Source organism: Dicentrarchus labrax, unplaced genomic scaffold (assembly GCF_905237075.1).
Source record: "Dicentrarchus labrax unplaced genomic scaffold, dlabrax2021, whole genome shotgun sequence".
Lineage (NCBI taxonomy): Eukaryota > Metazoa > Chordata > Actinopteri > Moronidae > Dicentrarchus > Dicentrarchus labrax.
Genome location: NW_026136706.1, coordinates 11,648,507 through 11,720,595, shown reverse-complemented (window position 1 = coordinate 11,720,595; position 72,089 = coordinate 11,648,507). Strand labels below are relative to the sequence as shown.

The window sequence follows — 72,089 nt, the reverse complement described above, 5'->3', positions numbered from 1 at the left end:
GGTTCCTGAAGTAATGCCTTCAGACGGTGGCAACTTAAAGTCAGAACAACACAGAACAGGACTTTATTCATTTAGCTCGGCGGGCATTCAATGTTTTCACAACAGGCGAGCAGAGCAACACATTTGTAGCTTATTCAAGTTTCATGTGAAGGTTTTTCCTTTTAGCTGACAGTTAATTTAACCCTGCAGGGTAAACAGACATCCGGCGTTCATGTCTCCTTATCGGTTACAGTAGCCCAACTTATGTGTTGCTTCAACCGGTTACCATGAAGTTATCAGACTCACATTACTTTAAGTTGTTGTTAAATTCAAACCTGTTTCCTCCTTTCCAAATATTTCCGCTTAAGTTTCTCGACTGTATCAGCCACATCGGTGTCTTTGAACTGAAGGCTCATAGCAACTGTAACCTAGCTTTGTTGTATTATCGACAAACTCTCTTCTTCTTTGGCTGCAATTAGCGTCAAGAAGCACAAAAACAAACTTCCGGTTAAAACTTTTCGAAAACAAGTATAGATTTTTTTTTTTGCGATTTGATGTACATTATTTTGAAATTCCACTCGCCATACTTCCGCTGTGTTTACAATCAAAACTTGGCGGATCAATGATCACGTGATGCTTTCGTCCTCAAGAGCAGCGCCCTCTAGCGGGGCACTTTATTTCACTTTTGGTGTCTAAAAATAAAACAAAACGACCTTTTCTGAACAACTGAAGGGCAAGATTAAGTTTTAATCACTTTTTTAAAATGCACACTGTAAGTTCATTTGAATATAATAAAAGATAAGATAACATAATATAGACTTTATTGATCCCACACTGGGGGAATTCACTTGCTACAGCAGCTCCAGAACAACATAACAGGTAAGAAATGTACACATTAAATAAAGAAATATAGAAGAAACCCAAATTATAGTAAAAAAAAATAGAATAAGAGTTGTATGTACACAATATACAGCTGTATACAGCTTTTATACAGATGTGATTGATATGGAATATTGTGCAGAAGAAGAAGAAGATATACTTTATTAATACCTAATTGGGAAATTATTTTTTGTTATTTTTATGTTTTACACACACACATAGGCCCATTTAACTACAAATACAAAAACATGGAAATGAACTGATATTGAAACAAAAAAAGAATACATAAAATAATAGTAAATATGATCAATTAATACAAACACAAACCAACATAACATCAACAAGATATGGGCTCTTCCACAATCCAAACCTACTACATACATCGTAAGTGTCGCCTGCACAAAATTAACGAGAAGTAACATTATGTCAACTATAGCCACAATAAAGAAAGTGTATTGAGTGTACTTATATTTGTTGAAAAATGTATACCTTAAGAAGATACAGTATGAAAAAGGCAAACAAGTTTTCATTTGGCCTAAAACATGCAAAGGGCTGAGTTTTATAAATTAATATATTTCCTCCAATTTCAGTTTCTGATGTCCCGAGTCAAACTACAGTTGTTTCTGAGTCTGATTAATGGAGTGCCTTTTTATGTCCAGCCACACTGCAGTTACACCAATCAGCCAGAGAGTGTCAGTGCCTCACCAGAGACCACAGGATCAGGCTCTCCCTGCAGTCTGCTTTGCTGGCTTGTTTTCATGTCTATTCTTCTTAGTGTTGAAACTTGTCAACAACTTGAGTCACTACACAAAATATCTTATTTCCATCTACTGATCCACACATGTTTGATTTAAGCCTGTCCTGATTTGTTAAATAGTTTGCAGCAAAACTGTAAGATTAGTGGTATTGTAGGGCATAATTATGTTGTAAATATACCATAGAGTAAAACAAGGAAACACACATTTGGAGACAGCATGTTTAAACTAAAAACTATACATCACTATAAGAATATTAGAGGACCATTTGACTGCTGATAACCATTCAAAGGAATAAATAACAACAAAGCTAATTTTTGCGAAATTCCACAGTAATGAAATTGGAATATTCTGATAACACTACTATTAATTTTAAAACACAGTACCACAAATTCACAGTCATTAACACAAACACATTGTGAGGAGCTGGAGGGATACCATATATATATATTAAATTGAGTCTTTGTTAAGGATATCCACAGATTAACCTTGCTGCACCCTGAGTTCTTCTTAGCCCCAAGTGTAGCACTTAGCCATTATGTATAGCAAGTGGTGCCAAGTTTGCTCTAGACCTGTATAGTCTACAACTATAGGCTTTAAGATTAATGCCCTCTTTCTCTGTTTGGCTAATTAGCAGCTAATGCCATTAATACACATTCTCATGATTCAATCATTTTGTCCCTGCAGGCTTTTGCTGACGTTGAGAGAAATTAGCCGGCATGCATACTAACACTGATCTTCATTAGAGAGCTATTTGCTTTGTCCACTTTATATGGAAATTACTGTTATGTTATGTTATGTTAATTGGTCATTTAGGTTCCTCATTCTGAGCTTTTCTGTCCATTTGTGCCGAAAGGAGACAGTGTTGGACCATCAGCACTGGGTGTGGTGTGTGGTGTGTGTGTGTGTGTGTGTGTGTATGTGGATGTGTGTGTGGGTTTTGGTAATTATGATCAGGTCAGAGGTTATGGTAAGGGTTACATTTAAGGTCAAGGTTAGGGTTAAAGGCCATGTACTCAATATTAAGTAAGGGTAAGCAATTATACTTAGTGTTTGTCTGTATTAATATTGAAATATAATTAAAATATAGTATGTAGAATATGATGCAAAAAGCAGCGTAACATATTAAATTAACATAATACAGTATAATCTAGTATGATATAGTGTGAGATATGGGGTATAGTGTAGTATAACAATAGTATAGTACAGCAATATAACATAGAATAGAATAGAATATCAAATATAATACACTATAGTATAGATAGTATAGTATAATATAGTAAAGTGTAGTATAATACATACTGTAATAGATCTGTAATATAGTATGTAACAGAATATATCAACATATATAGCAAGGTATGTTATAAGTCTAGGAGAGAGATAATGGAGAGGGAGACTAATGTGAGTGTCTGGAGTGTAGCAGACACTGTGGAGAATGGGTCTGCATGTGTTGTACAAAGGAGAGCCTGAAGTGCTCCGGTCTGCACCTGGATGGGAAGATTCAGTGGCTGAATGAGCTGTCCATCTGCCAAAGCTCACCGTGGAGAGGGTACAAGGGTTTATCTAGGATGTTTTTGGTCTTGCCCTTCATCCTCCTCCCTGCCACTGCCTCCAGAGTTTCTAGTTCCAGCCTGATCACAGAGCTGGCCTTCCTTACCAGCTTGTTAAGTCTGCTGGCCTCACCAGTCTTGATGCCACCACCCCATAACACCACAGCAAAGAACAGTGCACTGGATTTCATAGACTGGTAGAAGGTCTTCAGGAGCCTGTTGCACAGCCTGAAGGATCTGTGTTTTCTCAGAAAGATCAATCTGCTCTGTCCCAGGCCTCAGTGTTATTGATTTGAGTCCACATGTTCCACTTCCTCACCCTTGATGATAACAGGGGCTCTTTCGTCTTGCTGACACTGAGCTTCAGGTGATTGTTGCTGCACTATGTGACAAAGCTGTCTATTAGTCCTCTCTACTCCTCTTCATTGTCATTGAGACAGAGTTAAAGCAGTCTGACGTGTTGACAGTAAAGAAGAATGTCACGAGTACAGTTCCTTGAGGTACACCAATCACAACCTTGGAGGCACAGCCATTCACTGGCTGGCCACAGGTAATCGATGATCCAGGATGGAGTGTCAGAGTGCAGTTACATCGCTAAAAGCTTATCCCTCAGAAAGTAGGTCCCAGAACACACAGTGCTTCCCTTCTTCTCTAGGTGTGAGAGGATCTTGTGGGTCAGGAAGACGATGGGATCCTCTGCTCTACTCTACTCTAGTCTACTCTACTCTACTCTACTCTACTCTACTCTACTCTACTCTACTCTCTACTAATGTTTGATATGCAAACTGCAGTGGGTCGAGAAAAGCAGTTGGCAGGGTCTTCGGGTGGAGCAGGACCAGCCATTCAAAGGTCTTCATGACATGTGAATATATATCTAGCTCTGCATGCATGTGATCTCTATCCTATTGTTCTGCTCTGTAACAAACAGTACTCTGGGACTATAGAGATGTAAAGAGCAAACAGGGCATTCTTAGAATCTAACATCCAGCCATGTCTGTGTTTTCCCACTTGTAATCTGACGACAAAAGCAATCCACCGATAATGATAAGATAATTGGTCTTGGTTGTCACCTCACAGTGGGGCATTCATATCAAGTGCTAATCTCCTCTTTATTGTAGTTTATAGACCCTGTTTTTAGTTTGCAGTGAAAATTATTTTTGGTGTGTGTGTATGTGTGTGTGTGTGTGTGTGTGTGTGTGTGTGTGTGTGTGTGTGTGTGTGTGTGTGTGTGTGTGTGTGTGTGTGTGTGTGTGTGTGTGTGTGTGTCCATGTACTGTATGTGCCTGTGTAGAGACCGATATAGATACAGCGCAGACAGTCTAAAGGGATGTGGCCAGCAGTTATCGTCTGCACCTTCTGTTGTCTGACAAACATCACAAACACATGAACCAGCCCAGGGGATACAACTAGACAAAAGCAATTAAGTCCTATCATTGAATTAACAACATATTGCTATGTTGTATTGCAAAAGCAATTATCCCCTGTCTCATGATACAAAGCCATGCACATACACATGCAAGTACTCTCACACTCAATTAAAATGGTGATAGTGGTGCTCTGCTGTGAAAATGATTGCATTTCAATTGGCATGGCTCTTTGAGTCCACAGAGCAGTATTATGTATGCTAATGCAAGCTGTAAAGACGGATCTGGGGTTCAGAGGGGGCCCCTGGAGCAATTACACTGCCTCAGAGCCCGGACAAGACACTGTGTCCCATGGCAGGCGAGGCACTTTTTACGGGCTTTTCCATATTAAAAATTTATTTTTGAAACATTGTAGGGACAAGCCCGTAAAAATGTGAATCCACCTTAGGGTTAGATCGATACATAAAGTATAAAGGGGCCTTTGATGAAAAATGTTATGAATTAGCAATAAGGCTCTTCTTTCACCTCTAAGACAGTTATCTATGTTCATATTTTTGCAAATGTCAAGGGTCAGTCAAGAGCAGTAACCTTAGAGGCTGGAAGCAGGACTGTAGTATTCTGGTTAAGAGGCACTTTGGCAGAATTAAAGCAAGGCACACTATCTTAGATTGATAGTTGGACTGATATATGAGTAGGGCAGGTACTGTTGCATAATGCTACAGTATACAATGCAGTAATTTAATAAGAAAAGCTTTTAAAGACACAATCAATGATTCAAAATGTAAAATATGTATACCACCACCATATAAAGGGCCAATTCACCCAAATCAACAAAACACATTTTCTCACCTATGTGGTATTGCAGATTGTTTCAGTTTTATATGCCCATGTTTTGATCTATTTGATGAAGCTTGTGCTGCCACCCTAATACAGTGGTGCTGAAAAGAATTTTAAATGGGATTCTGAAAGTATTGACAAATGCTGAAATGTGGTTATTCAAGATAATCCAAGAAACTTGTTGTCGACAGCATAGAAAGTTCCAATGAAAATAACAATTTGGGCAAACTGGCCTTTAAAAAGACAGGACTGAAACTTTTAGTCGCTCTCAAAATGGTACTTAATAAGAGGAATACTACCAGACAATATATATATATATATAAATGCTATATTTCATCATTGAATTGATTGATTCTATAAACATAAATGTAATTTAAGTGGTCAAAATTACTACACCATACCACTACTATACTATACTACAAGGTCTAAAACATCTGGTTTGACATTTGATTTAATTTTATGGAGGCATCATTACCATTTCAGAGGCTTTTCCAGTGATGCTCCTGATGAATTAATGTATCATACGGTTAATTAAAAGAGCACTTAGAGATAATTATTGTAATCAAAACATGACGCACTAAACACAATGAGCGTGGCTCAGTGCTTAATGGTTCACCTGTATACTGTAGGAAATACCACACTCAAACTAAAGCAATATTTGTTCAATAGTTTAATTGTTTATGTTGTTTTCTCATTTAGTTTATAATCGTCTTGTACTGAAATGAATCACAAAGCACTTCAGTTAAAGAGTTAGTGGTACTAGTTCAGTCCAACACTACAGATATTAGTCAGAACTCATGCAATCAGCATTGCCACCAAAGCCCTGCAGGATTTATCCTCATAATAATTTCTCCTGTTTAAGACTCTTTAATAGCTTTGTCAGGTTATATTTATTAGATTAATTTCTACAGATTTAATTGATACATGAATATTTTAATGTTTACCCCTTACATACTGAACAAGGCCTTTGGGGCCTCTGGGAACTGGGAGGAGGAGGAGTAAAGTAAATCCTGTTCCTGGTAAGCCCCTTGAAACCCACTTTTTTGTAATGGAAACTGTGAAAATGTTTTAATTATTCAATGGATTCATAGTTATTCAGACTTTTAGATTAGTCTAATTGTTCTGGCCCTGAAATATAAATGGGATTTACTGGTTATAGAAAAGTAGGCGAGAATAACATGAGACAAAGTGTGGCAGAGCTTTGAGAAAAGGTTGTATTGCAAAGTGATTGCCTTGTGTTATTCTTGTACGCTACTAAAAGTTACATGCTGTTGTACAGCGGAGCATCAGATCTCTCCTTTGTTGGCTTTATGGAAAAGATAGGTGCTTTAATTTCTCTCTCTCTCTCTCTGTCTAATTCTCTTGGTTTGTTTTTTGGTTTGGTTTCCATTGTTGTTTTACTCTCTGCCTCTATAACTGGTCTCTATTTGGACACAAGTGCAGAGCAAAGAAAAGACCACTTCAACTTTGACAGTACAAACAAGTTAATCAGACCACTTCATGTGCTGATTAACCTGTTTGGACTGTCTAAGTTGTCAATATGAAAGACAAGAAAGAACTGTAATCAAGGTTAGGAGTAAATTGAAATCAATACAAATGGGACTGCTTGTGGGAACAGGTTATGTATTGAACAAGTGATGTTCAATTCAAGGCAACTTGATGGTACTTCACGTTAGAAGAACACTATTGTGTCTATTTGAAAAGCTTGTCTTGATGTGATCAGATTGTGTTGCTGATAATACAGGTGGTTAATGAAGGAGAGTTTTTACAAAACTTCTATATTTCTGTCTCTTCTTCTCTCTCTTTGCTGCAGAGATAATTTGTGAAGACTCATATTTTTATTTTCCCTCTCTGTTTTTTGTTCATTTTGCTCAGTTGCTTAGAAGTTAAATGCAAAAGTTTCAGTGTATAATCAGTTAAAAATATCTCTAGCACAACAAGAAACTGATCAGTAGACTGGTCTGTGTCAGTTTCATTTGCCTAGATTTCCAATATTTTTGTTCTCCTGGCTTTTCTTCCGCATGGTACAATATGCAGTTGGCCTGAAATACATTTCACATCTAATTTAAAATATATATTTTGAATCTTGATATAAATTAAAATTGGCTAAAGAAATTATTATGTATATTACATGACATATATGCAAGATGTATGGTTCATGTAAAAAATATTATGGGCCGTTTCTCTCTTTCTCATTTAGTCCACTGATGGGGTCAATCCAGATAAAGGTCATTAAGCCTTATTAATTTTGTGATTTTGTTAAATCCAGATCCCATGGAGAGAGATGTATTTCTGATAGAGGTAGTGGGGCTCCTGCAACTGCAACTGAATAGAAGAATACATACAAAACAATAGAATGTATTTTCTAAATTGAAATGTTTTGATTTTCTGAATCCTATTTTCTATTTATTTTTTTACCCTTTTTCAATCTAATACAGATGATGTCATCAGGTTTATCTTGGCTCAGGTATAAGGGATGTCTATTCTTTTCTCTTATTTTACAGAAACCCTGCATTTCAAATGCAGTTTGACAGACTTGAGCATTTTCCACGCAAGGAGGGTCTAACAAACAAGACAGTCCAGTTGCATTATGGGAACTGTAGGATCCAGCTTTTGTAATCATTGGGACTAGAAGCCAGGATATCTCAGCCTGTGTTGCATATATTTTGACCATTATTATTTTATTTTATCTATTACAAAGTGTTTCTTTTATGAAAGTGCTATGCTGATTTTCTGGAGTACCCCTTTAATACCCAGGAATGCTTCACACAATATGATCATTTTGAATAGTTTCTGATGTTTTGTACCAACAAATAACAAACATTTCTGACAAAATGTGAAAGTTTTTCTTTAAGTTAACATGGTAGCTTATATTTTGTTTTTATTTCCTTTGGTTAATGCTCATTTATTAGTCACTTTGTATGTGTAAAGAATATTTGACTCCTGTGATATAACCACAATTGCCTATAGATAAAACGACCAGATTTTTTCTTAACAAACCCTACCTCAAAGTGATGTATGTGCAACCCCTCGAGAAAACACCGGACATGACTGGAAGTTGATCAACCCCTTTGACACGGTCACTTCAGTTGCGTCAAAGCCCCCATTTTTGATGCTAGTGACCCCCTTTGCTAGCAGGATGAATTGACCCACTGTTAAGCATACAGCCGCCCGAGTCAGCCTCTATAGGAGTTGAATACATGAACACAGACCCTGATAGTGATGTTTGACCTCAACTCCCACTCACAATACACACAACATTCCTCCTACTGTATGTGTTAGTGTGTGTGTGGATGAGTGTGCGCGCTAGAATTCTTGAAGGCCGATATAAACACCAATATCTTTCATATGCTGGTATTAAATCTTTAAATTGGCCTATTTTCATGTCAGGAAAATGGTGTCTCAGCCTGTTCAGAATTAGGTCCTCCAATACTGCGTGATAGATAGTAAAAAAACATATTGCATCAGATCGACTTATCAGCAGCAAATATCAGTGTGTAATGCATTCCATATACGCAGTTTATCTTAATTAAAACATATGGTAATATGTTAATCTTTACATGTGTATACTGTATATACAGTTTACTTGCATGAGGCAGCTGTAGCCTAAGGTTCCCTAGATTATTGAATTAGAATAAATATAGGTTGGGAGGTGAAAGAGCAACATCTGCCCCCCATTCATTGCCGCTGTTGAGGTGCCCTTGAGCAAGGCCCTTAAACTCTGAGAGTAAAACAAAACCAGAGACATGAAGGATGATCTAATATGTGTGAGAGAGAATGATGACAGATAGGCAGAAGGACAGAAATAGAAAGAGGAGAGAAGGGTAGAGAGACTATATCTATGAGAGGACCTTCATCGGCGACCCTGGCGGTGCTGTCATTCCTGCAGCGTTGAGTCATGTGGGATGTTTCTTGGTAGTCTCTGGGCCCAGCAGCCCTTTTTTGGGAATGTCATGTTTTAACAACTCCAGTGCCTTTTAATTCCCGCTTCTGAAAGTCTGTCTGGAAGTATTGGAATGTGTGTGAGGCAGCAGGCCAGACGCTAGTGTTTGGAAATAAACTGTCTGTCCAATCTGATTGGCCTCATTCTCAGGGACGTGGGAGCAACAACACACTCACACATGCATGCACAAACATAGACGGACACGTTTCCAAACACACCTTGCAAAACTTGCTGTCTGTTTTAACTGCATTCCAATTGCTTTTACACCCTAAAACATGCACTTGCAGGCTTTTAGCACACAAATGAATATAGATGAAACATTTGGAATTATGCTAAAAAAAAACAAGGAAACACACACACACACACACACACATCCACAGGCACACATACAAGACACACTTGTAGTACAGATGCAAGCAAATACTCGACATGTCTCACATTGATCAGAGATCTTGTGTGTGTGCGTTGTGTGTGTGTGTGTGTGTGTGTGTGTGTGTGTGTGTGTGTGTGTGTGTGTGTGTGTGTGTGTGTGCATTTTGAGATAGAAAAGGGGCCAATGGAAAGGCTAATTCTTTTTTGTTAATATTATTCCCACAGCAGTGCTGATGAGTCTGATGGAATGGCTGCGATTCAACTGCAGTAAGCTCCTGGGAGACTAGCGTTAATGGACCATGTGTGTTCATATTATCATCTGTATGTGTGTGTGTGTGTGTGTGTGTGTGTGTGTGTGTGTGTGTGTGTGTGTGTGTGTGTACTTCAATCTAAAAAGGAGGATCAGGGGAGGAGTGTGATGAAATAAACTACAACCACATAAAAGGAACCTAATTGTTCCCTAAAGGCACAGTGTTAGGAAAGTGACAATAATAATTTGAACCTCCCACATCTCAGCAAAAGACTGGCAACAATTTAGGATGACTTAAATGTTTTTGTGTGTTTGATAAAACATCAGGAATTGTAGAAAATGGCTTGATGAAAAAGATGTTTTGGAGAGAGATATTTGTTCTTTAAACCAGAATTGTGTACCAAAGTCCTGGTGTGTGAATTGTGATATTTGAGTTAACATTGTAGGACTAAAAACCTTGACTTGCTCCTGGTGATTTCAGAATCCGATAGAAAATGGAAGACATTCCTGACATATTTTATGTCAAGACTATAATAACAACAGTAAATATCTTTGATTACATTCTGCAGAGTTCTTACAAATGCACCAATTTCCTTTAAGGACAGTATTTTAACTTATCTTTACAATGTGAGATCTCAAAGTTTTCTAGGTGGACTCCTTTAACAGCTCAAATTGGCAGATTGTGGGTGGTTGTAACATTTTTTGTCTCAGCCCCTATAACTCGCTGAATGCCTGTTAGAGCTCTCAAATTTGGACACAAAGTACACTTATTTGTCCACAAAAATATGGATCTGATCAGAAGGAGTTCATTACACCTGAGAAACAATCAAGGCCTGCAATGTTGTTGTTTTTATGTTACTCCACTGTAAATTCATATACAAACTTCCTGATCTAAATGAAAGTGCCTGAATACATACACATAGAATCTCACAAAATCTGATACATACACTTGTATCCAATTTTTACTTCGTATTTAGGTCTTATTAGCTAACATGTGTCCATCAGATGCTTAGAACTGATTGCTTAGAGAGTTCAAAATACAGGTCTGCTGCCTCAGCCAAGTAACAAGTCAAGACATCCTCTTACTTACTGAAGACTTTTTGACTGCTGCGATAGCCCAAAGGGGCAGCTGTCACATGTCTTCCTTGGCCTTACTGTTTTTCCCTGCCTCACCTCATCTGATGTAGATTTTAGTACATGTGCATGAACACGCCTATGAGGTTTTCTCACCCACTGTTTTGGCATGGTGATAAAAGGAGTAGGATAGAGAAAATGTGTAACACTTTTTTAAAATGAGCTTCTGCCATCCCCATCCCTGACAGCCATTGTTTAACTAGCTGTGGCAGAATAATGGTTTGAAATTAGCATAGTTGAAATGCCTCACATTTTACCTAGAGACTACTCTCTAATCTAATATAAGTACATTATTCTAACTTCTGTCCACCATCTGTCCTAATGTATGACCTGCTGACAACTTGGAACAGATATATCCTCATTTAGCCATTAGATGCATACAATTCTTGCTATTAAAGCCGTTATTCGTGAAAATGAAGGTAGGGATGATTAATGCCTCCTCCAGTGATTTATAGAACCAATGTTCATACCAACAATAATGCTGCATGAGAAATACAGCCTCCACATTATTTTAGAAGAGACCTCTTGTGTTGACACAGTGGGGTTTCCAAACCCAAAGGTTTCTGCCGAAAAAGTTGAGCATGGCTCCACATTTGCCACAACGGAACATCATCTGGTAACACACTGTGCTGGCCAATCAAATACTTACAAGTATTCATTCCTGGTAGATTACTGTGTAAAGTCAGCAGTGACAGTGTAATTTGCTTTTGCATTATTGAGAGAGAATAAAATGAGTATAGCTATGGTTGTCATGTTAACAGCTGTACCATAAGTTTTATATATTTTCCATGCCTCATGTCTCTTACATTTCCTGTCATCTCAAACATTGTCATTCCTTCCCGTCCAACAGTAGGTCCTTAGTCAATTCCTGACATTCCCCTACTGCCCTGGTTTTTCTCTTTGAGTACAAACATCATCTATCAAAACTTTTCCAGCAATGACTTTTCAGAGTTGTAAAATCATGTGTAATAAAACATCCTTATGCTGGATTGTATTGCATCTGCAAGCAATAAGTCCAGACCAACAGAGCCCCTCGCATTTTTTAATGCTGTACGATTTGTGGTCTGAACGCCTGCTAACATAGAGATGGACTCTGAGAATCTTCCATCCTCCTGTTACGTCCATTGAGGATATTATCTGACTTCATGAGCTCTCCTTCTACTGTTTCCCTTCCAGATCAGCTTGACCTACCAACTGGTTTTCACAAAAACATAACCTTTCCAAAGTCCTGCTTTCATTTCTGTAATTCTGAGATCACAAACTGTAACCTCTCTGTACTGCTGTTGCCTCTCTGCTAAGGTCTGTGGTTGCCTGATTTACCATTAAGCCTACTAAGTTGTTCAAAGTTAAGGGATGAAGTCCTTCCAGAGTACCCTATAGTACCTATACTGTCAATGACCCCAACATATGTTTTGGGTACACCAGGCCTGTCAGACAGCCTCCCCTTCAATCGGATCAATCTCACCACCAGATGGAGATAAACTGACATCCAAGCTCCTACTCTTCAGTTGTGTGTCTATAAGAAATTACCTCAGGTCTGATGAAACAACAAAGAGGCCAAGCATGCTCATGTACAGTTTACCTTCAGGTGTTTGAACATGGTGTTTTTATGGACAGTCTGGCACAAAGTGGAATAACAGACCACTGAGGTTCAGTTCATGGCAAGATATCTCCAAATGGGAGACCATCATTCAACCAAATGTGTCTATATTTTCCATCTAAAGGCTAAAATGTCATATATATATATACACAATGTGTCTGACTGATTATGCCTTTAAAGAGTAATATTGAACAAACTGATATATATCGGTCTAATCCTACTGCGGTGTTGCTGCCAAGCTCATGTAAGGGCCCATCAAAGCTCATATAAACACATCAAACACATAACAACACCCTGGCATTGAACACACAGAGAAACAGCTGTGTGTAAGTGTGTGTGTCCATGAGTTTATGTGTATTATATTCCTAATTTGCTCACATGTGGGCACCATGCCTTCTTTAGTTTGAGTATCAGGCCTCTTGGCAAATACTATGTTAGCATAAAAGCTCGAAAGACCTGTGTGATTACAGAGACCAAGGCGAAGAACGAAATGAGCTTTTCACCAACATACTAGTTCACAATGTAACTATGAGATAAACAGAATGATGAGAGAGGAGCATCAGAGAATGGAAAAATGAATGAATGAACTCTGGAACAACCTGCTTGATGAGTTTGCACAATCAGTACCCTTTGTCCAATCACTGATCAGAATGATGTTTCATAAATTTCCTTTCATGTGTTTTACTCAATTATTGGTTTGGCAAAAAACAGCAGCACACAGCTGCCACAGCTGCCCAAGAGGTCGGTGTGTCCCCGATATTACATAACTCTGTTACTGTAATGGCAGGCATGATTACTGAGAGGTTACTTGTGTAACCATAGTTCTCTGATTCTCCTCCGATTCACATTCCAGTCAAGTTTAACCACATCTGAACATCCCAGTATGCAAGGAATTATGTTCATTCACAATTTCGCACCTCACAATTTAGTCTGTCCTTGTATAGCAATGTTGAAAGTAGAGGTGCAGATGTCAAAGTTCACCTTTTTATTAACCTTAACCACAATCTATTTAACCTCAACCAAGTGTTTAGTTGCCTGACTGGTTACCAGCTTGATATTTATTTGCAATAACCTTAATCTTTTTACAGAGAATTTTACAGATGTTGACATTGACCATATGCATGTGTGATAAGTTACAAGTTAAAAAGTCAGAGTAGGTAAGATTTAAATTCATAAAGTGGTAAACCAGATTATTTGTTTGACTGTAATTGAATAAAGGAGGAAAATATTTGCATAAAGCAATGGCATATGCTAAAAGACACATTTCAATTACCATGTGTACTCTAACAGTAAGTAATATTCATCTACTATGTAAAATAGAACATTTATTTACTCTGGAAATGGAGGTTGTAACATAATAAATATATAGATGCTGATTTAATAAATCAATAAACAACATAGAAATAACAAGATAAAATATATTCAAGGCTTGTTTGTACTCTCTCTGTCTTGCCAGTTATTAATATACTGACTGAATCTTTACTTACTTTACCTAATATCACTCTTGTCCTAGCTGTGTTGCAGTTTAGTACACCTTCAGCCATGAAAACAACCCTTTCCATGGCTTTGTGTACATTGTGACTTGCACCCTTTATGAACTTATGGGCCTGATTCAAGAAATCATTAGGTTTGTTTTATCCTTTTTCATATTGTTACATGATACGTTATTTAATTTAAGGGTCAAAATCAAATCAGATCATACCCAGGCTAGCCAGCTACTTGAGTTTTTTTTTTTTTTTTAAATGTGGCAGCCAAAGTGGTCCACTTGTGGAGAAATATGTAACCAAACAGAGGGTCTATTCTCCTCCAGAGCTCATTTGCATTTTCCTTGGTGTTAGCAACTGTGCTTCACAAACTCTTTTCCTCACTTACACATACAGAGACACACACATAGTGAGTGGTGTGCGTGGGCAGATAGAAAGGAGAGGAATCCCTGATAAGCCAGTAGCCTGGCGGAGGGCATAGAGAGAGGAATGGGAGCTATGTCGGGCATTCACAACACTGTGTGGTGTCACCAAACAAAGCCTTCCCTTCTCCCGCCTGTCAAAGACACCATTGTGGCGTGAGGAGAGAGCCTTTATATCACACACACATTCCACGCATGCCACACACACACACAGACACACACACACAAACAAAAAACCTACCATATACAACATTTACAATACATATACAGTACATGCATGCACAAATACACTTACAAATACTATGGGTATAAAGATACACACCACACCACACGAAAAGGCACAAATACACCATGCCCATGTGTAGTATTTCATCATATGTAACATACATACAGTATATAAACATACATACAGACAAATTCTCTCTCTTTCACATTCATTTCTCTGGCCTCTGGCTCGCTGTGTTGACAGGATGGAGACTTCCAGCAGAGAGGCTGGCATTCCCAGCATGAAGCCCCCAGTGAGAGTCACCTGTGAGGGGGTGGGAGCCAGGGGAACCTCCCCTACTCACTGGAAGTCTGGGAAGTTAATGACAGCTGACACACTCACTGGGGGGTTGACAGTGAGAGTGTATGAGGGTTGTTCCTGTAAGAGAGAGGGAAGCTGTCTGTGTGTGCGTGTGTGTGAGAGAGAGTGTGTGTGTTAGCCTCTTCCTGTTGCTCTGACAAGCTCCTGACTGCTCCTGCCACCTCCACCTCAGCCACAAAGGACTCATGGGAAGGCGGACATGACAGGAGGGTGGGACTCACATATGTCTCATGTCTGACTTTGCAGAGTGACTCTGCAAACACTTGTCAATCACTGTCAGGGCAGGACGAGAGCTACAGTACAGCTGGAATGTGTGTGTTTGTATGTTTGAGATTTTAGAGTAGCAAAAAGAGTAAGGTTGAGCTTTGAATGTTGAAGATTTGGCGTTGGAGAGTCTTAAAGTGTGTAATGTGGCTGTGAGGAAGAAAGGCCTGTATGTGTTTTAACATCAAAAAGAGAAGCGCATTTGGTTTATGGTGCTTCACAGATGCTGCTTGTTTTATTTTCAGATGTTTTCTGAAGTTTGTGCCAACATTTAGTCCCTCATTGTACCACTGAAAAGTTCACTTAATCTCTCCACTGAAACCCATACTGACATTATTTGAGTCAGGTAGATTGCTCTTTAATTCAGGGTGACGCATGAAGGAAGGATCATAAGTGGAAAACGCTAACACGGTCATTACTTTATGCAGTTTGAGAGATGTGTGTATGAGAAGGGGTGGGTGGGCAGCAGATACTGACAGGTTGAGATCATTTGGGGCCGGCTCTCCTGTCAGCTTCGTAGAGAGTTTCCCAGCATGGGGGTTACCATCACAGAGGAAGCTCCCAACTTCACTTCCCCAGGTTACAGTGACAGCGCCTACCAGGACTCTGAGCATGGACAAGAAGTCCTGCTGAGGGGCTTACTGGCTGCAGGGTGCCTGGTTAGATTGGTGGATAAAGACCTAGACAGTAGGGGCTGAGTACAAGGACAATAGAGAAACAGTAGAGGGACAGTAGGGAAGAGGGGAATTACCTGCCAATTAGGGAAAGTTAATGTGAAGAATGATGGGTGTCAACCTGTCAGAACCCGGGGAGGTGGGGGGATCAGCTAGATAAGCACCATGTTATCCCTCAGATTACACTTTCCACTGACATGATCACACACACACACACACACACACACACACACACACACACACACACACGGACAGGCATATTGTTTATCTGCTAATTTACATTAGCAATTCCATCCATTTTACATGATACATTTAATCTTGTATTCTGTGTGTTTAATTTTAGATTTTGACCAAAAGCATAGTTTCTTGCTCGGATTAAATTCACAGTTGGAGAACAAATATAAAAATTCTTATTTTAATTGGTGTTATTGGTAAGCAGTCATCCAATATGGACATATTAACAAGGGATAAATGGCTGGATAATAACTGTTTTGTTTCTTTTTTTGTTCGCTCAGAGTGATCTTTGATACTATTAAAAATACAAAACCACAACACACAGAGGTCTCCTCCTCTCCAAAACAAATGGACCTGGTCATTTAAACTGGTAAAAACAGTATAAAGCAGTTTCATGTAAAAAATCTGAGTTTCTCCAATGCTGTTTGGCAGATAAAGGACGTCCTGGCGGGGCTTCGATCAAAGCTGCTGCTAACGTTAGCTCAGCTTATTTCTCTGATAACTTAAGATCCAGACATCCGATGACATCCTGAAATCCTTCATCTGGATAAAATATATAGTTAAAAACAACCAATATCAAAAAAATTATCGTAAATACGTAACTTCAAACTGGATAAAAAGTCAATTTATGACAGAGAACGACAATGCTGACATGCGCAAAGGGGGATATGACAACATTGACAAGCAACTTGTGAAACACACCGTTATCTGAATAAATTTTAAGATTTCTCTGGGTTTGAACATTGTTGGAAACATTAGAGAGAATTAGACAAGTACACAACTCAACAAAATATAACATTTTAATGTGGAAATGTTACATATTACAGCTTTAATGTCACACTTTTTTTGATAAATCAAACAATGTTTACACACACAAACAATAATAAAAATGTTAACCTTCGCCTTTGTACTTTATATGTGTAATTCCAACGCTTACTTTCCCAGTGTTCTCAGCTAATAGAGTCCAATTTCATGATTCATCTCTCTGTCACACTAATAAATGCAGGGCCGGGATAGTTTCCAGTCCACGATGGGCTTTTATTAAAAAATAAAAAAGCACAGAACATGGGAGGCTGGAGGGATGTTTTTCGCTGGCTTCTGTGCAAATAGGCATAGATTTGATGATGATGATGACATGGTTATCACTATTTTTATTAACTGTTGATCTCAGTTAGAGGTTTGGGTTAATGATATTAGTATATAATATATGAGAAAAAATGGAATCTTCCTTGTGAATTTATTTTACATGATAATACTCCAATTAGAAATATGTGAATAGTGGCAAACATACAGACACCAGAATCAAAATATTTGCTTTCAAACACCATATCAATCCAATCCTTCTTCTCAATTATCTGTAAAGATGTAACTGCATCTTGAAATGCTGCACAGCTTGTGGATCCACTTCTCCCTCAGGAAACTATCCTTTAGTTGTTTAAATGGAAACCTGGTCTCAGTGACAGCTCTAAAGTAAAAAAAAAAAAAAAAAAAAACGATCTGGCTCAATGGTCCAGGAATGCCCCTCTGTGACTCTGGTATGTGTGGTATGGTCATTATGGGCAGCATGGGACAGTAGCAGCAGGTAGGGTCACATAACACAGACCGGGATGATTGACAAGCAGGTGGTAGAAGAAGGGGTTCCCCACTGCTGAGTAATGTGTGTTTTCAGTTCCTTTTAAACTGATTTGGCACTAAAATAATCACAATATGGGGAAATTCTTGCCATTTTACAGATTCTAGTTAATTCATTAGTCATTTATTATTGAGTTATTTCATCCACATTTCCTCCTTCCATATAAGTTTCTTAGATATGATAGACATTTTTTTATTTATTGTTATAAGTTATTTCTTTTTTTGCTGCTGTAATAGCATCACAATAGTACAATGTAAAACTGTAAATTGCAATCTGTCTGTTAATTAGACCAGCAACCTATGAGACATTTTATGGAGCATTTCACTGCTTTTGAATGGATTTGCCATTAACTAGTATGATGTATATATGAAAGGTATTGTATTGTTGTGACTTCCACCTCAAAGAATGTCATACAGCTTCCAACGGAAAGTTTTAACATCCTATAAAGGCTGACATGTTGTTGAATTTTCTGACGGCTAGTGACGAGTGACTAACTATTACTGTAACTGTTGGCAATACAAATAGTGGTATCGGCAATACAAATAGTGGTATCGGCAGATAAAAAGCCATAAGAGTTGAGTCCCTGCCCTCTAGATGCAGGCAATGCTGAGCAGCCAATAGTGGAGACTGAGCAGGGGAAACAGGTGTTGGTTGCTAAATGTGCTTTCAGTGAGCAGAGGAATGACAGCTATGTACTGGCCTCTGTGGTTACTGGCATGTTACCCAGAGTGAAGCTGACAGAAACAACCTACTGCTGCTGCTGCAGCAGCTACTCTGGCCTTTATGAATGGAGTGCCTTTTGGCTGATGGAAGAAGGATTTTGTTTTAGTAAATGGACTTGGCAAAAAACAAGAGCGACAAGAGTATTTAGTTATTGTATGCCGGCGGTATTAATCTTTATTTTCTCCATAACTGTACAAACTGAAGTGCCCACTACAATCTCAGTCACTCTATGGTAATATTACTATAATATAGAGTCAAACCATTTCCAGAATTGGTTTTCTTCTTCTCACTTTGAAAGACTCATTGATGAAGAGAAAATTCACACCATCCATTTTCTGAAATCTGGCAAAGGGAGACATCATCATGCATCCTGGCAGCTCTGTGTGTGGGCAGGCAGAGGAATGTGGCTGGCATGTGTTATGGGTGGATGTTCTTGCTGTACATTGTAAACAGGCGTAAATGTTGATCTTTTCCTGTGGTGTAAGTGTATTGAATTTTGATTTAACAGCCTGCCCTTGGCGGCTGGAGCTCCGATTGACCTCATGCTTGACACGCTCAGGATCATGGGCCTGTGCAAATATTCACTCTCTCACCATATGGAACTACACATATAAACACCCACCCTATTGAAACTGTTACAAATGCCTTTTTTTGCCTCCCGTTCTAATTAAACATCCTGAAGTGATAAAAGTGAAGCCATGCTTGAGGAATTGTTCAGTGCATTCCTTTTTCTGTGGGAGAACAACAGAGTGAGAAGTGCTGATCCAAATCAATACTGTCTAAAAAGTGATCAAGATTGACTGCAAACGTGATTAAAGCCACTCACAGTGGATCAAATACTACATGTAATTTTAAAGGGGTAGCACAAAGCTTCAAATCCACAAACATTGATCACCAGACTCTGCAGTTCACCTCAGCTTGGAGCATTTTACCATCTTTCAGCAAATTGTTTTGATTTTCTGGCCAGAAACTTTACTGTTATGGTTCAGTTTTACAGCTCTCATCAGCTCTGTTTCCAGAAGCAGCAGGCAGCTACACTACCTGAATGAAAAAAAACCTAAGACAGTTAACATGACCAAAACCAGAAGCTTGCATTGCATAAATGAGTTCTTATGAGTAGAGAAATGAGAAAAAGAGTAAAGGCAAAAATGTCAGTATTTAACTGATCCTGAGGGCAATACTCCCTGATAATGATAGATATTGGGGGAATGGGTTGGAAAGGCATAGCATTATAATCATACATCACATCTAAAACATTCATTTACCATGGTATAAACCCTAACATTTTGCATTTCCAACTAATTTTGTTCACCTATGAGCTCCATATAGCATCCAGTTTTTACTCTTGATTGTACTGACGGTGTTTAAATGCAGAATTTAGAAAAATTCAATTGTCTGCCATTCAACACCCACTGGTATTAACGACTTCTGGCCTCAGTTAACCAAGCAACTTGGTGAAGAACACAGCGGAGCGTTTAGCAGCTTAAAAATCAGGTATTTGAAAACAGAGCTAAAATTAGAGTAAATATTGGACTTGGAATACATCAAGTGCACGCAAACAGGATTCCCTGTGAATGCTAATATTGCTCTGTGTCAACCAAATGTGTAAATAAACCACTCTTTGCTAACACTTTATAAGGTGATAATATGTAGTGTAGTATCTACAGCTTGGTGTGCTAAAACCCAAGTGGCTGAAAAAACTAATTATAACAGCTTTAACAAACAATTCGATGCAACTAATTTAGGAGTCTAGATCACTGAGCAAGTTGATGTTGAAGTTACAAAAAACAACAACTGCATTTTCATTTTTTTCCCATCTCCAGCAGTTTATTGCCTCCTCTCTTGTGCTGTGATCCTTTTTTCCTTGGGATCATTACCACTTCATCAAATCTAAATTAAATTTGATGAAGCTGTAAGGATCTAATGTAATCTAAATTTGATTGGAAAGCTTATAGAGATCTAATGTTAGTCCTGTTTGAACCTCCATTACATAATTTGTTCATTGGACCTGCAGCATTATGTTTATAATTGGAAGATAAGATAGAAAAGAAAAAAAGAATAGGTTGATGCAATAATACAACTGTCAATGTTCTAATACTAAGTGCTAAAAAGTCTTGCCTTGAGAAGCTGAGCGTGAGAAAAATCCGTTGTTTCACTGGCTTCTCTTCTCCTTGGGTGTTCTTAGTCGTTCAGTAACGAGCAGTCAGGTATCATTTAAAACAAAGAAGACTTGGCGAATCAAGTGTAATCAGTAGGACAAGTGTTGTGTGACACACCCAGCATGCTTCATTAGGCTGCCCTGTTGACACAAACAGAGTGGTGAAAGCTGAGCCTTTGACTAATACCCCTAATACCCCTAATTCTCGTACGAGGAGGGCAAATTAGCTCCAATTACCCCAGTGATTTGTAGGCGTGGAACTGGCTCGTGGAAGTGAGAAAACGATGTTTGAAGGGAAAAGTGAGGGAGAGGGTTGTGAGGAGAGATTATGATTGCTGTATGCCTCTTTTACTCACCTTTATTGTTTTTTTGTATTTCCTCTCCTCTCTTCTCATCTCCTCTCCTCTCCTCTCCTCTCCTCTCCTCTCCTCTTCTCTTCTCCACTCTTTTCTTCTCCTCTCCTCTTCTCTCCTCTCTGTCCTGATCTCTGTATTTATATAGTTTTGTGTTCAGACAGCTGGTGTTGTGTTGCTGATTGTGAGACTAATCATACGCTCAATTACTCTGGAATGTGTAGCTGGGCCATGTTATGACTGATCAGCTTTCCCACTCTCTCACTCTTTCTTTTCATCTCTTTTTGTGGACTCTCTCCAGTTTGCTACTCTCTTTCAGCATCTGTTTTCTGTCTCACGTTCTCTTGCTCTTTCTTCAGAACTCAGTTCAGTTTGATTGAATTCACTGGTTGGTTAAGTTTACCAAAGAAAAATCTGAAAAATGAATCACATGTACTACATAATAAGCTATCTGTTGTGTTATTCCTTAGTCACTTCATCATGTGTGACAGCAAGTTTGTTTGATTATTTCATTGAAGAGTAATTTGGCTCTGGATGTTTTTTGGCATGAAAAACCGAATGAGTTAAATATAATCTCAACTTTTGACCATTCTTATGTAAAAGAAAAGTTTCATTTTACCAGTAAAATATGTTGGTAATGTATACAAATTACATCATTGCATCTAACCAATAACGTAATACTGAATGATATCTAATCAGAAATCAGCATGTTTCATGACTGTGGTATAAATGAGTGCAACTCTACAGGAGGGGTACAGAGGGGAGCAATGACAGGAAGTCCAGTCTGTGCTGGGATCATGAAAGGTTCAACTTGGGCACATCAGGTCAGAAGAAAATATGAAAATGAATGAAAATAAAAGAAAGAAAATGCAACTATTTCCTATCATTTCTTAAATGTAATGCAATTCTCTGTTACAGAGAGGAACTAGATGTCAATGACAAAAGAGGCAATCATGGCAATGAGAAGATGAAGATCCGAAGCCCCAGATTGGCTTCGGGTTCCTCCTTTTCTTATTTGGTGTCTTTTGTGCATGGAAACATGGTTGTGTGTGTGAGATAGATAGTGTGTGTGTGGGCTTGTAACTGGGTTTTGTCTGACTCATTTAATTAATTTTATTGTTAAGATAAAAGCATAAAAAGTATCAATTTGGAAAGATATACCAGACTGTGTTCATAACAACACAAATAAATGCCGTCGTAAAATGAACATTGCCTGAATCCCTCAAAAACGGGTGTAAGACAATGTCATCAGTTATTGGTTTGAAGATCCTAAATATCAGCACAAAACATTGGCTATTTAAACTTTAATTAAATGCAACACATGCAACATTTCCTAAATCTCTGACTGCCCCATTAAAAAACTGATGTATTAATTCACTTTTATACAGCTTCTGGCTCTGTATTGCTGCAGCTCTGTGTTCTTCCTGCAGTGGAAGTGCCTGCGGTGATTCTCCAAGGCTGCCAGTGGGATGCCTGTTAGCATATAAGTGCACTACATGCTGATGCAGAAGCTACATGCTAATGCTAATTACAAGCTTTGGAGGAGAGGAGAGGAGAGGAGAGGAGAGGAGAGGAGAAGAGAGGATGTACTTTGTTTGAAAATCTTAAATGTCACCTTTTTCTATTTTTCTTCTCGCCGAGTCGTCTTTAACTTCTTCCTCTTCCTCTCTGGGAATCTCAGAGGCACAACATATTAAATACCCCGATAGATGATTTAACAGAGAATTTCATACAGCAAATTATTATGCATAATTATAAAAATGTGTGTTTGCTGACACATTTTCTTATTGAAATAATTTGATTAACATGAACATTGCAGCCTATTATATTACTGCTAAAATAAACCCAAACAGGAAACACATTGCAGTATCAACATTTTAATAACATAACAAACCAGAATAAACAACCCATTCTTAAGTGTCTTTTATCCCCATGTTGTTGTTATACTTCTGTGTCAGATCATGTTGTTCATACTTATTGCTTTCCATTAATTAATATGACGTAATAGATGTTGGCAGTTACACATGTGGTAATCCACTGAATGCCTAAAAAACATTTATTGGAGCAACATTATCTGACTTTTGTGGATTGTAGTGAACAGAGGCTTAACCTTCAGCTGTCCAAATTCACTGTGGTTCAGAGTGCACTTGATTTCCCATTGCATTTCAGAAAAATCTTATTATCAACTGCAATGCAACCCAATTCACTTAGTGGATTGGGAATATATCGTTGATAATGAACAGATATGTTCAATTCTGATTGTTAAATTAACTTTTTCCACTCAGGTCTTTCATTTCAATGCCCTATGATTTGTTGATTCTTTGGATGGAAATGCAGCTGCTGAGGTCCAGATTTGAAGTTCTGCTGTTTAGTGGAAATGGAGAATAAGACGTGGGAGAGGAGGCTGGAATGTTAGTGGGCTGCTATGCTGATCAAACCACCTGGTCAGACCACTCACTACACACACACACACACACACACACACACACACACACACACACACACACACACACACACACACACACACACACACACACAGCAATGCTTGCACAAACTCAGCCAGCTGTTGATTATATCAGGATGGGTACAAATAATGCTGGTCCTGGCACTGGACCGAGTCTAAAATATTTAGTATGTAAAGCAGCTTGAGTTGTTTAGAATGCAGATCACTTCAGACCATCATTCGAACACTGATCTCCAGGCTGTCACAGTGAATATGATTTTAAACTTTAATTTTATGCATAAGATTTGTAAGGTTTTTATAACAGAATAAAACCAAACCAACCTTACAACTGTGGTCCCTGAAATCTGTCTTTTTGCGTGTCTTTGAATGTCTGAGTAGTCTGCTACTCTCTGACAAACTTCCTGTCCAGACAGGAAATCCATTCTTTGGTGTGTGTTTTTGTCAGTCTGGGAGTGTGTGTGTTTGCACATGTGTGTTTGTGTGGAGACAGACATGTCATGGTATCTTACAATAACTGGCTGTGGAATGCAACTCACTTCCCTTGGTACTACAACTCTGCTCCTCTGTGGTCCATAATGTACAATGAGTTGTTTGTGCATGAAACATTAAGTTCTGCAACAAGTCTGTTTTCTTATTTACAGCAACAGCCCGGGCCGGGAGGGTTACTGTTCTTGAAAATAAAGCCATCCGTTATTGGAGAATCTCTGTACTGTAAAGGATTAGCACAAATCTCCACCTTTGCTGGTGATAACATTAACCTCCATTTATCCGTTTAACAAACTGCTGTTTCTTCAGTTCAGTTATTAATAATCTAGTTTCTGTCAAACCATCTGAATATCAGGAGGTTTGATGTACATCACAATCAAGTCCAGATCTGCTGAGTCCTTAACTGAGGTTAAATGACTTAAATCACTTTTCCTTATTTTACAAGAGACACCCATCATAAAATCAGATGTAATGGGAAAGTTATGTGTAATAAGTAATATAATAAATTTACACTTGTTGGGAGCAGGAATTTTTATGAATATGCTGTCAGTAATTAACAGACTTTTACTTACATGATACATGATCATGCGTCATGTGATTAATACCGTGTAGAATCTAGAAGATTTAATTGGAAGGGAATATTTAGCTTGAATTACATATTTTTGTGAGGAAAAAGAGCCTTCATTTGCAAATATAGTTCAGCAATTTATTACTTAAACATACAATATCAATATTTAAACTTTACACTACACAACCCGCAGAGGCAAAATAGTAAAGTAGCATTCAGGCAAACATTTTAGCAGAGGTCATCCAGCAAACAACAACTTAGCATGGCAAAACTGTACAAAAAAAAAACCATTTACAGTCTTAAACAAACATTACTGTACAAAACAAAATGTGGATCAAAATCAAGCTCTTGAAACAGAACCGCTTGGTCTCACATTGCATGAAAAAGAAATGGTGTTTGTGCCGACAGAGAAGAAGAGGCCTCCCATCCTTTAAAGCTAGTAGTCTGTTTGAATCATTCTTCAAGGGCCTTGGCCGGCAGCCAAAGCGTTAGATCACTGTCATTTAAATCCAAAAGCCTGAGTTCATATCCATAATACGTTGTGTGGACAGTGCAGGACTCATAGTCTGAGCTACAGTAAGCCTTCTATCTACATTATACATTACAGTGCTGGTGTTGCAGCCATACATTGATTGAGCCACATAGTACGTCCTTTTTGGTGTGAAATGATTATTATGGCATCAGTTAGAACCAAACTGATGTCTTTGCTTTGGTCTGATCAAGAGCTGCAGGAGAGAAAGAAACAGGGTAAAATTAGTACTTGTATAACTTAGTGTGACACATGTTTGCAAGTCAGTGTATAATTCTACTGTGTAGCATTAGTTTTGTAGTATCTACCTGAGTCATACACCTCCAAGGATCCATGGAGGGCGGAGGGGGTCCAGGTGACAGAGGTAGCCGCAACAGGGCTGTTCCTGCTGTGCTCCATCTCCGTCTTCACCCCCTCGCTGTGTGGGGAACTCCCCGTGCTGGCAGTTGGCTGGTTCTGGTTTCTAACACCGGGCAGCAGCAGAGGATTGAACCTGGGATCCAATGTCGGGCTGTGGGTCGGGTATGAATGGAGCATGGGGTGGTGGTGCCGGGTGTGGATGTGTGGGTGGGGGTGAGGATGGTAGACATTGTGGACATTGGGGTATCCACTTGTGCTCTGGGGGCTCAGGCTGTAGGTCCAGGTATCGGGGAGGGTAGCCGGAGGCGGGAGGCTGGCCTGGGAGAGCACGTGGTCGGCCCACAGAGCTCCATCCGGGTGGTTGAAGGAAACAGGGCTGGAAGAGAAGTCTGGGTGGACTGAGACAGAGACAGATGGGAGGCAAGGACTGGTCTGGGATGGATAGGTGCTGTTCCACACTGAGTTGCTCTGACCCTCAGAAAGAGACCCGCCATCTGAAACAAACACATCACAAAGATTTTAGACTCTAAATTAGCTATGGATAAAAAAAATCATCAGCAATGACAAAGAGATATTAACCAAAGGAAACCAAAGAGTTGAAACTATTATCTCTGAGAACTATTTTAGCCATGTAACCCTCACCTTTCCATAAGCCAGCGGTGGCTGAGGCTGATGGCTGAGTCACTCTGATCGGTTTGGTCTCGCTGTTGAAGGTGCTGGACTGACTGAGAGCCCGGGAGAAGTGCTCATCTACCACATCGCCGATGTCCCCTTGGAAGTAGGTGAACAAAACACACCGGGAGCTCAAGTACTCTGCCTCTGCTGGTTGAGGACTGTCCTTCAGCTCTGAATCGGATGTGGATCTCCGGTCTGATTCGGCCCCTGGTGTCGCAGGTCCCTGCCGGAGGCCCTGGTCCCTAGAAAGCATCCCTCTTCCTTGCTGCTGCTGCTGCTGCTGCTGCTGCTCCATGCACTCCTGCATCTTACTGTAAACGCTCAGCCTTCTCTGGAGGAGGAGACAGGGAGAGATTAATGACAGATCCAACTAGATTTTAATAGAATAGCAAAAAATGTACATTTTAGTTGTAAATACTGTTTTAGATTAATCTATTTCTATGTACTTCACGTCATAAATATCTTATTTCTAAGTAATAATTACGCTCATGCCATGAATTCCTTTCTCTGGGAGCAGCTTGGGAGCTGTGTGAAAATGAGTTTCCTTTTTCCCGTAATGCATTCCAACTATTTGTAAAGCTCGATGTGCCTCATCCACATTCCTGAGAGACTGACGGGCTGTCATTACATCACCATTTGACCGCAGGATTAATAGTTCCGTGTCATTACGCCTGACCTGAGGTGAATACCGAGCCTCAGACTGGAATTTAATCATTCAATACTGAAATTTAAGTTAAGATGTGTGTGTGTGTGTGTGTGTGTGTGTGTGTGTGTGTGTGTGTGTGTGAGAGAGAGAGAGAGAAAGAGGCGTGAATAAAGTTTTAAGTGGTGTCCTGAACAGAAGTCAGGCAATATAGAAAACCCTACAGAATAGCCTATTCCTACAATAACTTAAATTTAGAGCAGGTGATATTCTAAAACTTTACCCAAAGTTAGCGACCTAAACTTCAACACTTTTGTTTCAACATGGTTAAACAACTGTTGTTATTACCGTTTTGATGTTCAAGTTTTGGACACATAGAGCTCACATTTGAGCTCTTAAGTAAAAAACATCCTCTACTCAAATAAAACAAATCCCCCCCCCAAAAAAAGGTAAATGCTGAATATCTCACCTGTTGTTGCTGGTGATGGTGGTTATAGTACGTCGCCTTGTACGCCGCTGCAGGGAGATAGTGCGCTCCATAGCTTTGGTGGTACATCACATCCAGGCAACTCATAGCGACGGACCAGAGCGGTTAATAAGAGAGAGAAAGTCGGAGGAGAGAAACGCGCACAACACAGCCGAGAGGGGCAGCTCTCCACTCCTGAGACTTCAGACGGGCTGTATCCTCCGAGCCATCGGTGCCTCCATATATGCCCAAACGCATACAATGGCCATGTCGTCCAGTTTGCATACAAACAATGCGCCTCCCGCTGTGCGCTCCACCAGCATCACCCGGGGCCACAAAATGGATCAAAACGGTATGAGACAAACAAACTGTATCCTTAAAACAGAAGAAAAAACAAGCTTCTCTCACAAGTTTTCAGAGCGCTCCTGATTGGGTGAGTATTTCTTTCCCTCCTTCTCTCTCTCTTTCTGTTTTGGAGGGGAGTTATATTTAGAGAGGGTTGGGGCCATCTACTCACGCCCACCAGGGAAGGGCCTGGTGGAGTTTAGCAAGGCACTAAAGCCATGATGGTTCATATTCATCATGCAGGTCATATTTGAGAAACAGGTGCTAGCCAGTACGATTTAAGTTCTTCAGAATCACCTTTTAAAGTTTTTTTTTTTTTTTACCTTTGAGATAAAGATTAAAAATGGCTACAGCAAAAAGCAAAATGTTGCTTTTTATTGAAAAATATTGTTTCTTCTCTATATAAGAGTGTGTGTTTATGTACCATTGTTAACCTATGGGTTGCTGCCTCTTTGTCTTTGTATCTAACATGTTTGCATGAAAATGAAAGTTGCTCAGATTACTGATTACTGCCATATTTTCTTTCTCAATGTTGTTTTAACTTTTTATGCATATCAGACAGGTCAAACAGGAAAAGAGGAGAGAGAAAGGGATAGCCTATGAAGTGCAAAAAAGTTGAAATTGAACCATGGATGTACATCCATTAACTATTCAGCTACCATGACACACTGCTGGTTAGCAGTTTTACCTCTTTGAATGAAGTTCCCTGATTGACTGAGTTTGAGCTGTTTTGCTGCCACCTGTTGGCGAGGCCAATGACATGGCACATTGACCTTTAAGGAGTTGTAAGCTATATTGATCTTTAATAAAGTGGATAAATTAAACATTGAAGTGAACAAAAGCAATACAAATCATGGGTAGACAATGCAATGTATTATAAGTTGCTCAAATTACTTAAGACTGTGTCCATCAATACTTCCTGTAGGTTAAACCCTTCACATATTTTTGGACGATTTGATGGCACAAATTCCAGGTGTGTTGCCATTATAGTGACTATAGAAACATGGAGACTTTTCAGATCATATCCTCCCTTCAGTCCGTACACTACTAAATTTTTAGTTTCTTCCAGTCCATTTAAGTCAAAAATATGAAATGAATCAAATCTGTAAATCCGTTTCAGCCTCTTGTCCCCCATTGAACTACAGCAGGAATAGACATGCTGTCAAGGGAAGAAAGTCCACATGACATTACAAGGTAATTTCCCAGGAGCAGAGAAGAGGAACTAATCAGTGACATTTTTGGTTACAAAAAGAAAACCTGAGGACTCTGCAGCATGATTGCCCACAAAATAACAATAATTAGTTTTCTTCACAGAAATTCTTAAAATGCTGAGATATAGGTCTACTGTGTATATTTCTTAATCCCCTTAAAAATCAAAAAGGCATCGCGACCCCATGTGAAGCTTTGGCGACCTCTAGTGTGGGTCCCAACCTCAGGTTTGGAACCAATGCCTTAACCAAGGCTGGTTGGTCAGAATTACCCAAATCAGAGATTTCAATATAGAAATCAACATTAAAAGAATGAATCATTATGACAGAATAAAAACACATTTTCTGTATCTATTACAAAATATTGTTAAAACCTAAACCCATGTATTAAAATAAGCTGTATATATACTGTATATATATCTCCAAACCCACCTTAGTTCTGTGGCAATTTTTATAAAATGATTTTGCTTTAAAACTTATCTTTGGGTATGGTATCCTCTTTGTACATTGCTAGTCACAAGGTTGGGCCACATCTTTGTTCGTTTTTTTATTATGCAGCATATAACAGAATATAACAAAGTACTGTATCTCAATGAAAAACTTAATCTCACGTGCATGAGATTAATCAGTGCCCCTTACTGTTCAGTTCAGCATAGAGTTTGCAAGTAGTAAGGACAAGTGTTGTTTGTTTTATTTTTAATTTTTTGTTTGTTTACAGCTCTGCATTAACAACTACTTCTCGTGACTGAAATGTCTTTGGCCTCAGTACCATCCTTATGCTCTTGAGGTCTTCTTGGGGATGAGGCTGGCCTGGATGTTGGCATCACTCCACCCTCCATGATTGTCAATCCTGCCAGCAGCTCTGCACAATTTTTTGATTGCCAACCAGTTGTGGTGAGGAGCAATGCGCAGCTTCTTGTCATCATGGCTGGCGTTTCCTGCAAGCGCCAGGACTCCCTAACAGCCTCAAGGTGTACTTAAACCACTCAACATAATTGCCCTTCTTGAGCAGCCGATGGTTGCAGCCCTTTGAGAAAGTGTTCCCACTACCAATTCTGTGTTTAGTCTCCAGTCAGTCCAGAAAAAAAGTGATCCAAACATATGCAGGCTAAATCCAGTTAAATGTAATGACTATTTTTTCACATCTCAAGCCAAAGAAGAACAAGTAATTTAAAGAGTGGTTATGTTGCAGAATTTGGCTTTTAAATATTAAAACATGAGAGCTGACTCCATCTTATAATGCACAATTTCACAAGTAACAAATTATCATCCCTCTCATGTTACCATACCAACATTTTATTTACACTCACCATTACTTTACAGTTCTCTCAGTGCAAATTGAGACCGCAGGGTGCTGCAGAGGCAGATTGATGACACCTGGCTCCTTATTGGAGCTGATCTTCTGCCTCACATATAGTAAATTGTAATAAATAATACTGCAAGAGGAGACATTTGCCTAGATGAATTTGTTGCAGAGGTGTAAAATTTGTTTTTATGAAAGATAATTAGATCGTTTATGAGCCCAGTGCAACTGAGTTTAAGACTACTGGTTGTCTTTGAAGCCTCACACATACTGAAAATATCCACACAGCTTTCCCATTTCCATTCCAACACACCATACATCAATCCATCATGTAGTCACACTAATAGATCACTTGGCTTTGACACAGCAGGAAGAGCACAGGTGTTACTAATAACATTAAAGATGGCTTCGTTCGAGTGGCACAGTTAGCCACGACAGCGTGACAGTTAAGCAGCATGCACAACACCAGGAGCCTGAAACTGAAGCAGCTACCAGCCATAATTCATTTTATTATTGATACCTGTCTTTTTCCTACTGTGACGTGTCAAAATGAATAAAAAAAAAATCAACAGTTCAGTCCATTTTTGCCAACACAAAGCTACATGTATGCTATTTACACCAAACACAGGCATGCAAGACTTTAGGTTTAAAAGGTTATATAATGTTTTGCCCTTAGATCCATTTGAAAATAAAGTGATTATTTGCATTTACGCATAAAAGGCAGAGAAATTGAATCATTAATAGAGTTGCTTCATTTTCTCATTCATTTTCTCTTCTCATTCTTACCTTTCATTAGTGTGTACCCCCCCCCCACTGTGAGCTCTGCTGAAAGGTAAATGTTTTGGAAAGACAACAGGAAGATTTATTATTTATTTCCTGGACCTGCCTTGCATGCTGTTTGTCAGGTTTGATACTTGAGTTGCCACATATGAAGGGACCCCAGAGACTATGGCAAGTGAGTAACAGTCTCATCATTTTCACTCATGTTTCATTCACTTTGATTTCACAAAAGGAGCATGAATTATTCAGCCGCAAGCTGACGATGCGATTAGACATCGAGGAAGTGGGGCAGCATTTTGAAAGAAAAGAACTTACACAGGAATTACCAAAAAAAAAAAAGGTTGAGTCTTGGTTAATTTAAGAAGAGCTCAGCTGTGTCGATCAAGGTCAGTGATGAGAAAATGTTTCAATTAATATTGCTAGAATCAGCAGTAAGAGTGTATATTGTGGTCCTTTTTAATGTCTTTCAGTTGTAATACTTGAATTGCTAAAAATACTCATTGTGTACTCCAGAATAAATTCAATGATTTTTAAAGAATAGTTATAGTACCATCCCTCTGCCCTGGTAGCTTGCCTGGTAGAGTGTGCACCCTATAAAGGCTGAGTCGTTACTGCAGCATCCCGGGTTGGATTACAACCTGCAGCCATTTGCTGCATGCCACCCCCCCTCTCTCTCTCTTCTCACTTTTCTGTCACTCTTCAGCTGTCACTACCAAATAACAACAACAACAAAAAAAATCTACTTAAAAATAGTAACAGCCAATGTATGGTCACTCACTTCTACAATGAATAAGCAATCAAAAAATATATCACATCTATCACAACAGTTTCTGGGGCAGGTTTTAATAAACAGTCAGAATCAGCCCCATGAATCATTCAAATCATACTGCCACCTGGATGTCTTGACCTGACGGATCGCTCACCGTGACAGCAGACAAAGAGACTGATTATAAAATCATGCCGAGATGGCAGAGTTAGTGCGCATCTCCATCTAGTGTTCTCATAGAGGAAGTCTGGCCCCTTTGCTTGCTTTGGAAGTGGGGCAGTGGAACACTCAGAGTGATGCCTAGAGATAGTGCAGGAAGTATCAAATGCACAGATTCATTGTGGTGTCACATACACATTCATGCAAACTCTGTGCATATTACAAGAGACAAGTTCTTTGACACAGACGCTGGACCTCGAGGGTTTTCCACCAAACATCTGGAGCAGCCTGTGCCTCTACTCCTCTGCTCCTTAATGAAGCACCAAGATGATTATTAGTGGATGTTTTAGAGGGAAAAACAGAGGGAGGAGAAAGGAAGGGACAGAAATTAAAGTGGAGTTGGTGAATTGTTTGCTTTTCCTGCTGTTATAAACCCCTCAAAGAACGAGGGGCACCTCCAGTGCTTTAGATCTAAGGAAATTTCACATGCCTAATAAACTTCTTCTACTTTAGATCACAGACACATTTCAGAGGAACACTGTGGGAGGGAGGAGGTTTTAGGGATGTATCCCAGGAAACCATAAAAACAGGTCACAAGTGTTGTGTCCCAGATCTGAGTCTCTGAGGTAAAAGAAAAGAAAAAAATCACCGAAAGTTCAACTCTCCAAGTTTGGAGAGACACTGACAATTAAAAATGTTTTTTTTTCTAACCATAAGGAAAATGTTTTTTTTTGTCAAACTCCTTTTCAGCAAAAAATGCAGTTTCTTGCCAAATTAAAAGATCTATCTTTTTCAACCTGCGCTCCTGATGAGGCAGGTGTGCGATAACGCTGAGTGCTGTTGATGATGATATCTCACATTAAGCAGACTGCAGCATCATCGAGTTTTGTGGTGCGGTTGCTATCGTTCTTTTGCCCCCGGAGAGTCTATAGAAACACACACCTGCCTGAGCTGACTCTCTGGACGACATGAAGATGATGACGATGAGGATGATGATAAGGATGATGATGATGATGAGTATGATGATGATGCCTCCTGCACGCAATCAGGCAAACAAGTGAACAAATGCAGGCTCTCTTATATATTTGAATAGTCAAAGGCAACATAGATCTTATTGAGTTGTGAGAATTTGACAATTTTCTTTTTTAATTGTGGACAGTCTTACAAAACAGCATTTACTGTATTTTAGAGTTTTGATGATGATGACGTTTAAAAATGTGAAAGAAAACAATTTAAATAATAATTTTTCATAAACCTCTGAGACATTATGTAAAGGAAAGCCAATATCTGCCTTTTTTAACATTTTCTATCTGTGTGTGTACATTCAGTGGATAATTTCATGCAGTTGCTACTTCAGTATAGTGTTTGAGAGAGGTGGGGGAGGAGTGCAAACATTAAAGCCTAATTAAGGAACCATTAGTGCATCTTCAAGTACATGGAGTGATGCAATATGCATGGATTTTAATTCACTGTCATATTCAGAAAAGAAAACTCTACTTACTGCACATACAACAAAATTTGCCTCTAATTTAAAACATGATTCTTGATATATAATTCAGTTTAAGTGAGACACAAAACAACATGGTGGGATCATTTGCATTGTAGTGCCAGTGTGTTTTCTAATGAGTAAAAGACAGCCATTTGTAAGTTAATGGAAATGGAAATTTCATGTGAAGCCAAAGGAAAAAAAAACAGTTACAAGGGTTTTTTTGTCAAACAAAAGCACCACGCTTTCGCATTTCCATTATCTCAGTAATCTCACATATTCAGTTTTAATTGTTGTAGCCATTATAGCACTTTCTATAAATGGAAATTCGAGTTTTAATTGCAAAGGCTAGACAAAGCACTTCCTCACCAGTGTGTGTGTGTGTGTGTGTGATTGTGTGTCTGACACTGTCTGTTCACAAGTGACCAGTGGATATTGGGTTCCTTCAGAGTCACCATGCTGACCTTGCTTAAAAAGCAGATAATTACCTAGTCCATCCTCCAGTTTTAACTCATATTCTGCATGTATATAGATAAAGGAAACTGCCCAGGCTGCCCGGCAGGAGTTAATGAGATGATGGAGACTCAAGGGCAGGGTCATGTTGATGGAGGGGATGTTGATGTGTGTCTTCCCTGGATGGTCAAACTGGGAGTAATTTTCCTTTTAAACTAAATTTGGACATGGATTTAAATGTTAAATCTGAAAATCCACAGTAAATTAGAAAAAATATACTGTTTACGCATTTGGGTTCATATTTTGGATATGTATGAAATTAAAAAAAAGATTCATTTCCATACAATTTTGCTCTATTGCTTTTCAGAGCAACATTTTGATGTCTGTTTTAAACAATGAAGAATGTGGAAGAATGTAGATTAGATTCATATTATCTGTGACAGTAATAAAATGCTCCTTAGCTCCATGAATAGCAATCCAAGCTTTTTTCACACCTTAACAAAACTACTGATTACACTCCAATATGATGGTTATTGCTATAAAATTGAATGGATTTTTACTTTTTGTATGAGATAAAAACTTGCTTTACTTGCAAAAATGCTATAAAAATGCAACTACAGATGTATATGCCCTTCTGTTTCAGTCTTTTGGCTCAATATTATTTGCTCTCTTGCAATAAAATGTGTGTTTTTTCTCACATTTTCACACACAAAGCCATTTGTAAAGGGCAATAAATAAATGAAAATGATTGGGTTCAAATTCTATGTCATCCAAGACTCTACATGAAATAATGTCAAAGGTAAATAATAATAATTGAAAATAATATGCGTCCCCGGGAACATGCTCTCTGTGTTTTCGACAAAAATAAGAAGACCGTTCTTATTTTAACATTTAATTATTTATTGAACAACACCAAAACCAAACTGTTGGTGTATAAACCTGTAAGCTCAAGGTGATTCTCTGCTCTTCCAGCTTGACAACGCTCAATTAACAAACTCACCTTACCTACCTGTCCAGCTGTCATTAATAAAATATGTTCATTTAAAACACATTATTCTGTCTTTCAGAATATGGAATTCAGAATCAGGACCACCTACAACATCTAAAATAATATAAATATGTGTTCTTGTTACAAATACATCCATGTCCAACATTTTGGATACATGTTCTCCCAACTATGTGATTAATGAAGCTTCCCACTTTGTTTCCTCCCTCACACAACTTCCCAAACCTCTATCCTCCTCTGTGGAACGAAGGACTCGTCCTCCGTTGCCCTTCCAGTTGTAATGACTCTAATTCCCTCATGCTAATGGTGTGTCTGAAGCTCGGCCCCTGCTGGGACCACCAGCCTACTTCTTGTGGTCACAGCCTGGCTCCAGGGCGAAGGAGGACCATGGGCTGGAGAGACAGAAGAGAGAAAAAAACAGGGAGAAAGGGCAGAGGAGGGTTCTGGTTTGATGCATGTAGGATCTACCCTCAGACAGATTGGCCTCCTCAGGCAAAAGGGACCTGTGGATAAAAGAGGGTGTCATTGAACCGTGGGTGTGTGTGTGTGTGTGTGTGTGTGTGTGTGTGTGTGTATGTGTGTGTGTGTGTGTGTGCCTCACTGAGTGTGACATCCAAAATTGGCGCCAGCAGCAGATTTAAACAATAACACTTCTCTGTTTGACCTTACTCAAAAAACCATGTCTGTAAGATGGGAGTGCCACTGTCTGTGTATGTGTCTGCACGTGTTCATATATATAACTCCACACCTGCTTCTAAATGCTAAATCTGCCTTGTGTTTGGGGGGGGCGTGTGCTTCGTGGGAGGCAGGGGAGGTTGCGAGAGGCAATGATGATGAGCAAACACTACAGGGGAGAATAATCTCTCATTACCCAGAATTCCCTGATGTTGCACTGCGCCGGTGAGCGCGGCTAGATTCGTCCCACGGGCAGAAACGAGTGGAGTCACTCACTCGATTTATTAGACCATCCCAAACTCCCTGCCCCCTGCCTCCCCCGCTGCTATCACCGTAGCTTCCTGCTCCCTACCATCCCTCCGTCTCTTCCCGCACTCTCAGCCACCTGCTGTCTTCCATATGTCCTAAATCCTTTCCACTACTTACATACCATGTTTGGAAACTGATCAAAATGTCATGTTAGGAATAATTCCTCTCAAAACTTTTGCATAGATACAGTGTGGTACTGGTCATCTCAGCTGTACCTATTGCTATCTAACTAGATTGGAGTAGATTAGAGTTCAGTGAGAAGATCAATGCCACTCTCATGTTTGAAGCTTTGACTGAAATGGATGCTGAGTAACCATCTTTTTAGCAATGGTGTCAGACTTTGTGTATTTTTTTATTTTGTGTATTTATGTAGCATTTTGATGTTTTATTAGGTGTATTAAAATAATTTAAAAAGGATATTGGTAGCATATATGTGTCATTATGTTTTCCTGTCTGCCTCCCAGCCTAGACTTCAGGGCCACAATGGATAAAGTAATGTGACTTTATTGTGAAATCCTGATGAATTTTAGAACTGTACCCAAATCTCTGTATTGCATTTTTATTTATAGTCACTCAATCAATCAGTCGATCAGTCTACAGCCAGCAGCATGTTAGCTTAGCTCAGCATAAAGAATGGAAAAGGGGAAAAAGCTTGACTTGCTCTTAATACATACAAAAGTCAGAGAAGCTACAATTTGTGTATTATGGCGGTTATATTATGTGTATTATTTCTGTGGCAGACACAGTGACCTCCTGGAGTTTCGTCATCAATTTGAGGTTGCTAGGCAACCAGACTTACTGTCTGGCCAAGTGGCCAAGAACCCCTGAATAACAAAAACTTCATCTCTTCATTTTTACATTTTTTTTATTGTGCAGATTAGATAAACAAAATACATTATTTTAAACTAAACTAAGATAACCATCTCCTGACTGTAACTTCATAACTCAGAAAGATTTTAGAGTTGAATCAGTCTTCTCATCTAATTTAAAAGTGAATAAGCATATTTCACAAAAAGGCAAACTAGTCCTTTAATACTGGGACAATGAACAGTCTGTATAAGCATCTATATAATCTGTGTAAGCGTACTGTGGCAGAGTCCAATGTATGTGTTTAAGATCAATGCTTAGTAATTCCAGACTTTTTGACCATGTAAACTGTAACTTCTCCCCCGTCCCTGCTCTGCTCTTTGATTGCTCCATTGATTCCCTCCTCTCTTCCTCTCTCTGAATTTGCCCTCTATTCTCCTCTTCCTTTAATCCCCCTGGTGCTCCTTGTGTCCTTCCCTACCTCCTTCTATCTATCTCTGTCCATCTGGGTAGCAGTGAAGTATCCATCCATCAGAGAGAAAAAGTACTGTTGAAATCCCGTGCCTCCCATCACAGCCCCTTGTCTCTCTCTGTGTTTGCATACAAACATATTTCAGCCTACTTACATGTCAAGGGCTGAGGGAAGAATGCAGCGTACAGTCATATCTTATATGCTATTATAAATTCAGGATTCACACTTGATAAATATGGGGAATGAGATTTACATCCTGAGGAGGCCTAAGGGAGCCTTGTTGAAATTCTACTGCAAATGACAAAATATAAAAAAATAATGGAATCTGTGGTTTTGCTGATGTATGGGGCAGATATTGGTCTATAGCCATAAAAGTGAGACATCATGGACTCATGATTGTTCATCTTGTGATGGATATGAAGTTGTTGATTCTGATCCTACAATTTTTCCAGCTGAAATAAAGTAGACAACTTCTTGTGTTAATGTGTCTTAATCCATTAAAGTGACCAAATTGTTATTAGGTGTAAAATATTAGTCACTATAATTCAACCTCCCCAAACAAATAACATAAAAGGACCCCTCACTGCTAAACGCAACTCTAAGTTTCATCATTGGACGTCCATGAATGGGTTTATCTGTGAAGAGGGGAAAAAAACACAGTTGTTACAAGAATAACTCTACGGTCATCAGATGAAAGGATTTGTGCGATTTGTTCGATGATACCTTAAAGCTGAAAAGCTCGATGTGCTTTATGGCTGCGACTCCCACTGATTGTGCAGAGATCTCATTTCACACATGAACGTCTCTGTGTGTATATGTGTGTGTGTGTGTGTGTGTGTGTGTGTGTGTGTGTGTGTGTGTGTGTGTGTGTGTGTGTCCATGCACTCTGTATTTAGTGCCTTAACATTACATGTCTGTTTGCCCCGGGCTAGATCACAGAGAGGAGGAGGAGGAGGAGGAGGAGGAGGAGAGCAGGAGAGATAGATAGTTTAAGAAAGTGGAGAAAAAAGGGGAGAAAGTGATGCCAAAAGACAACAAAAAAGAAACAGAGAAGAGAAGAATTTCTTCACGTTTTATATTTTTGTTGTTTAGTTTTATTTTAATCTGTTTGCTTGGTTGCACTTGCAAACACACTTCCATTTTTCCCCTTTGTATTCAGTTTGGAGAAGCCTTTGTTACATTAATACTGAAAGATCTAACCTAAAAAAATAGGTATATCTATGAAAGTATCTAATTAGAATAAACTCAGGTTAAAGCCATCACATTGTGTAATATTGATCAGTTCTACTATGCATATGTAATCATGATCCAATTTATCCATCACAGGCAAAAAAAAGGGCAAGAAATGTGATCATCAAGTATTGATTTACATGCTCCTATAGCAAAGTCAGATACAGGCACAGTACCTGCAGGCCCTTTGGGTGCTTGGGGCTGGATTTATCACCACTGGGGCCCTCTGATGATGAGGCCGTTTAGTGGGGGTCCCTATAGTCCTCCACTGATTAGCGGCAAACATCTTCCCTAATAACCTTAACAAGAACAACGCCTCAGGACGACATGCTCATGCACACAGGCAAGTGAGTGCACGCACATGCACATCCTTGGAGATAGAGAAAAGAGCTGAGGGCTACCCATCCTCCTTTCCTTCTCCTCAATGTCACCCCTCTCTCCTCTGCTGCAGCCATAACTTGGCATCTCTCACAATTTGGGGGCTAAGAGCCCCCCCAGCCTTGCTTCTTATGTGCTACCTCCCACTGCCAGATCGAGCGCACACACACATATGCACCAAAATGAGTTGGTTATGGTTCAAGAGTTCCACCACCTCACATAAAGTTGCTCTCAGCATCAATATGAAATAAGACAATATATGAATACACACTGGCGTGCATAAAAACCCTTGCCTCTTGGGATAAAGAGAGGAGGGAGGAAATTGAGAATAACAGAATTTATGATGCTGCGAGAAGCCATGGGGGACAGTAACGTCGTCTGTGGATTGTTTCCTTACAATATTTTACATGTTTGTGTGCTATGACCAGTGTATATACTGATAACAGGCACCAGATACATAGACTGCTCACATACACTTTATGCAAAACCTCACTTGAAAGACTGAGAGGAGGAGAGGGAGACCCAATTAAGACATCAGTTGGATTAAATATGCACTTAAAGTAAAATCTGTAAGGAAAAAAAAGTGGAATGAAATGATAGACAGCCCACACATTACTTAATTTGCCTGCTTAGCCTTATCATTTAGCTAAGAGATGTCTTTGTTGCCACTGAACATTTTGTCAGTTCCTCTGCATTTATGCTGCATTCACTTACCGCACGGAATATGGCAAATCCATGTTCAGTAGACATAAATAAACCAAAAGAGTTGTAAACAGGACTGATATTTAAGTGTCTCAATATTTGTCTCAATGGAATAATATTTTTTTTTCCCAATGCAGTGGCCACTTTTCAAGGTGCTACTACAATGTTAATTATGTTAATACTGTTAAACAGGGCTACCACTGTCTGGTTTTTCTTGTTCCACCACTATGCATAGATTTTTGGACCCAAACACACACACACACGTTGGCATCCACTTCATCTGTGGTCCAGACATCCAGCGGGAACAGACGCGTGGGTCCACCGTATTGCCCTTTTCTCGACGGGCGAACCGCATTTTACGAGGCGCGGTGAAGGCGGCGTGAGAGTCCCGCCGTGACGTCACGCGGAGCCGTTGAGTCAAGTCAGCTGAGGGAGGAACTCCGGCAACAGAAAGTCAACCAGGAAACCGACCCACCGCCCCGGTGAGACGGCCCAACGGCGGTAGTAACAATAGCAATCACACATTAATCAGTACGGGATTTTATAGTTGGTGTTCAGGTTGATACAAAGCAGCGACATGGCTTCCCTTTTCAAGAAGAAGACTGTCGATGGTAAGTTTTGCTCTGTGCGTAAAAGCTAGCTAACTTGTTTTTAGCCTGGGTGTACTGACTGCTGTGTTGTTTCCCAGCTTAATAAAATCGACTCTCCCCAACTTGTTTAACCTGTTCTGGGTCGAGATGAGTCACCAGTCACACTGCCGACTGAAGTCTAAAAGCTGCGTTGAAGCGCTGCCAAAAAAACTTAACATATTATCGTATTAGCGTTAGGGGAACGAGCTATTTCTATATAAACATATAATGCTAATGCTGGCTCACTCTGTACGACGATAATGTGGTTACTGCTTACTTTGGGTCCATGTAGGAAGATTAGTGTCTGTACTGCTACACTACAGCTAAGGTTAAGTAATTGCTTTACAATGACTGAACAGAAATCGGAAACATAAACCCGTATTGTCCTAAAATGTATGTAAACGTCGAATATGTTAAATAGATAATATCAGATATGTGTTTCAACTTTTTGTTATTGTTTTTATTTAACTTAATCGGATTATTCCAAACGCTACCTCCTTCCTACTCTCTCATTTTCCTTCTCAAGAAGACATTAAGTTCATTAAAAGCTACATTACTGTACATTTACATGTTTAATGGGCCTAAATAGATTTAAAAATAACTGTTTTCTTTATAGTAGAATAGCTGAAATTTGATCATATTCTGTAATGTAAAGGAAAGGCTGTTGAAATACAACATTATGTCAAGCTGTCTTTAGAGTTGGATATGGTAATTTTGGTCAGTAATATACAGTGATGTCAAAAAAATCTGAAAAGCCCTTCAATCTAAATATTTCACTATTTCTCTCCAGGCTAGGTAATCAGCCTCACAAGGTCAAAATGGAAAAACCAGCCTCTCTTTCATCAAATTAATGGATCAATTATTCTATTTCAAATACTGATTATATCGACTCCAAGGGCTGGATTTCCAAAGTGAGGGATTAAACTTCACCTCTTCTGGACACAAAACTTATGTGTGTGGAGAATATCTTAAAAAATATCAAAGTGTATTATCTGCAGATTTAAAAATAGGCTCTGCTGGTAAAGGAAAATCTTTTCACAGCACCGCCTACCCACTCCTCCCAACATTGTCATTCCGGTTTCAGCCATACAGATAATCTGCATACTGTACTTACTGTGCTGTGTTACCTCCACTCCATGCTCAGCCATTGTCAGGTCCTCTCAGCTTTCACATCACGCAGTTTCCATCACATGTTCTTAATTTCTCTCACCTCTTGCTCTCTGGATGCATTTTTTATTTCGGATGTTGCCCTTGGTAGGGTGGTTGAAGTAGTTTCTGGTTATTTGGCGAATGGAAGGAGGGGGGGGTTAGTTCACACTTATTTGTAGGACGATATCCCTCCCACTTTGAGACGTTGGCGTCACGTCACCTTCTACGTATACATGCGTCGTACCTACAAGTGGTCCAACGCAATGACGTGTCTCGACCAACTTCATGATGGCTGAACTTTTCATTATAATGAGCACATTTCTGGCAAAAAAAGTGATATGTCCTATTATATCTTATAGCAACTTATGAATATAGAGCTGAATCAGTTGTTTAGAAATGTATTGTTATGGTCTTCATTATCTTTTTTTTTTTACCAATATAATGTCTACATGTCTTCCCAGAGAACCTATTAGGTGTTATGTTTCCATACTCATCTATTGCCATCTGTCTCTCCTTAAAGAGGGATCTCTTTTATCCCTTTATTACCCCTGTTAAAGGTTTTTTTTGGGGACTTTATCCGCAAATGTGTAATTATTGATTTTAGACTATATGGATAAAATTGACTTGATTATTCTATTTATCCTGAATCTAATTTTATTGAACACTTAAATATTAATTTTAAATTGTCTTATATAATATATAATATGTTGTGTGTGTTGTGCTGTATATTGCAACCTCCAAAATCACCTATTTTCTACTTAATCTGATTTAAGTAATCAAGCGGCTGATATCAGATAGTATATTCTGTATAATCTGAGGTCCTGAAAGTGCCTGTGTGTGTGATACTGATTGCTTTAGCTGTCCCTCACTCAGAAGTCATGGATGAATGTGTGACTTCAGGGTCATACATTATCTCACATGATACCACTTTGTGTTTGTGTGTGGGCGGTTTAGGGCTGACTCAATATTGGTGTGAGCTGTCCAAGCACTTCCACAGTTGGCATTGTCAGTATGCGAGCGCTGCTTGTTGCTCTGTGGTATTTCTCGTGCATGTGGGCTCACACTCACACATGCTCACCATTAAGCCACTGAAAATGTTTTAGATTTTTTTCCAAGGCCAGCTGACCTCGGCCCTACCCTTTTCTAACTGCACTGCACAAGAGACTCAGTGATGTCCAAATCAAAACATAATCAACTTTACAGATTTTTTTTTTGTCTGTTTTTTACCACTTCACCTGTACTGCACTGAGAAAAAAAAAAGAAAGAAAGGGCAGAGGGCGGTCCATACTTAAAAAACTACACAGCAGATAAAAGATTGTACTCCACATTCTTGCTGCTGGCCTTTATAGCTATGAGCTTTCTGTTCAGCTGTCAACTTCTGATTATGTTGGCGATGCAAGTCATGCCAGATTTTGAGACTGGAGTTATCTTACCATCACTACACTTGGCTTTTTTTTTTTCATCACACGGGAGAATCTTGTCCAAGCCAAAATGTTTTTGTTTGACGTTCCTCTCGAAAAACAATTGAAATATTTGAGAATTTGTTTAAAACCGCTAAAGTAAAATTTCATACATGTAATCGCATAAACTCAGAGATCTTTCGTCCTTTCTGTCTCTCTCAAAAGACATAATCAAGGAACAGTCAAAGGAGCTGCGTGGCACCCAGAGACAGATCACCAGAGACAGAGCAGCGCTGGAGAAACAAGAGAAACAAATGGTAGGACCACACACACACACACACACACACACTAAAAGTCTGCAGAACAAAAGTATCTCTACACAAAGCATTTCACATATAGATTTCCACATATTGCATCAATGCTATATTAAGACCCCCCCCACTCTCCCACCACACACACAGAGCTAGAGTTGCACATTATATCCACTTCCTACTATCTGGGATTGACCCTGATTGGCTAATGGGTGTAAATTAATAGACAAGAACAATTTGGTGGGGTGGCTTTGCTTCAGGCAAGTGAGACTACTCTCTTCCTCACACACACACACTCGCACAGAGTTACACGATAAGGCAATATTCACAGACACACATAACAGCTCCCCTCTCTGAAAGATGAAAGAAGACGGCTGTGTCCTCTCCCCTCTGTTGTATTAAGTAAATATCATACAGGACATAATTACCTCCCCGGGGAACCAGATTTTTATTCCTCATTACAGCTTTCCGCTAATTAGTCTAGGTTTTTTAAAAGCTTTGTTTCATGTTCTGAATAAAAGATACTTTCGCTAAGAAATGGAAATGACCTATATTTACAGTTTAGTACAATCATGACTGTTGCCCCCCCACCGTGCACCCTAGTCCATAAGTCCTTGACAAGTTTAAAGAATGAGTACTATATTAAAACCTAAGTCAGTTAAACCATGCCTTTCCACAATTATGTTAAATCCCAGTTGAACTTGAACTTGTGTAATAAAAGTATCCTCTTTGTTTTTGTTTACCTTTGTTGTTAAACTAATTTTAACAAATTGTTTTAGGTCAATTTGTGACCAAGCATAAAACATATTAAATTGTATTAAATTTGGCTCCCTGAAACAAAAATACATTGAAAAACCCACAAATGTTTGTAGCAACATCTGTGGATTGAAGCTACTGTTGCAACACGTTGTCCATCTGTTGTTCAGAAAAACTTTGGCTTTTGTTTATACATAAATATTCCCACTTCCTACCAGGCGAAGTCAAGCAGCCTCACATTCTTTCATGTTTAGGAGAGCACTCTCTATCCATCACATCCCCTTCACCCCCTTCCTCCCTGTCTGACAGGCAGTAAATAAGATATTATAAGCTTCATATCAGCAGCAGTCCCACTGCTCTCATATTTGTCTTTCCCCTGTTAAAGCATTCCTAGTTTTTCAGATGACAGTGCAGTAAACGTTATTATTGTCAATGTGTTCCTTTTTTTCCTCACAGAGCTCTACAGCTTTTTTTACCACAATGGTATTAATTAGATTTTTTTTCTGCTCGCAAGCAAATGCAGACTGAACCTAATGCACCTGTTCTGTGTGTGCTTGAGTGTGTGTGTATGTGAGACAGAGAGAGAGAGAGGGAAACAGACACTGAGCTGAGTGGAGACTGTCTATTGCTTCATCAAACATTAATAATAGATTGTTGTTTCCTGAAAGGGCTTTTTAGCTCGCACACAAGAAATAAACAACACATGCTGGGGCTGTTGTACGGAGCAGCGCTGAGAGGCCTGGCTAGCTCACTGTAACCTGCAGCTTCCACTCTCGTCTCTTGGGATGCTCACACACACTCATGCCCACACACAGGATCCCTGTGGGCATCCGTGTATTTTCTGATGTTTACTAAAGCTAAAAGCACCTATTTGCTTGCCAGTATGTGAGACCTGACCCAGATGACTTTTATTTACTATGTCTATATTTGCAAACACATTGGTCTCTGGGGAGCTTTGTGGATATGTTTCTGTTTGTTTATCAATATATATAGGATATGCATACACAAGTACTTAGGTGTTTGTATTTATGTATAATGTGTTTATATGGTACAATAAGGAGATTGGGACTGCACTTTACAGGTCAAAAGATCACAGATAAGCAATTTACAAAAGCCCTCTGGATTTATAGGAGTCATGGGATGTCACTTAAGATGAGGAAAATGTCATGAAAACGAGTGATTGACATCTAAAACGTTTCTTCAAAAATGGCGTCCGTGTGGATTGCACATCCAGAACGCCTCATGGCATCAACTCTGGCCTTTGGTGGGATTTCCTTGCAGTTGACAAAGCTGTTGGTTATTCCCTCTGGATTTTCCAAGACATTAATGTGGCTTTTGACATGATTAAGCATCTCATATTGCTGCTTACTGACACTATTAAGTTCACAAGACGTTACTTTGAGTAAGGTAGCTGTTCCTTATCCTGATCTTTAATATGGACCCTAAACCTTTTGTTTTTCTTCATTCATATGGAACATTATCTCTAAGAATAATGCTTATTTTCCCTGTTAGGCAGGTGACTTACATACCCGTATAAACCAGGAGACTCTCAGTAGCGTCAATGGGTTGGTTCCAGAGAACCCTGAATTCATAACACTATGAATTTGAATTTGAAGCTATTAATGGCTACTTCATTTGCTTACTTTTCTGTTGTACCATTCTGTAATATGGAACCTGCATATCGACATTGCACATACTGAAATATACACACTATTAGTATGCTAAAAGTTTGCCTTGTTAGTGTCAAGTGCTTATATCCCAAATTCCCCTCTTCACTCTCCAGGAGGCAGAAATCAAGAAAATGGCCAAGAGTGGTAACAAGGAGGCGTGCAAGATCCTCGCCAAGCAGTTAGTCCAGCTGAGGAAGCAGAAGAACCGCACATACGCTGTCAGCTCCAAAGTCACCTCCATGTCTACACAGACAAAGATGATGAACTCCCAAATGAAGATGGCTGGTGCCATGTCCACCACAGCCAAGGTGAGATCCTGGATCCTGTTCATCAGTTAAAATATACAATTCATGTTCAGTTGGGAAGTTTACTCTGGTTTGAAGGCACTAAGGGCTGTGTTGTTACAACAGGAGAACAATCAACCGATTATTAACATATATAATGTGTTAACCCAAGCTACACTTGCACTCTTGTTTCTTGGGTTTTATTTATACCACTTTATATTCATATTTTTTTGTTGAAGGATATGCTGAATGTGGACAGCTAGAACTCCTTTGTTGCATAAGGCCACACCTCGATTAATACTTAAAAGGCCTTTTATACATCTACTTTACTTTTATCCACTGTATTCAACTCACCGTGAAAAGTTGGGTGCGTTTCTATTTTGCATATGAACCAGTTTCAGTGTTTGCTCGTATCAATATTTTAGTGTTGTAATTAAAGTATTAATGTGGGATCTGTTCATGTTTAAAGCCAAGTCTCGTGGCGGCGGTGGTGGTAATGAAGTGTGAGAGGTAGTAATTGGCCAGGAGCGATGTACTGTACAGAGTCAGACTTAGCAAACACAGACAGGTCAAATATAATTAGGCTTCAGATTAATGGAGTGTGATGAGGTGGGTGTGTGGCTGTTTCAGAGAGAATGTGTTAATTGTTTTATGTCAGACGTACACAAAGTTTGTTTACGCACATATGCGCACACACTCACAGATTTTCCTAGAAAAAAGTTTCAGCTTCTGTTCAGTTTATTCAATGAATAGTGCAGCACTTTCCTCCCATGATATTGGGAGCTATGGGTTAGCATGGGTTGGAGCGGTATGTCAACGACAGTGAAGTGGAGACAAGGATATATCCTATCTGTTGTGTCAGGCTCAGCTGTTGAAGTAAGCCCAGTTGTGCTGATCTTTCACAGGAAGGAAGGAGATGCATAATTTAGTTACTGTCTGTTTTTTCCCTCTTATTTCTATCATCCTATGTGTTAATGAATGCAAGTTCTCTAAACCTATTTCAACCAAACCAATATTTCTTTGGGACACACTCTGATTTGTAATAAGTGTAGGAATCATCTGGAATTTGCTCCTTGGGCAAGTGTCTCGTCTGTAATATGAAAGGTAATTTACCTAGAGTATTTTTTATGGGAATATTATGATGACAGTGCCAATCAGACTTTATTTGCACAGATTTTACCAACCTCTTATGATGAAAAAGAAGGCCATGTAAGAAATTACATAGAAAATTCCAGCAATTAAGCGTGCCATTTTGTTTCTTTCCTCAAGAACAGCTCTTAAAGTATGTTGCTTCTCCTCTGTACCAAGCTTAAAACATCCCAATTGAATTATCTAACCTTCTCTCAATAATGTTCACAGACAATGCAAGCAGTGAATAAAAAGATGGACCCACAGAAGACCCTGAAGACAATGCAGGACTTCCAGAAAGAGAACATGAAGATGGGCATGACTGAGGACATGAGTAAGGACACATAGTACACACATGCGCACACACAAAAAGCTCTGGTATTTACAGACTTGCCTAAACCAGATTGTCAGGATATATATGTGAATGGTGTAAGGAGTGACGTGCGTTGCAATCTCTGTTTTGATGCGATAATATGAAAGTATAATAGTGACATGTACTGTATATAGGGAGACCTTTTGAATTTTTTTTATTACATTTTTTTATAAAAGTGCAAGTGCCAACACACAAGCATCCACACATACAAACATTAATTTACAAGTTTGGATGCAAAATGTTTAGCTATCTCATTCTAAAGTCCAGACTGTCAGTGAAAAGCAATACATTTGACTTGTACTTAATTGATCTGTCTGTCCTTATCTCCTCCCTGTCTGATTTTCTGTTTAGTCAATGACACTTTGGATGACATCTTCGATGAGTCTGGGGATGAAGAGGAATCTCAGGACATTGTCAACCAGGTTCTGGATGAGATCGGCATCGAGATCTCAGGAAAGGTAAGACATTAAGAGATAAACTACCACTGACCTTGTATCCTATATACCTTAATTTTACCAGCTGTTGGAAAGCACTTCTAGCCCATGGGTGATGCCTATTTCTTGTTTTTTTATTTAAGTGTTTTAAACTATTCGGGTAAACATAAAAACATTAAGAAACAAGCAGCATTTTTTTTTGTTAAAACCTAACATTTTACTGCACTTTTTACACATGTAACTAGTCTTAATGGTGTGCACATCCCCTAGCAACATGAACTGAACAATAAGTGTTCCACAAGGCTTTTACTTGACTGTTAAAATGTATTCCAGCTGCCACATGGTGGGGCTAGCCCTCAGCTCTTCTATCTGTACTATAGTCTGTGTAACTGCCAGGCTGACCATCTGCTGTGTGTCTGGCTCCCCCTGGGGGGCTTCATGAGTTATTACTCCTCATAACACAATGTACAAACCCACAAATTGTCCAATAAACAAGCCCACAGCTGGAGAGAACAAACAGGCAAGTTTAATAAAAACCTGCAAAAATGAATTTGGAGGATGGGGGTAATTATTTCCTGCTTAATCACAATAAAAGACAATTATCTGAATGCTCTCGTATAATGCACTTTCTGAGAAAAGCAAAACAATAAAAGCTTTCTCTATCAACCCTTAAGCTGGAAGGAAGTTAGACGACTCAAACTGTGTTAGTTTGGGAGAAACTAAAGTTAAATAAGCAGTCATATGTGTTATTATTGACCTATTCAGAGGAATTATTATTCCGTGTATAATGGAAAAATAACAAATGCAGGAAAAGAGTTTCTGTTTTTCAGCAAATTCAAAGGTCATTTAAAAATAGTTTGAACTAACATGCACATAATTTAATTATGCCTTTCGGTAGTGAGTGCCAGATTGTTGTATAATACCAGTTAAACAGCCGTAAGAATGTTTATGGAACAAACCTGGAAAGCCATACTAAAGGAGAAATTAAAGAAAGTTTAAAAGTGATTTCTTACAGCTTTACTGTGTTTTTTTTTTTCCGTACAAATGAAGAACGATTAATGCTGTGTAAAATAATAATTCTTGTGATACTGATGGCCACTTTCATTAAAGCTTTAATTTAAAGAGAGTTCAAGTTCCAATACAATAAATAACAATTCATTGTGATTGAATTTGAACTGGAACATTTCAACATTTGGCTTTGGAATGGCAGTAGGCAGCTGTACATGGCAGCCAATCTTACAACAAGTACCAAGCTTTGTTAGTGTGTGTGTGTGTGTGTGTGTGTGTGTGTGTGTGTGCGTGTGTGTGTGCGTGCATGCACATGTTAAGTTTGAATTGAGTGTACTTGCTAATGGGATTTTTCTTCCCATGTGTGTTTCCAGATGGTGAGAGCTCCAGCTGCAGGAAAGAGTCTCCCTACCGCATCCACCTCCAAACAAGCGACCATCTCTGACGACGAGATCGAGAGACAGCTCCGAGCTCTGGGAGTGGACTAAATGTCTTCTTTGTATTAATGTTCGCATTATAAACCTGTGCGACATTAATACTGATTGATACAGACTCTTTTAGACACATTGTTCAAATGCTACAGGTGTAACAAAGGGTGCACACAAACACAACACACACACATACATTAAGACATTTGAAGGCACACAGGCAGTCAAATCATATTAACATACATATTCACATGTTCAGCAGGTCATTAGGGCAGAACATCTGATCTATTTATGCGAAAATAATATTTATTATGACACTGAAGTGGCCGCAGCCTGAAGGTGGACCAGTAATAGATTCTTGACCTAAAGAGCTCTGAACCACCTACACTGTTGTTTACCACCCATCTCTGTCTTAATAAGGGCTACAGTAAATGTGACCTTGGAACTGTCTTTTTCCCATCTGATGTTCTGGCAAAACTTGAGCTAGTCATATAATCTGTCAGCTTTTATGTGACTGAAGATGGATGTTTTTTTTTTTTTCTCCAACAAGTTTTTAATGAGTAAAACATGGTAATTAAAAAGTGCTTAGGGGTTGTCAGTAACCAGATGGAACTTCTATTTTTCTTGCTCTCACTACCTGCTGTCATTGTTGCCACTGGTTCATTTAACACCCATCTGATTCAGTTCCTCTGAGGCAAACTGTTTGTCTACTACTAAGTAAATGTTTTCCATTGTCATGTGGGTAAAATATCCCAGGGGTTACTGTACCATACGAGTGAAAGAGAAACAAATTTCACTGTCAAAACACAAATGAAGCAAGTGGTCAACTAGCTAATTATCATGTTATTTTTTTTATAATCCTTAGGTACGCTACAATAGATACTGGAGATGATATAACTCAGACAAACATATGCATGTGAAATATGTAACTTGACATTGATGCCTTCGGGCTAGGGTAAGGCCTTCACTTTTCTTCAGAATAATGCATGAAATGGCGAGATGGCATTTAATTAGCGCCATTAAAGCTAAAAAGATTAGGTGAGAAAACTCAATCAAACACAAATTAGGACTAATGAAAAGACGGGCATATCAAAGAGTTTTGAATCAATTGGTTGATGCTACTAAGTAATCAAATGAGTTGTTTTTTTTCTTTGGATTCTTGGTTGGTGTTTGCTATCTGATTGTGTATCGTATATTGGACATGGGATTTCCAGTGATTGTTGGACTACACTGGTCCTGCAGTCCCTCTTCTCTTTCAGCTGCTGTGCAGTTACTGTAATTAGTTTTTTTTAAGCTGCCTCACTCACAGACATATACACACACACACACACACACACACACACACACACACACACACACACACACACACACACACACACACACACACACACTACAGCAACAAAGTGATGGAAGTGATGTTTGCTAAAAAAAAAAAACCACTGTGATCCAAGAGACGTTTTCTCTTATTCAGAGCTCTCAAGCTGATTCTTCTACACAGTGATTTATTCATGTCAGCCAGCTTCATGAGAGTGACAGAGACATAATACTGAGTCTTTGTTTTTCTCTCTCTCTCTGGCCTTTTGTTCCCATATTGATTCCCATTGCCAAAACAAATTGAAAATGTTTTCATTCTTGCATGTATCTGACATGTTCAATACTTACTTCATGGGATTTTTGTAAATCATTCTTTCCTCTTTTAACAGTCTATTGTGATTGTTAGCGGAAACAATGTTTTAACAGATTTTGACATTGTTTGAGTGCAGTTCCATTGTTAGGATTTCCACACTTTATACAAAGGTGTATGTGTACTCCTCTTCTTTTCTTTAGTCATTACAGTGACTCTGTAAAGGGTTAGTGGCTTTTATAAGGAATAAAGTTTCTTCAGGTATAGTTTGGTGAGCTTCTATTATGTTTTTCCTGTTAATGAACCATACCAGCGTTTATAACACAAATTATATATACTTAACATTTCTAGAGACCATTTTTAAATTCATGCTGCTTTTAGATATTCTCATGTAGCCAATGTTCATTTCCATATGAATGGCAGATGTTTGACACTCAAGATCCATCACAACGAGCATCAGATCAACTGAGGCAGTACGGACTTTTAACCTGGATTTGCAGTGACTGCTCCCTCTACTACTCCAGCTTGGTCACCGCAAAAGCATTCGCTGTGATATAAAGTGTATGTGATTTGTAATAAATAGGAGAAAACACAAAGTATCTCAGATAAGCATTCTGCATTTACTTATTCTAGTAATATTAAATCATGAACCATCTACCATGCATTATGCATTTAGATGTCATTGGCATTTTAGGTACTTTTACTTTACCTGAGTATTTCACTTTTATGTCATACAGGGGAATATTGTACTTTTTGCTCCACTGCAATTGTCTGTTTTAGTTTCTAGTTACTTTACACATTTTTTCATACAAAACATATGAAGTATTCATAATGATGTGTTATAAATTAAACTATCCAACAGTATATAAAAGTTCAGCGGAAACAATTGGCTGATTTATCAATTAGTCTATTGGCAGAAAATTAATTGCCTATTTTCATAATCATTTCATCATTTGCAGTTTTCATGCAAAAAACATTAACATTTTCCAGCTTCACAATTAGTGCATAAGTAATGCCAGTCAACAGTCACAAGGGACATTTTTTGTATTGAGTACTTTTAATACTTTAATTACATTTTCCTGATTACACTTACTTTCAATTAATTAACATTTTCAATGCAGGACTTCTACTTCGAACAGGATATTTTTTACACTCTGCTTTAGTACTTAATACTTCCTCCACCACTGACATCTATGACACCAGCACTAAGAAGCTTCTTAGTATTTTTATCCTACTCTGCATACCGTGCCTATAACTCTCCACCGTACATCCTCAGAAATGTGTTGGCACTGCTACATTTATTTCCCCTGACAGCACTCCAGTTAGACAGCTGTACATGAATCACAGTGGAAATGGCTTGTTTCTGAATTAAGATGTCTTAGAGCTTTATTTATGAATCCCCAGCGATGCAGCCATGAATTGTACAGTGCATGCGGTACACATGACCAGACTCTCTCCTAATGTATGTATTCATAGGGTAAGATAACGACATTAGTAAAAAAAAGAGAAATGATACATGTATCTCTGTATGAACACACTGTTCTCCTTTATTGTCATAAATGAATTCAACTGATTTATCTGTCAGGACCTACGATCAGTACAAGTGCACATTTTTGTACTAACCAGCTCTTTGGCATATTTACTGGATATTTTCAATCAAGTTGAGTGAAGGCACTTTATCCGTCTACAATACATTCTTACAAGACCTATCATTTCCTGCACTGCATTAACTTGACATAACTTTCATGTCTCTCCCCTTTTTACGTCTGAGAGAGAAGTTGCGGTCTGTTAGCTTGTTTCTTCTCTTTAGACGTTTCACATCAGTCATCCCAACCGGGTCAGACTGGCTGATGTTCTTCTTTGTGTGACACTTTGTCAAGGCACCAACGACAAAAGCATAACATCAACAAGCATGAAAAATTAAATCCATCTTACAACAAGGGAAACGACGGACCTCAGATCCATTCGTTGCCAAAAATGTCAAAAAGTTTCACATATACCTGACTTCAAACCATAAATCAAAGTAGTTGTACTCAGCAAAGTAGATCAACATAATATATTAAATCTCAAATAAATAGGCTGTTGTGAAACTTTAAATATATTACTGTTCGGACCATGGCTATCTTAACTTAAATAAAACAGACATTTGTCATTTCAAGACAAGGTAATTAATGAGAGGACACACAAGTATCAGCTCTAATCACAAATACACAAAGAATACATCTATAACACAAAGAGTCCTGCTGTTAAATACACATGTAGAACATTTCATCAACAATAAAATTCAAGGACTGTATTGCCATTGACTGTTTTTAGAAAGGCGTGGGTCTGATCTATATGAGAACTCATCTGCACTCTGGTGCTGATGGATTAAATTATTTTGGGTCTGCGTGATTAATATACTTTCAGCGTGCATATAGCAAACAGGACACAGCCTAGATTCACTTCATTTGAATGTCTGGTAGCTGCAGCGTCAAACCAGCAAGCCAGCAGTTAATGAAAACCTTTTATCTTCACAGTTTCAACTTCAGGAAAGAAAACATTACTGGCTGCATTGCTCTTTGACATTTATATATTTGGAAATATACGGGGAGGGGGGAATTAAAAATACTGTGAAGAAACATTTCTGTTCAAGTAAAAGAAAGAAAATTGGAGCTCACTGCAATGACGGATATCTCTCCAAATTAAACATTTGCTTTGGATTCAAGTAACAAACTGACAATGATTCATGTTTTTATAGGATTTTCTTCTTGGCAGGCGGACCATCACAGGATATAAATTGTCATCCGAATGTTAAATTAACGAACTTGTTACAGGTGCGTCGGCAGCTGCTTAATGCAGGGTGAGGGCAGTATTTATTATTTTTAGGTTTTTCTTGCATCCTGTGAAATTCTCCCACTTAATGGTGAAATTATTTCAGTCAGACATTTAATAAAAAAAAAAACAAACACACATTTTCACAAGTAGCCTCGAACAAAATTATGCCATTGGTCTTTGTGTTTTACTCATCTGAACGATGCAGTTTGGACTGATTTTGGTCAAACAGGAGTTGAGGTTGAGACTGGTTTTCACCCGTTTCTCTCTTTGACGTCTGTTGCAGAACCAGACCCTGACCACCTCCTTCTCCAGATGGAGGCCTTTGGCTATCCGGGCTATTTCCTGGGAGGATGGCTTACTCTTTTCTACAAAGCTGCACTCCAGGGCCTCTTTAGCTCCCAGGCTGCAGTGGGAAACAAGGGAATATAAACTTTATGCAACTAAACATTACTGTATGGAATGCATTCAGTCTTTACTCCTTCAAGTTGATACCTGATAGTTGTTCTTCTTTTCCTCTTCCGCTCATTCATTCCTATTTTGTCATTGTACAAGGCTGCAGGAAGGAAGATGAATTTTTGTTACTTTATGCTTTTGGATTGAACTGCCAGATAAACAGTGTAACTATCATTTTAACCATTAATTGTCTGTACCGTGGCCTATGTAATAAATACAAGAGCTCACATCTCTCTCTATCTTTATATATATATATATATATATATATATATATATTATTTTTTTTTTCTATAATACCTCAGCTATTACAATGATCTAATATAATTTTTCCAAGAGCAGAATTATGACCCCTCCCAGTAGTCACAGTATAAATGCATACATTTTTCTCCCATCTTTCCTTAAATGTGAAATGTGATGAGGATTAATTTAGCCAGAATGGTCTTCATGTGTAGATATTGATCAATTTAAGGGGTCATAAGGCAAAAAGGTTGGAAACAACTGTCCTAGACGACCCACAAACCAGTGTTACGAAGGAAAGCATTTCTAGAAGATCTGAATAAATAAATCAAAAGTGCATTTATGACTTACATTAAGTTTTACCTCACTGAGATGAGATATCCAGGTAAAGATTACATTTCAATAAATACTTTAAATTGAGGTTGATAGAGTGGAGGATGTATGGGTCTCACCTCCAGCCAGCTCAGCTTCGTCAAGCCATTTAGCCAGAATGGCCTTGAGTTTGCAGGCGTTCTTAAAGCTCAGTTGCAAGTTTTCAAAGCGGCAGATCGTGGTCTGGCTGAACTCTGAGCCGTGCACGGCAGCGAGAGCCTCGCCGACATTAGTCTGCGTGTAGCCTGGCATTCAAAATGAAACAGATATAGAAATACTTCATGGAATACAAATAAGCAGAGAAGCATCAAGCCGAGTGCAAACAACAGAAACAATCGTGGCAAGGTTGGTGCAGTTGGATAGTGGGGTAATTTCAGCTATTGTAATGATAATTTTAGTAATAACACTCACCAAGTTTGATCCTCCGTATTTTGAAGTCATTGGCAAACATCTCAAGCTCTCGTATCTGTGGGGAGTCCATGGCAGGGGCCTCTTCTGGGTCCCGTATGCTCTTCCTTTGAGCATCAGTTTTCATATCACCGACTGTGGGGCCCCCAGGGGCCTCATCAGTTGAAAGGAAGGCCGAGGGCAGTGAGGAGAAACCATGGCTTAATGCACAGGAACCACTACTAAGACCATGATCTGGAAACTTGTACAGGCAAGGAGTAAGAGAACCTAGAGAGAGAGAGAGAGAGAGAGAGAGAGAGAGAGAGAGAGAGAGAGAGAGAGAGAGAGAGAGAGAGAGAGGGCAGAAAGGAAAAGCAGAAAGGAAAATTAGTTGGTTGGAGTCACAAAGGAGTCAGACTGTCAGAAGGGTACTGAAAGCAGCGCGGCCACTATTCCCACATGTATCCTTGAAGCCTTTATTTTGACAGCAGAAAAAAGTTTTGTCATTCCCCCGTGAAATACACTGAACCACTAAGAATTAAAAACTGCAGAAACCTGGGAGCTAATATTTGTGACTTTTTGTTTGTTCATCATTCTGCTATGATAGCCAATAATTAGTATTTTTGAAATAAATTCAGAAAAAACTATTTCCATCTCATTCTGAAACAAAGGGAGAGGTCTATTGAGATCTATCGCCATAATTTTTCATTCTGAGAGAGAAAACCACTCGAATACCACACACCTGATCCAGCTCTATTCACTAATACAGACAATGAGATTGAAATCTATGACATCAGTGCTCAGATAATTCAAATGTGTTTGGATGAATAAGTATTCTTTTCCCCGTCACTTAACACAACATATTCCAGATATTTAACAAAGCAGTGTACAGAAGAGTTTAACAAGTCCATACACATTCTTGTCCTTGTCTTCTTGTTGCCACACATAGCTTTGAGTTCACTTCTTTGGTTTTAAAGGTCTCTATTCAATTGGAATTCGAATTAAACATTGCAGAGCCATTTTTAAATAGGTTTGTCATACTTGTGTCACACAAAAAATGTTTCCTTTTGTTCGTATTAATGACAGACTACTGCCAGTACCAGATGGGTGGTTGACCGATCGTAATTTGGACAATGATACTTCTCATAGCAGCATCACTCTGCACAACTGCAATGCAAAAACTGCATTGAATAATATTACATATTACATACATATTCATTCTGAGCCATCCCATGAAGATTGCTTGCTTTTGATAATAAACTTTATCTATAATGAGCAATGCAACACCCCCCTCTAGTGGGATTGTAGTGCAGTGCAAACCATGTTAAACAACTGCATTCAACTAATCAGGGAGATCATATTTATTTCTTATGTACACTGAAGATTTTAGCTTACTACTAGCTGCTGACAGGAAGTTGCAATGTAGTGACCATACAACTAAAAGTCTAATACAACACCACTACAAATAAATTCTACTTTCATGAAGGTAGTAATGTTCCGTTTTCAACCATATGATAAGGCTGTAGATTGTGGTGATGTTACGCTGTATTTTGCACTGTCAGTGAGGGCTTATATCAAGGTTAGAAAGTGTCACACAGTTTTCATCTTTCAACATGATTCTGTTGGCTAAACCACTCACTGGCTATGCTCAGGGCAATAACGTTTACATCTATCTACTCAGATAATCAGCAAGAGCCGACTCCTTGTTTTAATTGAGCATATAAAGCATAAAGCAATACTTTTTCTACAGAACCTGAGAATATTGCCATGAAAGCTTTATCTAAAAACTAGCTAAATATTGCCTGACAGCAGCAATGTTTAAACCATTTTGGAGTCTCCCGGGAGAAATAATAAATGCAGTAATGCAAATGGGTACCAAAAGTGGAGTGTAGAAAAGGATACTGTAATTGACCCGCTGAATTTTTCAGTTGGATCTATACACCTGCTGGAAAGCAATATGGCAACTTCTACACTAACATTGCATCAGTGATTTTCTCTTATCCTCCAGCTGTCAGGGAGAGGCTGGACTCGCTCATTTAAAATCTCCTCTTAAGTCTAGGAGGTAAGGCACAGTGTATGTCTGCCCTCCTGCAATCGCCTTCACATCAACATCAGAAAAGAGAGTGAGCACTCAATGAAAAGTATCCCTGCACCTTATTTGTTTAGTATTGTCGATGATGGATTTGCAGAACAGCTCTTAACCCCCCGCCTCCCTCATGGGAGATGAGAGAAGACTTTGCCTCGATGCCTGGACTGATGATCCCTGAGGGGGGTGCGCATACAGCTATGCTGTGGTGCACACAGCAATTGTTTGTGTACTCTGGAGACAGCCTGGACAGGAAATGCCTTTCAAAACACATGTGGGCTCAGTGGGTTTGTGAAACCACCTCACAAGCCTCTGTGTACATACACATGGACCCTCTGGCTGTTTACATCTGAATGTGGTAGCATCAGTAGTTTTATGCTGAGCAAATATATGCAGACAACAGTCACATACTAACTTCATACTCACTCACCACTTGAGTAATTTTGTGCTGGGAAGGTAGCATACAGCTGCTCGCTGAGGCTGAAAACAAGGTTGATGAGATAAAGGAAGCTAAACTGCTCCATGTAGCTGAAGGGAAGTGCAGAGTTGATAACTCTCTGTGAGTTCATAAAGCGACACCTTTCACATTGCACATCATCGTTAATATAAAAAAATAGATTATTGCAGCTTTAAAAATGAAAGGGTCAATTTCTTTCCTGTCCTTGTCTCATCCAGTTCACATTGCAGAGTTCTGTTTAATGCTATTGACTCTGTTACTGTCCGTTCCTCTCACACATCCTATCCTGCTGAGTGCTGTTGTTGAAACTTTGAACAAGTTTCATTGTGTGATTTTCTCACGTGGATTCCACCACATGCACACTTGATATGTCTCCTACTAAATTTCTTAAGGGAGTTTTATACATTTGGTTGGTCTGTCCTCAAATACTTCCCCTATTTCATGCAAAGCAAAATCCTGTTGTCCTTAATAACAATCTTACAGTATATACATTTTCCTTTCTTTTCTACAGATGTAGATGAATGCAGCAAACTAGCTGATTTCAAACAAGTTGATAGACAGTACAGAAACTGAATTCATTATAAGATTACCTCCTGATGGTAATAAATGTGGCCAGCTGTTCAGTGTTAATCCTAACGTATTTCAGCGCAGCCTATGACACTGCAGACCGCAGTTTTATTAGAGCGTTTATAGGTGCGGCGTTGATGTCGCTGGGTCTACACTCGAGTGGTTAAAATCCTACCATTTAACAGTCTCGTCTGTTAAATAAACCAATCTTATTTCCTCTCCAAATGTTAATTGTTCTGTGCCACCTGGGTTACATTTTAGGTCATACTCTTTTTGGTCTGTATTTGCTCCAACTTGATTACATCCTATAATTGTAACAGTTCAATCATACTTTAACAAAGAACTGCGTCAAAAAATTTAATTATTTTTATCTACTTCAGACTTTTTTTTTTATTATTCAGAGGGATTTGTATGCAGGACACTTGTCCAGTGAAATCCTGTCTAATAGATTCTACTTGTTGGATATGTCTGGGTGCTTCAATGGTCTGTGTTCAAGTGGGAAACAAACTATATTGGTGTAAGTTAATGGTTTGATACTATACTTTACTATGCTGTCAACAACAACAAACAACAAAAATGAACTGACATTGTAAACAGAATCTGAAGAGGTACCAGTTCTGACATCATGTCAAAGATGTTTATGCATTGTGTTGCAGAGATATCTACTGACATGAGCCAACTCAGCATGTCTTGCAATACCACTTAGTGATAGTGACAGACTGTAGCATGAAGAGAACAGGGGGGAGCGGAGGGATAGAGGAGACATTGCTTGCTGACAGACAGCTGCTGAGGCCGGGGAGCTCTGGAGGAGAGAGTTGTGGGCAGAGCCGGAGCTTCTGGAGGACTAAAACATCCATAGTCACGCCACATTCTGCTCTGATACATAGCCTTTTACTGGCAGGAGGTAGTGCTGTATAGTCAGGACCACCTTTGTCGAGTCCAAGACCAGGACTAGTCGAGACTGAGTCAAGACTGAGTCAAGACTGAGTCATGACTGAGTCCAAAGAGGTTTCAGTCCAAGTCAAAACCGAGTCCAAATGAGACAGAGACATAAAAAAAGAGAATGCTTTTGCCATTGCCAGTGTTTTGGCAGGCAGGCATACAATTGCAAGTGCCAATGATTGCCCGGCTGGTCACTATGGTTACCAATGTCAATGCTCGTTCTAGATAGATTTTGAATTAAATCAATACGCATTTTCTGAACAAAAGGGCTTCATCAAAGGAGTTGTTTTGAAGAAGAAAGTTAATTAAAAATGGCCAAGTCAGAGACAATAGAAAAAACGCCTCAAGCCTGGACTCGAGTACTACAGCTCAGTATCACTGCTCTGGCATGTTAGCTGTAATAGTGTTGTTACAACCTTAAAAATGTCATAATATTAATGTGAGTAGAGTTGTCAACATTAACATTATCAATAGTCACTACTGTTTTTTTTATTACACTTTTGTTGGTCATGTAGCATATGCTTACTTCTATATCTGTATATTGTATTATTATTATTTTATATGTATGTACCAATATATACATTTCTATTATATATCTAGATATATTGTTAGATATTGTTATATAATTATAATTTCTATTCTTTAATGTCACGTGAGCACCTTGAGCAGCTGTAACAGACAAATTGTTACAGCTGCGGGGATCAATTAAATATTTCTGATTCTGATTGTTTAAATTAGGCAACTATTCTAAATTTAAAAAGTGCTTTGTTTGATCTACTTGGAGCTAAATGATGACTGTCAAAGTGGCAGGTCGTCTTTGAAAGTCATGTTTAACAAGTGCGCTAAAGAGCTCTAGCATTAGGCAGAGTAATCAAGTCTGAAATTGATTTTAACTGATAACAGATTTTAAATTAAATGTGAGTAAACCAATTGTCTGCTCAATTTATTGGCTTTACCCACAGACTAGGAGAGGGAATCAGTGTTTGTGTGTGTGTGTGTGTGTGTGTGTGTGTGTGTGTGTGTGTGTGTGTGTGTGTGTGTGATGGACTGATAGTGTGTTAAAAGATCATTACCTTGCAATGGATTTGCAGCGCTCACCATGTTCGGGTGAGGGACACCACATGTCTGCAGGATACGAGTCTGAGAAATACTGGCAGAGAGCATCTCCTGAGCTACACACGAGAGAGAGAGAGAGAGAGAGAGAGAGAGAGAGAGAGAGAGAGAGAGAGAGAGAGAGAGAGAGAGAGGTTTCATAATCACCATTGTTGTTACCCTGTATGTTGCAATTGTCTTTGTCTGCACTATAATCATCATCAAAACCTCTATCATAGTCATCCTTGTATTAAAATATCACTGTGACACTGTGTGAATTATTGATAAGATTGGTTGACATTGAAATCACATGTGACACTTGAGTGTTAATGCTGCATTCAGTTCTGCAACTATACCTAATTAATTAATTAGTTAATTAAAATATACTTTTAGTATGCAGATTATGACCACACATGACTGGAACTGAATAATTTAGTGACAGGCGACCTCGGACTGTAGATTTTTGAGACTTGTTTTCTGTGCGCTCTAGACCCAACTTCACTGCTTTCACACTTTTTGTGCCAGGTTGGATTTCGGTAGCCGCATCCTTTTTATCATCCTCATCCAAGTCATAACCATTGTCAGCATAGGTCAGTAAACAATGATCAGTGTCATTGTTTACTGTCAAAATGTTGTCAGAACAGTAACAATCACTGAACTTGCTAGTAACATTTCCATCATAAATATTTAAATTCAGTCACTGCTGTAACTAATAATTAATCATCAATCATAATAATAATCATCAATTAGTAGTTTAATCTAAGAGAAAAAATTAAAACACGCTGTCACAATTTCTCAGTAAATTACTGAAATTATCAATTGACTATCAGAACTGTTGATGATTAATTGTTTGTTGACTATCAGTGCTAGATTAATTACAACCATGCAATACCATCACCACCACTCACCTGCCATCATGCCATAAGTGGCCTGCTGGTTGCTGTAGTGACAGGGGGTGACTGGATAATGTAGGCTCGGGGGGCCGTTGCCAAGAGCGTTGCCGAGGGACGAAGTAGACAAGTGCATGTGGGAGCGCTTGGAGGACTGACCCAAGGACAGCCCGGATGACACTGATGGGGACAAAAGTGGTTACAATAGGACTGGAGAACAAAAAATCAGCAATCTAAGAACTGGATCTGACCTGAGTGCAGGTCAGATTTTCAGCGGCTTTGAAGACTCAAAAAACTCTCTTATATTATATTTTCAAACTGAAACAGCAGCGTGTTGGCATAAGACCTTTAAACAATATATTTAAATTTTATCTCATAACAAGTGGGTTCTTAAAGAAATGTGGAAGCGCCTCTGAACTAGCATTAATGCCATGGACACACAGTTTCTCATGCACAATTAAACCTTCTGCTTAAAGCATTAAATGAATTATTTTACTTTTCTGATCAGAAATATACTCTAAACCATATTAGCTAGCTATGCACACAAAGACAGCTCCATCACATCAGAAAGGAAGAAAGTGAAAGATGAAGATGATATTCAAACTTTTACCAACGAACATCACCCAGATATGAATACAAGTGATAACAGTCTGAGTTGAACACATTTATTCTTTAAACTAGACAATGGAGAGAAATGTCATCTACCGTAGAATTAAATGCTAACATAGCTAACATCTCATACGTGGAGATCTTACACAAAAGAGGTCTGAAATGAACCCATGAAGAACACAGAGGCAGCAACGAACCAAAACATATGCTTATAAAACCAGGGAAATTAACATAACATTTTTTTTAATTGTTGTATTTATTATGACACTGATTCCCGGCTACATGAAGACTTCTATTTAAAACCTCTGCTTTTGTGGATGCTCTTCTCTGAGTGTATTCAAATATATTTGAACATTGTTCAGGTCATGACATCCTGCTAATTAGATAATTATTCATATATTCATCTTTTTATGCAATGGTTCTCCTTTGCCACGTATGATGATTCAGCCAAGGCTTATGAGGCTGTCTTAAACAATAAAAAATACTTTGCCACTTACTTCTTATGAAGTTACATACATTTTCCATTTATTTTAGATGGTCACATTTATTTAGTTCATAGACTCATCTGAAGACAGAACATAAAGACCAGGTCAACATTTTGTTGCAGCAAAACAACATCCTCAAAATTCCACAAGTTGCCTAAGTAGAGAAAAAAAAGGTAAAATTGAATGTATTGTATGACTAATGTTCTGCATGATCTAATCCAGTCTATTCTAAACTATAACAATCAGCAGCCACTTAAACCCCCAGGAAGTTTTCTCCACAATGCTCTGTCGTGAAAGACCTTGGGGAGTTTGTCAAACTGATAACATATCCTCAAAGCAATTACCCACTGAGTAGAGACAGCTGGGCCAAACCAGCTGATTAGATACATTTACATAATTTGGATTGGCTTTGAATAAATGTATTTTTTCAATCCAATTCATCCTCCCTATTGCCTGAGAACACAAATGTGCCTTGATAAGGAGGCAGTGAGGAGGCGGCAAGGTTGGGTCAGTTAGAGGTCTATGGGAACAACTTGTAGCCCTATATGAGACATAACTCAACTGTAGCACTCATGATACCTATACAATCAAAATGCCTATACCCTTTCTTCATATAGCTTCAGAGGGCTGAAGTGGAAGACTGAAGTGGTTGTTAGAGGCCTGCCTTCCTGCAGCTAGGATTTAACATCATGACAACACTATGCGGGTTATGCTCCATATCATACCATTCAGACACTGCAAACTTCTATTCTCCTCTTACTTTTTGCAGAACAAATTGGGCAAAGGTAAAGAAAAACACAAAGAGAATGACACAAAAGAAAATATGTTAAACATTACAGTACAGAAGAACATTTGAGGTCAGCTTACCTGGAGAAACCATGTGAGCATGGGACGTTGTTGGCAGGCAGTCACTAGTAGAGGCGTGGTGCATGAGGATTGGTAAAGGTGAATCTACTGAAAGTTGGGTGAAAGAGTCGGCACTGAATGCCTGGCATGCCATTCTTCTCCGGCCTCCTTTTGAACACTCCCAATGGTGCACTGAAGTTTGAGTTGATCCCTTGATTTGTTTCTTTGCTTTGTCCTCTCTGGCTTTATTTGGTCCAGTCTGGTTCCTTTCCTTGTCCTGTGTCTTTTTCGTCTTAAAATCTGTTTCCTTGCCTTCCTTTGTTGTGTCTTGTTTTGATTTGCCTTGCTTGGTCTTGTCTTCTCTTGTCTTTACCTCGCTGCGTCCTGTCTTCTTTCACCTCTCATATCATCTACTGGTCCTTCTGTCCCAGGCTCAGTCAAACATAGTTCTCACTAAAGTCACTTGGAAATGTGCGTGTAAAAAACTGTCATAGGTTACCTTTTTTTTTTTCATCAAAGATAAATGGCTGTCAGCACTTCAGCCAGAACTCTTCACAGCTTTAGGCACATCTGCACCCTCAGCCAAGACTCTTGAAGATGAATAGTGATGAGCTTCAGGTTCAAGTTACTATCACTGGTATTTCTGCTCAAAGATGTTCCTCTGCTACTGAGCTTTCTCTCATTAGGGCCTCTGCACTGCCTGTCCCTGTCTCTTTTTCTCTATTATAGATGCAGGTAAGCCACTGTCTGTCATACCCTCAGCATTTTGCCGCCCTTGTCTACTGCAGGTATTTATATCCCACCCACCTACAACTAACCACCCCTCTGTCGACCTATGAGGCCCCCTATTTCCTATCAAGCTGCTCACCCCCACCTACCAATCTCATGTCAGTGCTGTTATTACTTGTGTTTGTCCGTACCTGCGTTCTCCTCATCCCATTTCCAAATCCAGGATTAGGGTACAGAGCGGCTGAGAAACCCGATCCCCTCCTCTCTTCTTCCCCCTCTCGCTATCTCTCTGTCTCTCTCCCTGATTACAGGGTTGTGTTGTAGTTGCAATGGGAAATTAAAGTGAACACTTAGAATTCTCATTAAAATGAAGACTTGTTTTATGTGACAATAGATAATGCTTTGTTTTGAATGTCCGTCCCCCTAAACTAACGCTACACGCAACTTGGACAAGCACACTTGTTTTACCAGACATTTAATTGCCTCACAGGAGCTTTTAGGTGTAAATTGGATGTTTTATGTGGACAGACCCAGTTTGACCTGAGGGTCAGGAGCTCTGCTTTAGCCCTACCACTTTAGCCCACAACCAAAAACTCACGTAGCATTATCTCAGAGTGAGTAGAAGAAAAGGGTAGTATTGTTTCAGTATGGTGTCCATATTGTGTTGAATGCGAAGTGCTCCAGGTAAGAACAACAGGTCTCATCAGGGAGGATAAAGGTTAATCTGTGAAGTGTAGCCACCATGTGCACTCTGTTGTGTCTGTTTGTGTTTGTGTTTATCCTGGACTATGCTTCACTATTGTTGATGTAGGTGGGCAGCAGGTGGAAAATAGCTTGTGGGTGGCAGGCACGATTCAACTTGCTTGAGCATGCAGTTTAAATTTGGACTAGATGCACTGAATGTCTCTCCTCAAGTCTGCTTTTAAACAAAAGATTTTCAGTTAGTTTGCTAAGTTTACTGATTCACTCGATTGTAGTTGAAATAAATGTTAACTATAGAAGTTAACAATTATTTTCATTTATTGAAGATCTATGGACCACAGTTATATATACTTATACATATTGAAAGAATCTTTAAACAATTTCTATGCGTTAATATCCAAATATAAAGTCACTTTTTCCATCTCCCCTTCAGTATGCAATCTTGATCAATGTGAATTGACAATCATTTGTTTAATTAAATAAAACACAACGGCACTGACCAATGATAAAGAAAGCCTTTGTGACAAATAGGAGAGCAAACCAAAATGGACTTTGACAAATCTCATTAGACCTGAGCAGGTTTGAAATAAACATAAACTGAATCCCCAGTATTGAGAAGACAACTGAATGTAATGGTGTGCGACAATAGAAAAAAATAAATCTCACCAACAGCAGTATCATCCTTAAAATACAATTCTCTCTTCTTTCATTTGGCCAACAACACCCACTCAGGCTAAAGACCATCTTCCCTGCTGGCGAATGCAGGCTTATTTTTGCACAAACAGAGACTGAACCACCTCTGTTTTATATCAGTCTCTACTTTAGTGTAAATCTACCAAAATTTAACAGTAGGTAATTAAAATAATTCTTTAGCAATTTTGACTTTATATGCAAAGATCAGACTAATACTTCTTCTATTAGTCCATAATTGTTTTTGTTGTTATTGTTGTAAAATAATGAATAACGGTAAACAATGATGATTGAATACAATTCAAACTCAGTATGTGTGTGTGCCTATATGTATCCTTATGTTTCCATGTTAATTTGACATTATTTTAATAAAACATTTTTTCAGTCTTACCTGTGTGCAGTTGATGGTGTAACAGCCTACTGGGATGACTCAAGGTTGACACATCATAAATACAAAAAAGTCGATTAGGACTAAGAAAATCTACCTTTAAAATATCACCTTTAGGTTTTATATGTGATTTATTGTTATGGTCCAGGGTCCAGTCATCTCCCTCTGATATGACAACACAGTTTGTCTGATTGCACAGGTTGGGTAATGGAAGTGGATATATAATACCCTGTTCCACCACAACACTTCATTTCGCTGCAGACAAGAACATAAAAGTGTTTTATTGTTATCATTACAAATATCATCTCTACTTTTATTGGTTGTTGCTATTGTCCCATGAAGATCTAAACTGTTTCCGAGGTGAGTCAGCTTAAAATTCAGAAAACAACTAAAAATCAAAGCTTCATAGAGCTTGGATCAAACTCGAGTAGACTGAATGTGCTTTTAGATAGGTTAAAAAAATAATCAAATTGTAAGAGAGTGGAAAAGGCAAACCTTTCCCATGGATAGACAAATAGACACACACCTACCCCCCCCACACACACACGCATACATATGCACATAAAGAGCCTAAACTTAATTAGTGAAGAGACCATGAGTCAAAGGGGTTACCTTAAAGCACCTGTCCTAGATCCCCCTTTTCATCCTCCCTCCCCTTCACCAACACACAGACACACACACACACACACACACACAGACACACACGCGCATGTATATTTACATAGTAAAATGTTCCCATGTTGACAAATGGACTATTACTCTAATCTCTTATACAGACGATAAAAAATATGTTGTTACAAGCACAAAAACAGAAGTAGGCAAACACAGATATATCCCCCTCCCTTCCCCACCACACCACACACACACACACACACACACACACACACACACACACACACACACACACACACACACACACACTCCCTCTTTCCAAAGACCACTGATCCATCCAGCGATGCAGTGGGAACAGAGTGTGGTGACACATTCTCACAGGTATCACATCCGTACATACAGTGTACCAGGTGGACTGTGTGTGTGTGTGTGTGTGCGCGTGTGTGTGTGTCTGTGTCTGTGTGTGCATACATGTGTGAAAATGAGAACAAGGTGTGTGGTAAACTTGCCAACGTGTGTGTGTGTGTGTGTGTGTGTGTGTGTGTGTTTGTGTGTGTGTGTGTGTGTGAGTTTATCTACTTGAAGAAAATGTCATGACCTTATTACACCACATAAAGCTGCAATAAACAACAGCACCATGACACATTTTGTGTAAAACCTAATTGTCTGCTCATTAGCAGTTTAGCAGCAGGAAAGACAGTGTGTGTGTGTGTGTGTGTGCGTGTGAGTGTGTGTGTGTGTGTGTGTGTGTGTGTGTGTGTTTCTATGCATTGTTGTACAGTAACACCCAGTCAACAATGTTAACAGAGTGTTACAGTATGTCAAGAACAATAAGTTTACGGTCACCTTAAGCACTGATGTTTAGATGTACAGTATGTGTGGCAGAAATAGAAAAAAAAATATATATATAGTCAAACATGAAGCGAATTCCCTTTTGATAAAGCTGAAACAGCCATTTATGTACAGTAATTTAATTGATTGTTGATCATTTAGAGTCTATTACAAAGTATTATCATTAATCTTAAAAGTAGCTTATAGTTTTTCATGTCAACCTTCATATTTGGATTTACAGAGAAATAAGTAAGTAAGTTTGGAGTTTGGAGCAACGACAGTAAAGCAAAAAGTGGTTTATGTCAAAGAACTCTCTCAGCTGACAAAAATGAAGTGACTGCAGCTTCATGCTGCTGCCGAAGTTTTTACCTCAGAAAGAGAATTTCAGGGCTAAGTGTGTGTGTGTGTGTGTGTGTGTGTGTGTGTGTGTGTGTGTGTGTGTGTGTGTGTGTGTGTGTGTGTGTGTGTGTGTGTGTTTTAATAATACAAGGTGAATTTTGTTGCCTGACCCTGCGATACGCCAGCAAATTCTTATAACAACCGACCTTGAATAATAGAATCAGCATCAGTGGTCCTTTTCCAAACCTACTTTAAAGTAAATTTTCTCAGAATATCCCTGTTTTTACCCAACCAAACCATGAGCGAGGGGAAGTAAAGTAAGAGCTGAAAATGGCTTTTGTCATGTTTTTAAATTTCTGCATCCATTCATTATGCAGGGATGAACTCTGAGTGAGGTTGGTTGGACGCTTGAATACATCATGGCAGAGGTCAGCTCTTCTGATGAATATCAAGCGTACCTTATGCACCACTCTGACCACCATCTGCCTGGAGCTGTGCCTGACTCACCAACTGCAGCACAAAACACCACCCGAACACATCCAAGAGGGCTAATTTCATCAACATATTCAACAAACCCTGTTCGAACAGCAAAGGTTAAGAGTCCATAGGAGGAAACAAGAGCGGGTGCTGAATCTGCTCTCCTCGTCTCTCGCAGATTACTATCTCTCCTCATTAAGTAAATGTCAGCGTCAAATATTTGCTGGTTAAATGACATTATCTCCACGTTAATTTGCAGCTCTCAGTTTAGTATTGGACTACGCTGTGGTCAAATGTTTTCGGACAAGTTCTGTTTCTCTGCAAATGTTTTTGGTCTTTTTCTTATATAAGAGCAGATATACTATTACTAAATCAAGTGATATGTGTCTGTCATATAGAAAAGATAGAGCATAGGAACTGTATTATGCATTCTATAGCTCTGTTCAACAAGTTCTCATTTCGTTCTACAGTACAAGAAGAAATAAGACGTGAAGGGCTTTCAGTCACACAATGTCATCATTAACTTAACCCTTAACCCTATTTAAACATGGAAAGGATTTTAAATGGACAACTAATCTTTGATCCACACTGAGTGCTCCACGCCATCACCACTTGTCCTACACTGTTTGTATGGCAGGTTCCATAGAAAGTAATAAAAGTGAATAAACCATATAATTTACTATCAAAAGTTTTCAAATGTCCATGCAAACAGCACCATATAAATGCAAAATTAAGCAATATCAATATGCCTAAAATATCCAATAATCATAATCCACTGCAGTGTCAGTAAGGATAGCGATGTAGTTAAAAAAAGAAAATTATAGCATAAACTTACTATGAAATTCCAGCGGGATTTCTTCCATTTCTCTTGAACACAACAGCCACATTTCAGCCACTGAGCTTCAGCCGTGAGCACACACTGTCCCTTTGTTCCTTCTGAAAAACACCCAGACATTATTGGACTTGCTAAATATATTTATTGCACAGCGTACTGAATGTTTAAAGAGACTTTTAATTTACAATCCATATACAATTTTGGCACGGGACGGGTTTCGCCCTCTGTCTTTACATAGTCAACACTACTGCTGGCATACCACTCTTTGTGACTCTGTTCTTGTGATTTTCCTCCTCTGCTCTTTGTAGTGCTCACAGTTTGAAGGACAAATCAACTGAATTGAAAATGTGTGCAGAAGGATAAGTAAACCTAACAGATAGCACTGACAGGAAAAAAAGGGACAGTGACATATGGTTCAACGATGGGCCAGACATGATTGAATAAACAAGATCAAAATAAATAATGCTGAATGTGCTGGCTGGATAGGGGTAACATTATATTGAATTCAATACATATTTGAAAGTAGCTCTTGAAGAATTGAGCGGGAAAACCTGTAAAAAGAGGGACAGAATAAACTGGAAAGACAAAGACGTGCACCGTACACAATGCACACATGCAAATATGCATGCATGTAATGAGTTATAATGTGTTATGTAATCAGCCTCATTCAACTATTTCCTCTGCAATGGTAAAAAAGAGAAAAAAGAATGAAACAGAATAAAAATCATGCAGGATAGATGTAGGCGGTAGCTAGGCAACAGGCACAAAGGCAGGGCCGTTTACTCATGTGCCCCATAAGTCTACAAGCTTTATGAGTTTGCATCTATCTTCTCATTTGCTGAACAAGGGGTGTGCCCAATGGGTGTCCATAAATGAAAGCTGCGGGGGATGGAATATCATCTTTATATTCATGTCATGCTCAGTTAGGTAGGTGGAGTCTGCATGGAAGAAAAGAAAAGTGCCTTTCTGTTAAAATGTAACAATTTGTTTTTGGTGTGATAACTACTAACACACTTCAAAATGTTCAAATGTAATACAAAACATTTTAGATATGAGCTTTCTTTTGCAAGTAACTTTGGTACAGATATTCATGAAGATCTCAATGACTTTGTTGCCCGTTTTCCTCTAGTGCCCCCAGGAGGTAAAGGTTTTCACTAATCCATTATCTGCCTCCATCTTGTGCACAATGTGCTATTGCCTCACCTGACCACCAGGAGGCTACAGGGCTACAAGCACTGAGAGAATCACTAAACAAGGGGAAAAGAGAAAGACAGGAGAGCGATCCTCTGACTACATAAACCCCAGAATGTTCCCCTGAGTCCTGTTCATACACACCTGTAAATCCAGCAGGGACACCGTCCTCGCTGCCGTCACTCTTGTCGAAAGGCTTATCTGTGGTCAGTTCATTAAACAGAGAAATTATAGTTGGTGTTAAAGGGAAAAATCATTACATGAGATCAGAGTATTTGTTGTTGGCAGGCTCAAGCAAAATGTATTTCAGATGACAGGCTCCTGACGGTCTGACTGATAAGCTGGTTAACTTCATGTTGGGCTATTTATTTATCTGGATCCACTCAGGCTTGTAACTCACTGACAGCTGTTCACATACAATAAAAGACAATGTAATATAGGTACAAGCCTTAAAGTTAAGTGTAGAATAAGATAAGACTCAGGAAGCTCTCAGGCGTACTTAGCTCTCCCTGGCTGACAGCAGTTTATACTATAGTGCCTGATGCAGTTTAAATTGTTTACCTGTTACATTCTGCTGAGCTACGAAGCTATGAGTGAATGTTGAAAAGGCAGTGTTGTACTGCCAGGTGTGTTACTTAGCTTTCACAGAACTCAAGAGCAATCAATTCATCATTGTTCGCCAAAATAGTATTTGATACAATTGTTGTGATGTCATTCTTTTAAACCTTTAATAAGTGGCCACTTTGGGGCAGTGGAGACGAGTTCTGACACATCATCACCTGTTGGGTCGATATCTTGAAGCAACAATTGCTTACACATTCGCAGAGGTGGAAAAAGTGCACACATTCTTTACTAAAGTAGAACTACAGAGGTATGTGTACTTTGTTACTGCCCACCTCTGCACATTAGGCAGTTGTGAGGAAACATCATTTTGAGTCGTGTTTCTGACCACCTTGCAAATATTTAGCTCTGTTTTGGTCTCAACCAGCTCCTGAGGGAAATATCTGGCTCTTTTCAGAGTTGCTAACTTTGTCTGTTGTTTGGTGCTGATCAAGTGGCAGTGGGTTCTTAGAGCTTTTTAAATGAAAACAACACTACATTATGAGAATGGTGAGAGTGATCAGTAAACAGTGAAATTATGGACCGCACAGCTAAATAATGTGCTGAAACTCAGTACGAAGATGAGCGGGCTGCAGATAAGATAAGACTTTATTTATCCCACACTAGGGAAAACCACTTGTTACAGCAGCTCCAGATAAAACAAAAAGAAATACAAATAGAAAAGAAATATAAACAAGATATAATGAAAAAAATAAAAGAGTTGGATGTATACAGGTTTTAATAGAGATGTCATATGACGTGAAATAGAATATTTCACAGGTTCCAGCAGGAGGTAGTGACATGGTGTAAAAATAAATAATTGCACTGGACAAAAAAACAAAAAATGTTTTTGTTCAGTCTCACTGCTCTCATCAGCCTTGTTACCAGGAAGTATAGGCTACGCTACCTGTCAGACAGACAGACAAGGATAGCTACTAGCTGTTGAACACAGAGAGCCAGGTACTGCATTTCATCAGAAACTGGTGTAGAGAAAAACCAAAGAGCTAAACGGAGAGTAAACTGCATGCCACAGGTGACCAGAAACAGGGACTCCAAATGAGTTGTGATGCGGCCGCAGCACCCCCCCCCAAAAAATAAATAAATAAATAAATAAAACTCTTAAAGCCTTTGTGCCTTTTAGTTTTAACTTAAAAGCTTTACTTTGATAATGTTTTTAGTCCTGCAGAGTCTTAAATTCCAACTTAATCTCTAATTCAAAAGTTAATCCTCACCAAAAAAAATTTTTAAAAAACCCTAGTTCCTAAAAAGTTTGGTGACAATAAAAGAATCAGATTTTAGAAGAAATGGTCACTCAGCCAAAGCTTGTTCTGGCCACATGGCATTAACTGAACCAGTGGGCCTGTATGCCCCTGACTGACTCTTTGATGGTGCCATGGGAGTAGATTAAACAAGAAAGAATGACACTGACAGGCACAGGATCTGCCACTGGTACGTTGATAAGCATCTGACAAGGCAGTGTAGTAGGACAGCTCTGGGTTTAATATGCAGGCCAGGTCTTGTCTGTAGTGACAGGAAGGCAGGAAGCATGAGAAAGCATTACGTTTGAGTGTGCCTGTTGCTTTTTCTTTTTCTCTGCTAAATTCAAAGAGCTGCTATGATAAAAGCAACACACCAAGTAAATTAAAAGGAGTGATAATTACGCAGATGATAAAACAAATATCAGTAGAAAATGTGCAGCACAATAAAATTTGAAAACAATGAGTCTTCTCTCCCTCTTTTTGTGAGTCTCTTTCTGTGTAGTAAAGACCAGAGCTCAGAGGCTCAGATCAAACGGTC

The 72,089-nt window shown here is 39.0% G+C and overlaps 4 protein-coding genes across 4 annotated transcripts in view; 1 reads left to right on the top strand and 3 right to left on the bottom strand.

Annotated features, from left to right (window-relative positions):
- Nucleotides 1-472, bottom strand: part of LOC127365641 (coiled-coil domain-containing protein 138) — a 15,703-nt gene extending 15,231 nt beyond the window's left edge. Inside the window, exons 1-2 of the mRNA XM_051403952.1 lie at nt 315-472; nt 1-33 (exon numbers count right to left, since the gene is read on the bottom strand). The exon at nt 1-33 is cut by the window's left edge and continues 7 nt beyond it. Of these exons, the coding sequence (XP_051259912.1) occupies nt 1-33; nt 315-395 (114 nt within the window). The 5' untranslated portion in view covers nt 396-472. The remainder of the gene's footprint in view (nt 34-314) is intronic.
- Nucleotides 473-24,836: 24,364 nt separating this feature from the next.
- vgll3 (vestigial-like family member 3) lies at nt 24,837-27,852 on the bottom strand. Its single transcript, XM_051403957.1, has 4 exons — nt 27,389-27,852; nt 26,244-26,607; nt 25,550-26,095; nt 24,837-25,437 (listed from the first exon to the last, which is right to left on the bottom strand). Exons 1-4 carry the CDS (start codon nt 27,491-27,493, stop codon nt 25,397-25,399), a joined length of 1,056 nt encoding a protein of 351 aa, XP_051259917.1. The 5' UTR covers nt 27,494-27,852; the 3' UTR covers nt 24,837-25,396.
- Nucleotides 27,853-39,878: 12,026 nt separating this feature from the next.
- chmp2ba (charged multivesicular body protein 2Ba) lies at nt 39,879-50,924 on the top strand. The gene is made up of 6 exons (XM_051403969.1): nt 39,879-40,075; nt 42,868-42,959; nt 45,493-45,687; nt 47,023-47,125; nt 47,516-47,622; nt 48,981-50,924. The coding sequence occupies exons 1-6, from the start codon at nt 40,042-40,044 to the stop codon at nt 49,092-49,094; spliced, it is 645 nt and encodes a 214-aa protein (XP_051259929.1). The 5' UTR covers nt 39,879-40,041; the 3' UTR covers nt 49,095-50,924.
- Nucleotides 50,925-52,067: 1,143 nt separating this feature from the next.
- pou1f1 (POU class 1 homeobox 1) lies at nt 52,068-63,642 on the bottom strand. The gene is made up of 7 exons (XM_051403959.1): nt 62,920-63,642; nt 60,977-61,138; nt 60,050-60,148; nt 54,949-55,212; nt 54,618-54,782; nt 53,968-54,028; nt 52,068-53,878 (listed from the first exon to the last, which is right to left on the bottom strand). Exons 1-7 carry the CDS (start codon nt 63,050-63,052, stop codon nt 53,638-53,640), a joined length of 1,125 nt encoding a protein of 374 aa, XP_051259919.1. The 5' UTR covers nt 63,053-63,642; the 3' UTR covers nt 52,068-53,637.
- Between the last annotated feature and the right edge of the window lie 8,447 nt (nt 63,643-72,089).

Coding starts and splice junctions, on each gene's coding strand:
- vgll3 (XM_051403957.1), bottom strand. CDS start 27,493: ATGAGTTGCCTGGATGTGATGTACCACCAAAGCTATGGAGCGCACTAT. Junction 26,096..26,243: donor CACCGCTGGCTTATGGAAAG/GTGAGGGTTACA, acceptor TGTTTGTTTCAG/ATGGCGGGTCTCTTTCTGAG. Junction 25,438..25,549: donor CTTGGAGGTGTATGACTCAG/GTAGATACTACA, acceptor TCTCTCCTGCAG/CTCTTGATCAGACCAAAGCA.
- chmp2ba (XM_051403969.1), top strand. CDS start 40,042: ATGGCTTCCCTTTTCAAGAAGAAGACTGTCGATG. Junction 40,076..42,867: donor CAAGAAGAAGACTGTCGATG/GTAAGTTTTGCT, acceptor CTCTCTCAAAAG/ACATAATCAAGGAACAGTCA. Junction 47,623..48,980: donor GCATCGAGATCTCAGGAAAG/GTAAGACATTAA, acceptor GTGTGTTTCCAG/ATGGTGAGAGCTCCAGCTGC.
- pou1f1 (XM_051403959.1), bottom strand. CDS start 63,052: ATGGCATGCCAGGCATTCAGTGCCGACTCTTTCACCCAACTTTCAGTA. Junction 60,149..60,976: donor CACTTATGGCATGATGGCAG/GTGAGTGGTGGT, acceptor TCTCGTGTGTAG/CTCAGGAGATGCTCTCTGCC. Junction 53,879..53,967: donor AAAAGAAGAACAACTATCAG/GTATCAACTTGA, acceptor TTCCCACTGCAG/CCTGGGAGCTAAAGAGGCCC.